A 70,373-nucleotide genomic window follows, 5' to 3' on the forward strand; every position below is an offset into this window, starting at 1 on the left:
TTCTCATCAACTTCAAGAAAAAATTCAGAAAACTAGATTGACTCAATGAATTTGTACTCAAAAGTTATCCCTAATAATTCGAAATGTAATTACTATATAGTTTCGTATGATTTTTTGGTATTATGTTTCTCTTTTTTTTGGATTTCTTTATTTACAAAAGCTATGTACTCTTAAAAATTGAAGTGTACATGTAATTAATGGCAAACAGTTTAACTACATATTTAAATAATACTATTATAAAACTTTATATACATACAATTTGTCATAAATAATTTGCTCCTTGGATATTTATATATTTTTAAAAATCATATTTTGGTGGCAAAATAGTCTTCTTTATCTATAAAAAATAAATTATATTACTAAAGCTTTAGCTGTCACAAATAATTTTATTTAGTGATATAATAATTTATCCCAGCCTTCATATTTTTTATTTTTTGGGGATAATAATTAATTAGGGAAACTTTCACATATAGCCACTTAAAAATAATTAATTACTTTCCATAACTATAATTTGATAATTGCAATTTGTAGATATATGTTATATGGAGGAGAGAGGCGAGCGAGACTGGGAGAGAGAGGAGAGAGGCAAGAGAGAGGAGGGAGGAGTGGGAGAAAGGTGAATTGTATATGTAGATTGGTTAGATAATTGTATATTACACATATGTATTTGTATATATGGCAAGAGAGCTTGGGAGAGGGAGGAGAGAAACGAGCGAGACTGGGAGAAAGAAGAGTGAGGCGAGCGAGATCGAGAGAGGAAGGAGAGAGGCGAGCGAGAGAGGGCATAGAGTGGGAGAGAGGTAAATTATATATGTATATAATTGTATATAACCGTATATTATACGTATACATTTGTATAAATGGCTAGCGAAACTGGGAGAGGGAGGAGAGGAGCGAGCGAGATTGAGAAAGGGAGGAGAGAGGTGAATTATATATGTATATAGGTTAAAAAATTGTATATTATACATATGTATTTGTGTATTATGGCGAATTTTACATATACAAAAATGACTATTTATACAAACTTGAAGTCAGCCCACGTAATTAATGTATAATGTTAGTCGCGAGTGGTTATTGTAGCAAACTATAGCTATAATTAGTAATTAAATAGTATAAGTTTGCTTAGCCGCGTAATTTTCCCTATCAATATATATATATATATATATATATATTGATAGGTCTTCCTTTTTTTCATTAATTTAGAGAAAATGAACCTAAATCACAAAAAAAAATTGCTAATTGAGAAAATTAATGAAACTTAACAAAGATGTTTAGTGTCGTTTTTATTGATTTAGAGAAAAGAAAGCTAAATTACGATTTAATGAAATCAACTAAGACATCTAGTGTTGCAAAGACAATAATATTGTGAGGATCTCCGTAGAAATGAATACAAGAACCCTAACCAGATGGATGGAGAAGAATCCATTTTGTACCATCGATCTTACATATTTTCAAATTGTCAAAAAATGTGAAAATCCATTCCGGTGCATTTGCAGAAGGCAATAAACATAATTGATCAACTATCAACCCAACTCCTTACGTTAAATATAAATAAATAAGGAGTGGCTTAAAATACATTTAAAAAAAATACACAGGAAAATTCAAAATCTTCTCTTTATTGCTAATTAATGTACAAAATTTTTGTCTTCCTTTTTTCTTTTTCTAGTAAAATAATTTCCCTTATTGGACATGTTTTTATAATCAAATGATCATTCAGCTGATAAAGTTCCTGTTATTTACCGTTCATTAAGTAAAATTCAAGCCATAGCAACCATAATTTGTTTTAATTGTTGATGATGATAAACAAGGTCATTGTTTTTTCAAAATATACAGTTCAACTATAACATCCTACTGAACCACATAAGAACATGAATAATTAAAAAGAAATTTACATCGTCAGTGCAATTCATTACAATTTACACCGTCATCGGGTATAAGTTAAATGAATAATTACAATTCATTATGTGATTATGTAACAGAAACGTAAATTTGAAGCAGTGGCATAAAAAAACAGAGAAGGTAAGTAGGGCAGTTGGTAAGGAAACAGGTGATCTCTATATACACTCAACTTCTCTACATTGATGAAGTTAGCTATGAAGAAGACAGTTACAAATATTTGAGGTAATGACAACAAATGGTTGAATTCTTGTATATTGAAGATACAAGGCGTAGGTTTTTTTTTTAAGGAATAATCGTATAGAATGACAGATTAATAATGTAAAATAAATACAGTAGCTATCGTTTGATTTATTTGTGTTCCATAGCAAACTGTTGTCAGTCGCCTCTCTCCCTCATATTTTCGCTCGTCGCTCTCCCTCTCTCGCTCGCTTCCTGTCGCTCGCGTCTCTCGCTTTATAAAATAGAAATGTATAAATTGTGTTTTTATTTGTATAAAGTGAGAGAAAATTGTATATACACATGCAAATACATATATCTCCATCCTATACACTTATAATTATACAATACAAATATTTCCCTACCCAAGTCTCTTTTGCCTTTCCCTCTTTCTCGTTTTATACAAATTCAAATTGTATATAATTTCTCTCTTTCTCGTTTTATACAATTGGATTCAATTGTATATTCCCTGCACAAGTTTCTTTTGCCTTTCTCTCTTTCTCGTTTTATACAAATTCAAATTGTACATAATTTCTCTCTTTCTCATTTTATACCATTCGATCCAATTATATACAAATTCAAATTTTATACAATTGAATTTGAGAGGCTAACAATGATTTATACAAATGAGAGGCTAACAACAATTTATATAGATGGTCTACCTGCCAGCGAAATTATACAAATCTAAAGAGGATTCAACAAATTATACAATTGCTTCTTTTGTATATTGCATAGTGAAATAGGCATAGCTTTCAGTTGTATATGTATAGCGAATTAAACATATATATTTGCTATGGAGCGCAATTATATAAACTTTCCTATAGCATACAAATTTAAATTTTTGATTTGCTATATGTGAAAATTGCTTTTTTTTAAATATCGTCTGATTTACCCAGATTTATTCCACTTCATTTATTGATGCTTACCCCAGATTGCAGCATTAGACCAAAAAACACTCAAGATGCATTTCGAACCACCTTAATTCTTTGTAGATACCTCAGGCTAATTAACTTCCATTAGGATAGTTTATAGAAAAAAAATAATTCTACGCAATAAATATTTTTATATAATTTTAACAACCAGAGAAGACATAACCTCCTTTTGCATCTTCAACAAGAAAGATCCTATCCTATTAAGATTATAATGATCCAACGATCTTTACAAAATGGAACTAACTATATATACTAATGCATTTAACTACAATTGTTTATGCATATAATCAAAAGTATTCAAGGTGGATCAGATTTGGTGGCATATTTTGTTAGAGCATCCACACTTCATTGTCTCTCTTTGTTTAACTATAAGTGATGATGATCCTAACTTGATTGAAAATGTAGTGTAGTTATCATTGTTATTGTAACTTTCTCGCATTGATAAAGAACTCACTCTTAGTTATTATATCAAGTTAAATATGATATTTAAATTTAAACTATGTAAGAAAAATAAGACACCATACATTTCCCATTCTGATTTAATTATTAAATGTGAATATTGTACTAGACCAAGGATCTAAATTGCCCACATCAATTTGTGATTATAACAGACAGAAATAAAAATAGACATACAAATAGGTGAATTTTGTTTAATCATAGATTATAAAAGAGAAAGTCTTCATCAAAAGTAGTGTAAAGTTCCCATATCCACTCCATCCCCTCGAAGTCAAAATCAGCTCCAGTGGTGAATGATTCCTCTCCTCCGAATATAAACTCTTCTGGTGGAGGAATTTCAATCCATTTTTCTAATTCCATTAATGATGAAAAAGTTGGAGACAAAGACTCTACAGGTTCAACAGAAGGAGTGATTTCCATTGACTTCGCTTCGTCTTCTGGAAAAAAGTCAGGAAACATAGAATCAAAATCTAAATCAGCATTTTCGTAACTAGAATCCCCTAGTTCCCCCAAATCAATTATTAGCCCGAGTTCCTCGTAATCCTTGATATCCAATGGCGAAATTTCATCTGAAGTACTTTTCTCCAACTTTCTCTTTAATTCTTCCTCAACATTATCTATCTCTAGTTTTACCTCCGAAACAATCTTAGCCCCTAGTCTAACCTCCTCAACACCGCCCTCGTCAATAACAGGCCCCGTAACAATAGAGAGAAGAAGAAAAAGAAACGGAGGAAACATAGCAAAGGAAGAAAAAAAGAAGATTGTTTTGTGATTCAAATGAATGGTGAAGTGAGTGTATATATAGTGATGGAAGCATCTTAATATTTTTGAATTATATAAATGGATGATCACACTATTAGCAAGGTGGATTATCTGTTTAGCAGTTAGTTACAAGAATCCATTTTTAGTACTTCTACTAAATAGTAAGATGAGAATGCAAACAAAAATACTAACCAATTTTTTTGGCATTTGAATGAACTTCCCAGTGTAAAAATACTTTTTTTTTTTTTTGCATTTTGCTAATTTAAAGTTAATAGATTTTGCGCGCACTATACATGTAACCTCAATGAAGGATCTAGAGTACTAAAAGTGTATGTCACTTTTGTATTATACTTAATGTTGAGTTTTAAAGGTGTAAATAGAAAATGTGAAATCGAATAGTTTCTTTTCATCATCTACAATGGTGACGGTTTCAACATTAATTAGAAGAGTTTTTTCACAATGAAACAAGAAAGTAAATTCGCGAAAAGATTATGAAAGCAATTTATTTAAGAAATGTTTATCAACTCTTTTAGAAATTAGGTAATCTGGATTCTGGGAAGAAGCATTAAAAACGTTATTTTCTTTTTCTGGGGTCCTTTTTTTTGTCACGAACATCCTGATATAACACTTTTCTTTTGATTCTTCGATAGAATTAAGTTACGTCTCCCTTATTTCAGTAATTTAGGTTCCAACAAAGAGAAACCTACCGTCCAATAAGATGGTAATTTTGTTATGGCCTTCTCTAAGGCAGTACAGTGCACCAGCAATAACCAAACGGAAGCTACTGCTGCTAGATTCTGTGCTAATTGGTGTGTAAAGAAAGGAATTAACTGTTTCACAGTCGAAATGGATTCTTTGGTAATCACTAACATGTTGAAAAACATGAAAACTACTAATCTAAAGCTGAAAAAGATCATATATGATACTCACAAAAGTGTTTAGCAATATCAATGTCAACTTCATTCATTGTTATCAAAAAGCTAATATGGTTGCTGATTACTTTGCAAATATGACATCTACTACAATGAAAATTAAACATATTTCTCCTCTTGGCAATCTCTTACTCAAGAGGTCAACGACTTAATTCGTCTCGATAAATGGCAAGTACCTTTCGTAAGGAAAAAAATATGAAAATTGTAATTTTTTTTTAAACCAATAACAATTTTGTTTTTACATAGAAAAGGAGATTGTATAGGCTACTCCTTTCCCTCTCTTTTTTGTGAAGTTTTTTATGTTGTAATCTGTTGGTTAGGAGTATGGTCCATGTCCCCCTCTAACATGTATATCCTTTTGAATTAATCGACTTGGTAGCGGTCAAGCCTAACCCCCCACACCAAAGGAATCACAACCCATGTGATGGTTTTAAATTTAAAAAAATTAATAAAACTTAACAAAGATATTTAGTGTCGTCTTTGTTGCTTTAGAAAAAAAGAACTTGAATTGCTAAAGCGCTCAATTCATAAGTGATGAATTTGTAGGTCCAATTCCTACTGAATGCACGCCAAATTCAGAAGAGAAACATATATAATAATTTGAAAAGTCAATGAAATCAACCAAGACATATGGTACCGCAAAGGCTATAATATCAAAATCTCCGCAGAGATAAAAACGAAAACCTTAAGCATCTGGATGGAGTAGAATCCATTCTACACAATATTGCACATATTCAAATTGCAAAAAATTATGAAAACACATTCCAGTGCATTTACAGAAGGCAAAAAAACAAAATTGATCAATTATCAACCTTGCCCTTACATAAAAATTCCATTTTCTTTTTACACTATTAATTCATCGTCACAAATTAAGCTATTTAATTTGAATTGTACATCATAATACATAGGGACAAAAATGATAGATGGTAATAAAAAGAAATAAATGTTGAACCTAATTCAAATTGTCCAAGGTCAAGGACCTTAATTGACACGTTGATATGGGACTCTAAGAGACAGAAATAAAAATAGACATACACAAATCAACAAGCTGAGGAATTTTATCTTGATGATAGAAAAAGAGGTACTCATCATAAGTGTAAGGTTCTAAGATCCACTCCATCAGCTCAAAGTCCTAGCTAGCTCTACTAGTGAATGATGATCCCTCTCCGCCAAATCTGATCTCTTCTGTGAGAGAAATTTCCATCTATTTTTCTAATTTTATTAATAACGGAACAATCAACATAAGGAGTAATTTCATTAACTTCTCTTCACCTAGCTCCTTATTTTTTGAAAAGGATAAAAAGATCATTTAGTTTATCGAATCAGAATATAGCACATAGTATTTAAACATGTAACCATTAGGAGTAGAAAAGGATAAAAAGTGCCTAGAGTACTAAAACCTGGAGTTCGGAGCCTAAAAGATATAAAATATTAACAAAAATTTCAAAACGATAGATAATTATATCAACCAAAACGATAAAATCGCTGGAACAACAGCGATTTACTCCACCGGAAAAAGCAAAATCGCTGCTGTAATGTAAATTTTTTTTAAAAAAATTCAAATTGCTACCTAGGCAGCGATTTAATTTTTTTTTTCAACTTTTTTTATTAATTTTTTTTTAAAATATGGAGATCGCTGATTAGGCCGCGATTTTCAAAAAAAAAATTAAATCGCTGCCTAGGCAGAGATTTTTAAAAAAAAAAAATTTAAATGGAAATCGCTGCCTAGGCAGCGATTTTATATAAAAATAATAATTTTAAAAAAAAATTTAAATCGCTGCCTAGGCAGCGATTTTCTTTAAAAAAAATTTTGTAAATGGAAATCGCTGCCTAGGCAACGATTTTCTAAAAAAAAAAATTAAAAAAATAATTGGAAATCGCTGCCTAGGTAGCAATTTGAATTTTTTTTAAAAGAAAAATCAGATAGCAGCGATTTTTCTTTTTCCAATGGAGTAAATCGCTGCTGTTCCAACGATTTTGCCGTTTTGGTTAATATAAAATTTAATATACTATTTTGATATTTTTATTAATATTTTATACCCTTTAGACTCCGGACGTGAATTTTTAAAGAGATGATTTTCTTTTGTTTGTACTTGAGGATTAAGTTGAAAGAAGTTCGATTTGGTGGTTCTCTATTGACATGACATCAGTCTTTTTTATTTTACTTCTCTGAAACATTACAAGGAGATAAACTCATAGTGTGGCAATGAAGATGAATGAAGATGCTAATGTAGAATTATTTGTGTATTTTTTTGTAATATAACTGTGACTATTTGAACATTAATTAATTATCTTTCCTATTCATGCTTTACTTTTTTTGTTGTTTCTCTATCTTCATAATCCATATAGAGTTACAATCTACTCGACGAGGTTTGGGACAAAACACTTGAGACGTAGGATTAATGCACAATTTTCACTGTCACAAATTAAGCTGCTAATTTATTTTAATTTAAGTTGTACATTACAACGGATACGGAAAAAAAGTTTGATAGACAGTGATAAAAAGAAATCTACTTTGGACCTAACTCATGACATGAGGATTGTCCAAGACCAAAGACCTTAATTACCCACATCGATATTGGACTCTAACAGAAAAAAAAAAAACAGACATACATAAATCTACAAGCTGAAAGATTTAATTTTATCCTTGATGATAGAAACGGAAGTACTCCTCATAAGAGTAAGGTTCCCATATCCACTCCATCAGCTCGAAGTCCCAGCTAGCTTGAGCAGTGAATGATGATCCCTCCCCTCCAAATTTGAACTCTTCTGGAGGAGGAATTTCCATCCATTTTTCTAATTCCATTAATGATGGAACAGTTGAAGGCAGAACCCCTACAGGATCAACGTAAGGAGTAGTTTCCATTAACTTCGCTTCATCTTCTGGAAAAAAGTCAGAAAACATAGAATTAAAATCTATACCAGCATTTTCGTAACTAGTACCCCCTACTTCACCCAAATCGACTATCAATCCAAGCTCCTCGTAGTCCTTGATATCCAATGGTGGAATTTCCTCTTTCGAGTTTCCATCGGAAGTACTTTTTTCCAATTTTGCCTTCATTTTCTCCCCAACATTTTCTCTGTGTACTCGTACCTCCTTAACACCACCCTCGTTAATAACAGACCCCATAAAAATAGAGAGAAGAAGAAGAAGAAGAAAGCAAAGCAAATGAAGAAAAAAAGGAGATTGTTTTGTTGCTTGAATTGAGGGAAGTAAGTAAGTTTATATATAGTGAGGGAAGCAAAGTGGGTGTTTTGGATTATATGCACACACTATTTAGCAAGGTGGTTTTCTCTACCACTGTATTAAAAATGTGATAACATGGAACCGTTACAATAATCAAGTATTATGCATTAAATTTAATGTAGTGCTGTCTATAGTATAAAACTGCTACTACTATTAAACAGTAAGCTAGTTTAGATGATTAAGATTGGAATAAGGCATAGTTCAATAGTGTTAAAAAAGAAAATCTGAGAAATTTATGAGACTGATCATGTACATGTTGCGTTACTTTATATTTATAAATATCAGTGTATATAAGTTAAATCCTAAAAATATTGGATAGTTTAATTATTAGACGAAGAAAAAGAGTTCAATTTTTTTCCAAACAGCTCATTAAAATTTGTCTGAAGGGAAACCAGTAGATGGTAATTGGTATAGAAACTTGTAACGTAAATGCAAACAAAAGAAAAGCAACCACTTTTTTTGGCACCTGATGAACTTTAGATGTGAAAGCTTGTTTTTTGTTTTTTTGTTTTTTTTTTCTAATTTAGAGATTAAAACTTTTGCATTCACTAGACATGTGTCTTTGAAGGAAGGTTCTGGAGGACTTAAAGTGTGTGTTAGTTTTTTTTAATAGATAACTTAAAAGTTAAGAGATAATTATAGTTTGTATTTGAGAATGAAGTTGCAAGTACTTTGATTTTTTTCATTTTGAAATGAAACATGGCAACGAGATTATGAACTGCTAGCTTTTATAATATAATTGTGACTGTTTGAACATTAATTAGAAGAGTTGTTTTCACAATGAAACTAAATTTAACGGAAGTTTATGAAAGCAATTTTATTTAAGGAATGTTGATCAACTCTTTTAGAAATAGTTGAATCTGGGAATAAGCACTAAGAACCCTATTTTCTTTTTTATGGGGTCATTTCTTTTTTGGTCACGGACATCCCTGGCAAAGCACTTAGCTTCCGATTTTTTGACAGAGAAAAGGAACCTAAATCACGAAGAAGAAGAAGAAGAAAGTATGCTAATTGGGAAAATTAATGAAACTTAGCTAAGATTTATAGTGCTGTCTTTATCGATTTAGAGAAAAGAAAAACTTAAATCACGAAGAGAAACCTATCGGGTGATTGGGCAAATTAATGAAATTAACTAAGATATCTAGTGCTGCAAAGGCCTTACTATGTGAAGATCTCCGCGGAGATAGAATACGAAAACCCTAAGCAGATGGATGGAGAAGAATCCATTTTGTACCATCTTACATATTTTCAAATTGTCAAAAATTATGAAAACCCATTCAGGTGCATTTACAGAAGGCAATAAACAAATTGATCAACTATCAACCTAGCCCCTTGCATAAAAAAAAATTGCCGCATAAAAAATACACAGGAAAATTCAAAATCTTCTTTTTATTGCTAATTAATGTCCAAAATTTTTGTCTTCTTATTTTCTTTTTCTAGTAAATATTTTCCCTTATTGGACATGTTCTTATAGTCAAATGATCATTCAGCTGGTAAAGTTCCTGTTATTTACAGTTCATTCAGAAAAATTCAAGCCATAACAACCACAATTTGCTTTAAAATTGTTGATGATGATAAACAGGTTAATTAATGTTTTTCAAAATATACAATTCAGCCATAACATCCTGTTAATTAAACCACATACGAACATGAATAATGAAAAAGAAATTTACACCATTAGTGGAATTCATTACAATTTACAGTCATTGGATATAAGTTAAATCTCTTTAAATTTTCATTATGTCACAGAAGCGTACATTTGAAGCAGTGGTAGGAAATAAAAACACTGGCAGGATCGGTGTAGAAAGGACAGAAAAGGTAAGTACGACAGTTGGTGAGTAATATATTCACTCAAGTTTTCTGGTAGTCCTACATTGATGAAGTTTGATATGAAGAAGACAGTTATAAACATTTAAGGTAATGACAACAAATGGCTGAATTCCAATATACTGAAGGCACAAGGAGTAGGGTCTTTTATATATCGTGTGATTTACACATCAATAACTACTATATTTCGATTTTTCTATGTTACTCCAGTACTTGATGTTTACCCTAATCTAGTACAATAGATTAACTACATTGATTGTTTAAAAAATCTTTATATTGTCAGTATTTACGACTTCTATCCATTAACTTAAGCATCAAAGCTATTTGCAGAAACCACAGTAGGCGGCAATTTGCAAACATTTCACTGAACAACTACCTTGAGGATGCTAACTTTCTTAGACTAGATTCATGACCTTATTAGCTCGTAAATCCACACATATGCCTCTCAAATTTAAATGATCTTTAGCAGTAGTGTTGTTCTCGCTAAATCCATACACATCATTGAGATCTCTGATATATATATATATACACTATTTTTGAGCATGTAAGATTGCATCTACTTGAAATTAACAACCTTTAGCAGATGAAAATGTTGATTTCCATAGGTTTATCGAAAATAACATAACCTCTGTATCTCTATGAAATAGGGATAAACTCTGATACGCACTCTATTCTCCCTAGATCCATTACGTACACCAGGTAAATGTTGTTGTAATTCTCATCTAACCTAGCAGAGGTTCCAAACCCTACAAAAACCCTCAATTCCTATTGAGGTAAAGAGACGAAAGCAACAAACATAGATTTTTGAACTCAGTCCAGAAATATTAAGTAGTAATAGTAGTACCTGTTTGGAAATGAGATCCAAAAATTATGCTCGGACTTTTTCAATTCAGGATCTCAGCTTGATTACTATTCCTCCATTAAAATCCCAAATTAAATACAGAAGGTTAATTCACTGTTTAATAAAAATTGATGGAGAGAAAGAGAAATCACCTGAAAACTGAAGCTGTAAAACTCATTTAGAGCTGCAATTTACTCGACGAGATTTGGGACTCAGCAACTTGAATCACATGATTAGTGCCACAATTGATCGTCAGAATCAGAAATTAATCGGCTCTGAGAAACATAAACAAATCTCCATAAACAAAATTTTGGATAATGATGCTTAGGAAAAAAAATTATATTCATCGATTTCTCCGTCCCTTTTACTTGTCAGACTTTTTACTTTTACTTATCATTTTTTCTCAAATTAAGAAAAGACGTCTATTACTATGTCTCAATATTTTATTGACAGAGTTAATATATTTGAAAAAAATAAAACCTCTATAATAAATAAATTGATTTTGAAATTCAGTCAAATAATATTATAAATTCATGAATAAATTCATCATATATTAATTATTATTTTCTTAGTAGATGGATAACTAAATAAAGAGAGTAATAAATTAAGAGTTAATTAAATTGTAAGAGAACTTATTTATTTAAGATAAACATTTATATAAGTTATATTACTCAGTTTCTAAATATTGTCCATTTTGACAAACAAAAAAAAGAATAAAAGAAAATATATATTATACTTCCAATTAATTATTTTTTAAAAAAAAAAGATAAAATCTTGAAATTCTAAGAAAATTTAATTCTTCTATCATAATTAATATAAGTAAAATGATAAACTCACTATTATTTTTTTAGAGGAGTTAATTCATATCCCTTTTAGTTTACTACGATAACATTAATCCCTTTCTTCTACTTATAAGTGACGATGATTAATAAAGTCATCTTAAATTAATTGAAAAGTTAAGTGAATCTATTATTTAAAATACTGAATTGTTATTATATTATGGATTTCAGATTAATTTATGATATTTTAATATTTGCTATTTAAATTTTGACTATCTAAGAAGAAAAAAAAAACATTCTGAATTAAATATTAAATGTGAGTATTATTATTTTTTTGTACCATGGCCATCAAATTAATCAGGCCAAGTCATATCATATCCCTATTCCTCCGTCACTAATCCACATTTCAATTCTGTTTTCTATTAAATAATCCCAAATACTTTTCTTTTTCTTCTAGAAGTGTTACATCATACTACCTTGTGTTTCAATTGACTACTCATCATCAGATCCTATGTGCATTAAATTCCTAGCCCTTTTTTAGTTTCTTTCTGCCTACAACTTTTTTTATTTATTTTTATTTCTGGGGAAACAAAAGGTTCATTATTTCAGTGTGGAGTAACTAGAGGGTTCTGTCATGGGGAATCAGGTGAAATTTCCAGGTATTAGTGATGAATTACAGAAGTTGTTAGATGCAGATATGGACAACGTAGAAGCCAGGCGTTGTGCTAGAGAGGCATTTAAACATATTCAGCTTTCAATTGATCATATCTTATTCAAGGTAGATTGTCTTAATTCCTCATTCTCAATATAAAAAATGAACTTTTTGCTTCAAAGTTTGGATTTTTATTGGTATTGGTCTATGGTGCAAACTGCAAAGGAACTCAAGTATTTGTGTGTGATAATACTTTATAATAAAATGGTTCTTGCTCAATAGTAGGAAACAACTTATCTATACCTCTGGAAATAATAACATGCTCTTTTATATGCTGGTGTCATAGCTAGCAACTTATATATTGGACTTGAATATGTCGAGCCTTTAGAAATTCTTCAAGCTCTAGCAGATCGACGGTACAAAACTACTTTTGAAAGAGAACCCTATTCCATCTATAGGAGATACTCGTTTATTCAGTATAGGACCATCCATAACAGTAATTTCTAAGTTATTGTAAAGTAAGAATTTATTTGGTTAAAATTATTTTATGTATTATGCACAATAAGATTGTTATAACTTTTGAAGTTGAGACTTGGTATGCATATTTTACCCTTGCCGTCTACTGTAATGGAGGACTGAGTGTTTTCAAATGGGTGTGATATCATACATGGAAGTAACGTGTTTCGTACTGATCTTTTATGTTTTCTTTAATGATTGCTTCTTCTATCTTTGCACCAGGTACCAGATGCTGGATTGAAGATGGAGGAGGTAAAGCTTATGCTCTTATTTCCTTTTTTCTAATGTTGTTGGAAACGTGTTGACGCCTTATTGCCTGATTTTCCTTACTAAACCGTCAATGTTGTTAGCTTGTTCTGTACTTTGTGGTCTAGTAAGTTATGGTTTCTTTCTACTTTTCCTTTTCAATGTGAGAGATGAGTTTAATAAAAATATAAACAAATAGAAACAACAACAGATATAGGGATCTAATGCAAGAATTTTGTATTGGCTCTGCAGTTTTAGTAAATGCTATTTGCGTCACTTCTTATTTGATGAACTGAGATTTAGCGTAGGAATGATAGGATTCCCTAAGAAGAATCAATTGTGATTTAGTTTCCGTGTTTAACTGTCAACCTTCTATTTTGATTATGAGAGGATTCGTGCTCATATTGGAAGGTCAAATGCTTGGTTCATAAGATTATAAGCTCCAAAATTTATAACATACCATCAGTAACCATAGACATTTTCATATATATTGTACTCATTTAACTTCTAAAGCAAGTGACGAAGGGGATAGTTTGGGAAAGATGACTCAAAGCGAGAAAAGTCTATTTTAGTGTACAAGTTATTGACATTTGGATGTTATAGCCATAATATTGATGTGATTTACATTGTACAATTTTACAACATTCTGTGACGCAGTCTTATGAGGTTAATTCTCGAGGGCTTGAAATCTTCTCCAAAAGTTGGCTTCCAGAGACACGTCCAAAAGCTATTGTCTATTTTTGTCATGGTTATGGAGATACATGCACTTTTTATGGTGAAGGTTTGTAGCTTGCAAAAGCATTTAAAGTCTCCGACAAGTTATAAAAGAATATGTAATGACTATCCTTATCTTTAGGCATTGCAAGGAAATTAGCATCTTTTGGTTATGGAGTAGTTGCCATGGATTACCCCGGATTTGGGCTTTCAGAAGGTCTTCATGGTTACATACCAAGTTTTGACCAGCTGGTTGATGACGTCGTTGAGCATTACTCAAAAGCTAAAGGTATGACTTAATTGGATAACCAATGAACCTACTTCATCATTAAATGGATTCTTCATAATAACTTCTCCGTGTAAATTTTGGTATTTCGATTAGCATCAAGCAAGATAGACCTAACATGACTTGGAATGTCATAGCATTTTCTTTTTCTTCTTGGCACTCTACTGTAGAAAAATCTGACAATTAATAGTTGGTTGCAGAAAAGCCAGAGTTCCGTAATCTACCAAGCTTCCTATTTGGGGAATCCATGGGTGGAGCCATAGCTTTGAAGGTGCACCAGAAGCAACCTAATTCTTGGAACGGTGCTGTTCTTGTTGCACCTATGTGCAAAGTATATCTCTGGAAAATGCTTATCTATTCTTACTGATGCCTCTGATTCATATAGAGTGATGACTGGTTTGTCATATAGATTGCAGATAACATGGTTCCATCATGGTTACTAACACAAATTTTAATTGGTGTCGCAAAGTTTCTTCCAACGCAGAAGCTAGTTCCGACACAGGATGTAAGAGAATTGGCAGTCAGAGATGCAAAGAAGAAAGAACATGTACGAAATCACTTTGTTTTCGCTTCCAGTAGTAGGACTATCTTGATTGGTTGAACATCGTATTTAATTGCGCTGATACACCCCGCCCATTTCTCATATAAGATGTAACCTGTTTCTTCTGTGTGCAGACTGCCTATAATGTCATCTCTTACAAACATAAACCCCGTTTACAGACCGCCCTGGAGTTAATGAATGTTACAAAAGAGATAGAGGGACTACTAGAAAAGGTGTGTCACGTGTTTCAACTTTTCCTTGAACTAGTGTAAAAAATTCATCACTGTGTTATATGTGAATATCTTCCATCTATACTACCAGGATAAGCATATGTCTGAGTTACAACTTCCGGTGCAATCTACATTTTTATATCAAGTTGTTAGATAAATAGTATTATTTTACAGGTATCTCTGCCATTGTTAATCTTGCACGGGAAGAGTGATCTAGTGACCGATCCATCGGTTAGCAAAGCACTGTATGAGAGGTCAAGTAGTTCAGACAAGAAACTGTTCCTTTATGAAGATGCTTGTCATGCCTTGCTTGAGGGTGAGTCGGATGAAATGATACTTCGAGTCTTTGGTGACATTATGTCATGGCTGGACGAGCATACCATCTCCTCCTAGCCATTTCTGCAATGTTTGTGTTTCCTAATTTATCTTGTTAGATTTACATGAGCCTAAAGGACCTTTGTTTGAGTTGTGACTTGTACATGAAATGCAATGCAATGTAGTCATTCTGAATTTAAAACTTTTCAGGACATAATCAACTGTCTTTAATTTCTCAGTGTGTTCGATACGATACCATATGTTATCGTGGAGGTAAGATTTTGACCAAGGGTTCATCTTAATTTTACTAGAAATGTATATTCATTCACCATTCTCGGGTTATCAATTTTGTTTTTCCTAATTTTGGAGAAAAGGATAAACCTGTCAGAAGTTGGACCAATAAAAAGAAAATCCAGAATGCTTCCTTATAGTTATAATGGTCCACATTCGTCTTATTTATTTGTCTGGTAAAAACACATGTCATATAAATGGAAATTAATGGAGGATTTGTAGAGCTCACAAAAAATATTAAAAATCAAATTATATAATTGTATTGAAATTTTTGATAATTTAGTAATTCATTCTTTGATATAATATTTGATAGTAAAATTTTGAAACTATGATATTTGGATTTGGTATGAGATATTAGTATAACATTTGATATTCGGTATTTTCTGAATATCAAATTATTTACTTAATGAAAGTCATATATATCAATATATTCATCACTCGTTAGTACAAGTCCAAAGAGAAAACTATATATACTACATAAGCATGTATAATTCAAGTAAATATATAGTCGATTTTCTATTATATCGTGCTTTCACATAAAAAATAAAAATGATGAGAGAAATAATATAACCAAATACCATATCAAATCAAAAATGCATTTACCGTTATTGAATTATCAAATCGAAATTTAAAATTTTGATATTCAATTTTAAAATTTAAAATTATCAAACTTAAAATTTAAAACCCCCAAATCAAATATCGAATGCCGAACACTGGATCTAAAAAATTGGAATAGAGAAGTAAATGGAAGAAAAATTCACACATTAGTTGAAAAGAATCATCTTTCCATATATTCGATTTGGATAAAAGAATGAACAAAAAGGAACAATAAAATTAATTTGAATAAACTCGAAAGTCACATTGCGTAAATGACAATAATGGCCCCTTATGTTTGAGGCTAGAACTATGGAAAACAAAGAAGAGGAAATCAGTGAAAACTCGCATTCATAGATACAACTTTTTCTTTTGAAGTTTTTGTTATATTTTTAAAATTTATTTATAGAGTCTAATATAACTATTTGAGGTTGCAATTTCTGCTAATTTATGAATATTTATTATGAAATTTTTTATGTTGTATATTTTAGAATTTAATAAAACTTTATTGATATTTATGATTATTTAAAAAAAAAACAATTATTCTTCATCAAATTTAACAAACATTAGCTGTTAAATATTTGACCGGATACTAAAAATTTAGTTTTTTTCTGATGATGCAAAATTGTTCAATGCATACTGAAGGGACTATTTTGAACCAACCTTAAACATAAGGGACCATTTTTGTCATTTAAATTTGGTAAAATTTTACACTCTTCGTATTAAAAAGGATGTTCTAGTTTAACTTGAAACAGAGTTTAAGAAAAGAAAGAAAAACTTTTTAATCTTGTGATTTTAAATTAAAGTTATATCAAATGTACTAAAATATCCTTTAATCAAAAAAGAAAAGGATTCATTCTTTCAAAATAGGGATATTCTTTTCGAAACGGCGGGAATATTTCTATGAAGTCGGTCTGTTTCACCCTTATATATTTCATCAAGAGGGCCAGGGGTCATGATCAATTTAGATGTGATTCTGTTGGTGAAACCTCTCCTTACTGTACTTGCTATGTTTAATTTTGTTTTTAAGATGGAATGAGGATGCCATTTTTGCTTTAATTCTTATTGTTGTTGCTCCCAATTCTCATACCCATCAACCATGGCCTTATCTTCTACTTGCTTTTCTCACTCTCAATTCTCACTCAAGGTATGCCCTTTCTCTGCTATTCTCCATTCATAGATTGTACTATAAGTTTTTCTTCATTAAATTGCTGTTTATTGTTCTCAGTTTTTTTAATTCATACCTGGTATGTATGTTAAACTGATACACACACATTGTTTGCTACTTGTACGGTGTGGTTAGATCTGAAGTTTCTCCATTGTTATATGATTACATTGAAATTGAAAATGAAAATTTGAGTGCAATTAAGACGCTAGTGAAGTCTTCATGTAGATAGTGCTGAGAAAATATCTATCATTTGAAGATATTTGGCAATAGGCAGTGTTTGGAAGAAAAAACTTTGAAGAATGAGGTGCTAGTGTTTGGAGGTTTAGTGAATTGAATGTCAATCAGGTACCGTTGAAGTCTCAATGTCATTTGAATTATGCTATAAGAAATTAGGCGTGGTGTATGTGTATTGCATGCCAAGCAAATCTTCAATAAAATTAATCTACAATTGGTAATGGAAAAAAGAAAATGAGGTTTTCCATCTCACTAAGCACTAACGAGTTTGAAGCTACAATGAAATTCCAACCCTGCTAAACGATTGTTCTATTAGAAGTAATCAATCTCTACTACTTACTGTAGATGGACTGCTGGACACCTGCTCTGTCGTCAAATATCCTATGTTATATCAGGAGGAACCAGCCTCCATCCTTTACACTTCAAACAATAAACTCAAACCTTTTAAGTCAACAAGTTCAGAAACGAAGAACCAAGCATGGCAATGGATGGAGTTTCCTCGGAGGATCAAGAGTAATGTCTCAGCCTAACCTCCAAAATCTTCCACAAAGAAGAAGCTACAGGGTGTCTGCTATGTGTAATCTTTTCTTCCACTGCTTATCTTTATTTCTCAACTCGTGTCATGCTACTTCCTTTTTGGTTCTTTTTGGATAATTCTTGGGAATCAGCTATGTTCGGTCAGGAATGTGGTTATTTACAGTCATCTCATAATGATGCGCTTTAGGCTATTATGACACCTACCTGCCAAAACATATGTTTAATCAACAAACTGAATTCAAAAAATTTGTTACAATGCTTATTAACTTTGTACAAATACTTTTATGTGCCCACTTGGCTTAATGTCCAAACCTGTTATCCTCCTATTTGATGAACCAGGAAAAACAAATTCAAAAAGAAAAGTACTTCTAGAAGTATAACAATTTGCTGTCTTCTTTCAATCTGGTTGATAATAGAAATATCTCCCACCTTGTGCCAATGTTCCGTTGAAATCTCGTTTCTCTCATTACGTTGCTGGATTTTCTATCTCATGTCAATCGAAGAATATTCTTACTTGCTAATGTAGATGTGTAAACTGCTAGTGTCTTACATTATACCAAGAGACAGTTTTGATGTATTGTATATGGAATATCAAATTGATCTATTTGATTATAAATATATATGTATATAAATATATATACATGTTTTTTAAGCTTCTTATTGTTTACTCTCTTTGCAAATGTTTCAGTGTCATCTATTTGAACTTTTGGTACAACTGATGTCTTATTTTTACAGGGTTGCCTAGTTCTCAAGTAGCTAGTAGTGTCTTTACACTAGGAACAGCAGGCGTTCTTCCATTTTACACCCTCATGGTTGCAGCACCTAAAGCAGAACTTGTAAGTAATCTCAGTTCTGTAAAGCAACACTATTTTTTTTATTTTCTAGAGAGTATGCCCTGTGGATATATTATCAACTTAGGAAGCTCTTGTTTATTTCTTTTCTTGGAAGAAATAAAAAGAAAAGTTACACATGCCAAGTTCTCTCTCCTTATGTCATCCACAAAAGTAGAAGTCATGGGGCATGATTTCAGTTGCATTGATTTGTGATCTAATTGCAAGATACTGATTTTGTGCCTTTCCAAGATATATTGTAATAGGGCATAATTAAATACTTAATGCAGACCAGAAAATTGATGGATAGTGCAATACCATATATTGTGCTCGGACTTCTGTACGCATATCTGTTGTACTTGTCTTGGACACCAGATACAATTCGGCTGATGTTTGCTAGTAAATACTGGCTTCCAGAGGTTTGTTCTTGTACTTAACAAATGATAGTTATCATCTTGTGCTGATACCGTGATTTAGGCTGTTGACATTTCATTCTGTTCAGCTGTCTGGTATAGCAAAGATGTTCTCCAGTGAGATGACATTAGCATCTGCTTGGATTCACCTATTGGCTGTAGATCTTTTTGCTGCAAGGTCTCTCTCTTTCTCTCTCAAAACCACACTTCATTATTGTATATGTGTTGGATTGTCCCATGTTAGTTGAGGAAATGGCCAATTGTCTCTTTATAAGGTGGACATGTTGGACAATCCTCATCTTATGAGCTAGTGTTTGGGGTTGTGTTGGAGCCAGCCGGTGATATTTGGTTGTCCAACACTAGTTGAGGAATGGACTTCTCTTGCCTCATATAATCTTGGCCATTTCTCAATTAATGAGCAAGCTTTTAAGATTGTGTTAGGTTCAAGGTCATTTCCTTAACAGTACGTTTGTGCAGCCAGTTGTTCTTTTCTGATCCTATTGGGTTGAGGGAAAAGGAGGAAGGTGCCCTTGTTAAAGTATTCTAATGCTGTTTTTTACTTGAAACAGGCAAGTTTATCATGATGGCTTGCAAAACGGTATAGAAACGCGTCATTCTGTGTCTCTCTGCTTGCTATTTTGCCCCATTGGGATTGTTATTCATCTCCTCACCAAAGCTGTACGAAGTAGTGCAGAAAAAACAGTGCTTAGAACTCACTGACAGAGATTCAACAATTGTTGCCTGTTAACGACTAATGTAACTGTGAACAAAGGGTGATCTTCATAAGTGTGCAAATTTGTATATCATTGATCCAACACTGCTTGAAGCATTCGAATTGATGAGCTCTCCTTATATTTTTCAGTAAATCTAAATTCTTTTAAGATGGCCGAATGTCAGGTTTCTTTCTTGGATCGTTACTCCTGCCAAATAAAAAAACGTTTCTTCTTCTCCAATCCAATTACTGATAGGACGCAAATAAGAATTTCTCATCTCATATTTGCTATAAACATTGCCTATAATTGACATAATGTTGAATTTGTTCTAATATCAGTGAAAAGTAACTCTTCCTAAAAAGTTGGGTACTCTTTCTGGTCTCTGAAGAATCGCTTGGGTTATCTCATGGGTTCATACACATGCTCACTATATTGTTTTCCTCATTATTTCATTCAAATTAATCAAGAACTGGTAGAGAAGAAAAGAAAAGGTCCATAAAATATGGGAAGGTATATATACTGTTTGTACAAATATTTCACTAACCATGTTGGTCATATAAATCAAAACATAACACAAGTTCAATGTAGATGCAACATGGCAACCAGCAACGGGAATGGCACAGAACTTCTCTTCTTGTTATGTATATTCTTTGATGTGCTCTCCATGATTCCAGGCACTTGATATTTGGGCATAACTGGGAAGTACTGATATTATAAATAGTTTCAGGCCAATTACCACGACACAATAAGGAGTATCCGGAAAACATGTTTCTCCTCATTTGCATCACTGTTAAGTGTCAAAAGTATGATAGCTATTGCACCTGGACAAACAAAAACAATGGAAGTTCAGAAGGAAGCACCAGTATTCTAGTGACAGGGTTTTGAATTTCGTTACTGCTTACTGTAAATGCTCAAAGAAGCAAAAGCTAAATGCCACCAGAACATCATACTAACTATGTAGCTGGTCAAGAAAATTGTCTTCATTGGCTAAGAATCCAGAGATTAATTTATTCAAAAGCTGATCATTGTAACCATCTTCCAGAAAGAGACATGGTAATAGCTGAACAAAGGTGAATATAAATTAAACAACCATATTATTTGAGAAATGGTTGCTCACATCAAGTAGGAAGTGGAGACATTTCAACTTGATCGTCCAAGATGCCATTGGAGCTTGAGCCTTGGAAAGAATCTCTCCTAGAACGATCCAAGGATGTAGCTTCATATATGCCTACAAGATTTAGAAGTGAGACCAACTCACTAACCAATAAATGACTCAGGCAAAGTAAATCTCAAACAATAACATGTGTGTGTTTGTTTTTTGAATTTTGGGTGACGATGCAATAACAGATGATGATTCAACGAAAGAATTTTATGACTGCAATAACATAGAAAAGTATTCCAAGTTTGACGGAACATCTCAACATAAAAAAATATGATCAACTTCAATTCTTCAGATTATTCTCTAATGACTCTACGTCATACTCATACCTGTGATGCAAAAAGTATCACCTAGAGAAGCATTTGAGTAAACACATTATGACAAAGAATTTCTTCTACTTTTTGATAAGGTAAAGTAATTCATTATGCGAAACAAAATAGAAGAGATTGAATAATGAACTTGTTATCATAGTCAGGTCGAACTTCTTTTTTTTAATAAGAAGGTCAAACTCAATTCCAATGCCAAGTGAATGCATTTTTTGAGAAGCAATATTGGGATGGATGAAATATCTCACATTTGAGTTGGAGAGCAACTCTTGGATAGACATGTTAAATGCATTTACCAACTCCATAGTCCATACTGAACTCTCGGGTGTTCACTTACAAGCCTCTTAAAGTCCATCCAACTTGTCAACTCTAATACAAAAGTCTACAAATGTCTTTATTTTGACTGAAGAACTAGTTATGAGATGTCTCTTAAGGAATTGAAATGAAAAAATGCTTCTTAATCCTTTAGGTGGTAATGTTCATCTTGAGCATCTCTTCTTTTTCTGCTGAAATGTTAGTAAGTCCACTACAATTTGAAACAACAACCTTTTTTTATTCAGCATGGTCTCAGAACTTATTCATGTTCAACAATCATTATTTGACAGATTCGATTAGCAAAGCAGTCCGATATGCAGAAATAGCTGTGCAGAAAGAAATTGGAAAAGATGAACCCCCACCCCTCTCACCATCAACAACAACCCCAGTATAATCCCACAAGTGGGATCGAAGTGGGTACGATATACGCAGACCTTACCCCTCCCCACCCCGAAAAAAAGAAAGATTGCATCATACCGATTCCCAAGATGGCAGCACAAACAAGAAAGCCGAGTAACGAGAAGTCCATTTTATATACTATCTCCATGACAATGATGCATCCTGCCGCAACCAATAAGTGCCTTGGAGAAGAGAAAACCATATGCAACCTACGAATGGACAATAATGTAGAATTTCCATATGAGACTGTTGACTTGCAGGTCTAGGGAAGAAATCAAATGAACTCAAAGAATATACAAAAGGAGTCAGAACAGAAAACGCTAACGCTTCTGGTGATATGAGCTAACATACCCAAAGCTGTAACAAAGACCAGAATATATGCTTCTCTTACTTGAGCTCCATCAAAGACGACAAAAGTAATAACTAAGCAGGAAGGTAAAGCATTTACTCAACAAAAGTTGTTCTTACCTTGCAATGGTCCACGACATAAAAAGTAAAGATGGAAAAATGAAATGCTAGCAGAAGAGAGGGAAAATGCATGCAAAATAAGAAGTCATGAGTCAATGCTGACAGGTAATTGCCAGTAATGGGCTGTACGCTACCAAGATAAAAGATATGAAGAAGACACAAATAAATTCATATTCCTTGAAGAAACAGAGATCTTTAGACAATCAGGTAAAATCGCTAAACATTAATTAATAAGGTGACGGTATTTGCTATAGCAATCAGTTAAGAGTTGGTAAACTAAATAATCTTACAAGGATCAGAAAGAGATGACAAAAGATTACCTCTCTTCTGCGATGCTATCAATGTAAAAAATCAATATCATCCCAAACAAAATGGTGCTTGAAAAAGCCCAGGCAGAAAAGGGCAGCTCTACATTGTTAGATCCCTGAATATCTCCACACAAAGAGGGAAAGCAATTTAAAAGAAGAAGAAGAGATCCTTAACAACATAGCTACTGAAGGTATCAAACTGTACTCACTATAATCATGTCCCACATGGCAACAGGAAACAAAAAGCATGTCGCAGAAGTAAGGGTTATGGCATGGAGTCGCCTCTTCAGTTGGTTCTGTGTAAATGAGATGAGAAATATTCAAGGATAGATTTACTCCCTCCTTGATGTACCAGATAATAGAAAGTTTAGTGGATCAAATAGCTTGATGGGACTACACAAACCTTAAGTGAGACCCTTCTTGCGATCACCCTCCGAAGTGCTGATAAGATTCCAGCAAGAATGGGAAATAACATTTCCTTCATACCTACTAGCTGTTCAGTATGTGCTTCATCATCAGAGGAGGCATTGCTAAATGGTATTTGTTTGTTAAGTTCGTTGCTACATAAGATTCAGCGAGCGAGAAACAGAGAAGGAAGTTGAAGAACAAAGTGCTAATGCAGAATGAATTCACTAGAGCGAAGAGCTCAATATAGAAAGGATATGAAATGGAGAATATGTAGCCATTGCCCATCCTTGTGATAAAAAGTAGAAGGATGCAAGCATCGCAAGGAGTCCACCAACCTGATGATGGAGAAAATAGCAACGAATTACCACCCAAGAAAATGCAGAGTGAAGTAGAAAATTTTCCAACTGCTTTCTTTCTAATAAGTAAAATAATTTCAATTGTTTAATCCCATTTTCTACCATAACATAAACTTATAGCAACTAGATCATAAAGAGAAGAAATTAAGTTTCCTAGTGTGAGTCCAGTACGAAAGATACACAATAAATTCAAAAGAGACAGATCCACAACAAGTTCATGCTTTCAATAATCAGAGAATTATATCGCATGAATGTATGAGGATTCTTTTATAATTTCAAAGCAAATAAATTAATACAGTAGTTAAAAAGAAGTATACCTTTTTCCAAACATGGCCCCCCCTGCCATACAGTACCCCGGATAATACTCCTAGAACAGCACCAGAATACTCACCCAATATGGCCCTGATTGAATAGAATATTTAATCGCAAGGAGGCACTAGATAATTAACATAAAAAGAAACAATTTCAGACAGATGACCCAAGCAGAACCATGATATGTTTTCATGTATAGACAGCCACAAGGGCAAGACATAATGATGATATGAAAGAATTTGCGCACAAAAATTACCTACCATGTGGTTAATAGTGCCAGAGTTACTAATAGGAAAAAATGAACCATGCATAAAACAAATTCAAGAAAGGAAAAAAGTGACAGTAAAATATCACTCAACCTTGAACTTACCGAACGGGACCACAAGATTTAAGGCCCTTTCCCCACAAGATGAAGTAAAGAGCTGTTATACCACCATTTACAACTGAAGGTACCACCTGCCGAAAGAAAGATTATCAGCAAAAACGCACAAGTGACAATGAAATGACCTTCTGTTAACTTTTTGACATTTACTAAAGGAAGAAAATGATAGCTCTACTAGACCTGTGTATTAGCAAGTGCCCTGCCCTTCCAAGGCTTTTGCGCTACTAGAAACCAGATGCATGATGGAAGAAGACAGCAGAACATAAATAGAACAACTGAAGCCCCTGTCTGAGACAAATAGCGGTACATGGAGTAAACTGACCATATTCTCATAAAGTTCCCAACAACATGGATTATTTGCAAGGGGGTTTGCCTACATTGATACAAGTCTGTCAGTAATAACTTCTAAGGTAATATGGAGCAAGACTCACAGGCAGGAGGCAAAACTTAACACATGACTCAAAACTACATTAATAAATCCATTTTCACCATTTCCACTTAAAGATCAACAATTGATAGCCTTATTTACATAAGAGTGTTGGAAACTTGCTTCACTAAAATTTAAGAACTCAAAACTAATAATATAACAGGATTATCCATCTGTGCTTCTAACTATTTATGAACTTAGCCAACTCCTTGAGAATCCACAATGAGGAAAAGCAGAGGTCTTAAATTCGAATCCCAATGAAGGCCAAAATACTAGGTGAATGCTTGTTGGTGGGAGGTAGAGGATACCCCGTAGAATAGTTGAAGTATGCCCAGCTGACCGGTCACCACCGTCACTTAAAAAAATCTTGAAAAGCCATGATTTGGATAAAATGACAGTATTGTTCATTATGAAAACAAAGGTTGCATATCTGAGAACATAATATTGTTGGAAGGATCCATTATTCCGCTTGGCCAATTTTCAACCAGCTTTTAGCAGGATGAACTCCAGCATTTTTAACTTATTCTCCACCATGTTTAGACTCAATCAGCTGATGAAGACAATGGCCCTATTTTGGTATGAGATAAAGAAGAGAAACATCTCTTGGTGAAAGCATTTTGCAGTGCTTGGTTGCCAAAATTAAATTTTGTATTCAAGGGAAAAAGTTTCACCAAATAGGCGGAAAATATACACCTGCCATAGGCTAAGCCATTCCCACTCCACTCTAGATTTCACTCACTACTATCAACATGTAACCATTATTTCTCCTCTTTCCTGCAAATTATTATTACCAAACCAGTATGCATCATCCCAACCCCAACTATCTACTACTACTAAAATGTACCATCTTTATCCCTTACCAAATGCTGGAAAATAACAAGGAGATAACTTTCTCTGATTAAAAAAAAAAGAAACACTAATCAGGGTCAAAATATGCATGCTTCCAAATCTTGTTTGCATCCGTAAAAAGAAACAAAAAAATGATATTAGAAAATCAATTGAACGGTTAACCAGTTAATACAATCGTAAATTGGACATCGAATCAGCACATTTCTATGGTAAACCCTCGAAACTCCAAAAATTGCCATGAGAGGGGGAGGTCAATCACCTCCGTCTTAGCAAATAGGAAAAATTCACACGAATCCTAAAGTTTAAATCTTTCAAATAGATTAATTACAAACCGAACAAAGCACCATTTAGAATTAGGAAATTCCAAATCAAAGTAAGCAGAAATGCACTGAATTTAAAAAAAAAACAATAATTTCAGAGAAAAATTATAAAATCAAAATATAATTAACATTCGTGTCTTTTACAAAAGGATATATGACATACCTCATGGTAGCAGAATGAGATGAAGCGCGATTTTCTGAAAGTGGCTTCGGAGACATCATTTTTTCAACAATTAATTGTTTTACGCTTCAATGAATCAATTGAGAATAAACTGAGTTTAGTGGTAAATGCAGAGTGAAGAAGAAAGAGAATGCGAATCTGTGAGTTGAACAATGGAGAAAATTCATCAGCTTGGTGAAGGAGTGCAAGTCCATGAAAGCCGATGTTGATCTCGACAGCGAGAACCTCCCTCGATCCGCTCACGTGGAGTTTGGGCTGAATGTTGTTGGACTTGCATAATTGGGTCTCATTAATTGGGCCAAAGCACATTAATGGCCCAACTGTCTTGGCCGGACAAGTTGCAGAGATAGCCTATTGAAGGACCACTATTTAGGGCACAGACCAATGTTGCAAAATATTTACCTCTCGAGAATTTTGAATTAGCACGAAATTTAAGAAAGTAAAAAATATATTAACTGTACTAAAAATATTATTTAATTTTGTTATTTTAAATATAAAAATTAAAATTAAAAAATATTTAAAAATCATTTATTAAATGATTAAGAAAAATTAGATCAAACAAATTGGATATTTAAACCGTTTTAGAATCAATTCAAAACTTGTATAGAAAATTATCAAAGTCAAACTTGAATATGAAATTATTTATTTAGATTCGAAATTAGACTTAAATCTTAATCATCCTCAATTTCATACCTATATATTTTGAATTCGAACTACCAAATTTGATTTCAAAATTGTATGTGTGATTTTAATGTTCAAATTTGAAGTTAGCAAGTACATTAAGCTAAAGTCACACACTCAAAAAAAATAATCGATACAAGTAAAAAAGAAACAAAAAATTCCCAAGTGATAAAGTGAGACGGAAGAGAAAAAGGTAACAGAAAGCAGTTGGAAATTGTAGTGAGAAACAATGGCTACGCTCTGTACGTTGATTCTTCCCAAATTTCCTCAATCGAGAGGAGTATCAACAACTCGTTCTGTGTTAAAGAGGGATCCCAAAATGAAGGTTCCTTATGAACTGAAGCATGGACAATCTCGTCTTTTTCACAAGCTTCCCTCTGGTCTAAACATGGAGGTTCTCTACCAGAGAGGCAGTGACCAGATAAGATCTACTAAAAACTCACCTTTAGTTTTTGTTCATGGAAGCTTTCATGCTGCTTGGTGCTGGGCTGAACACTGGCTCCCCTTCTTCTCCCAAAATGGATATGATTCTTATGCTCTCAGCTTGTTGGGACAGGTAACTCTTGTGTTTCTACAACTGCAATTACATGAATAAAAATATGTAAAATAGGATAAAATTCTTAGATCTCATGGTAAACTGCTTAATTTCTTTTCGGTACTGATGATCGATTAGCCGACTGAACTAATTTGCAGTTTGATTTATGTTCAACTAAATGTTTACCTTAGAAAAGACCTGATAATGTTGGAAGAATTGTAATCTCAGATAAATATTCAGCTTTTGTTTACTTGATCAAATAGATACCACTAGTTACTTCGCCAAGATATTTCATTATCATTTAAATGGTGAAATAGCAATGCAACCCTATCGAAGTAGCAAAGGTACGTTATTAATGTATATGTACCCTTTTGACATTGCCAGGGAGAAAGTGATTCACCTGCTGCTGCAGTTGCAGGTACCCTCGAGGTATTTTACATTTCTTTCTGTTAGATTCTTGTTGGTTGTCAATCAGGAAGTTGCTTGAGTAATAACATTTACGCTGAGCTGACATTTCTCATTCAGGTTTCTCTTAGTGCATTGCTGAAACGGTTTTCAGTTCCTTCTAATTCTGTACTTTGCTGCATTCAGTAGACACATGCTGGTGATATTGCTGACTTCATCCACAAAGAGATCAAGTTGCCACCAGTGTTGCTTGGACATTCATTTGGGGGACTAATTGTTCAGTATTACATTGCAAATATTAGAAGAGAAGCAGTAAAAGGTCATCGTGTTTTTGTTATTGTTTGCAAACTAAGGCATACTGCATTTTCTACTCCAAATCCAAAAGTTCCTCAAAGTGGTTACTTCTACTCAATCCATACAGTTTGCTCTTTTGGTGCTACAGGTTCTGATTCAGAAAAGAAAAGCTTATTCCCCAATCTTTCTGGAGTGGTGCTCGTTTGCTCAGTACCCCCTTCCGGTAATAGGTGACTTCCTCTACTGAAAAAGCATGTCTTCCATACGAACTTTGTTTTCACTCAATAACTTGTTTCCCTTTTATTTTATTCAGTGGTTTAGTATGGCGATATCTCTTCTCCAAGCCTCTTGCTGCTTTCAAGGTTTGTCTATTTAGTTTAAAGAAACCATATACACACTTATCTCAGATACAGACTAGCATTTACTAGGGCATACATATGTACATAGTGAAGCCACTTGGACCCATTCTTCCTGTTTCGATTTTTCTGTGAATACTATCGATGATTAAAAAAGTGGGTGAAACGTCATCTGTTTTCTTTTTGCCCCGTTTGCACATCCTCGTTTTTTTTTTCTTTTCAAAATGGTGAATTTGATATTTCGAGCAGGTAACTCGGAGCCTGGCAGCCAAAGCTTTTCAAACATCTTTACCGCTTTGTAAAGATACATTTTTCTCAGCAGGAATGGAGGATCAGCTGGTTGCACGGTCAGTCAATTTAGAACTTAGATGGGATTTTTTTTTAGAACTTAGATGGTTATTGTTTTAGATATCAGATGAAAAAGTAAATGACTTGATAGACAAAGACCTTCGTAGAACTCATTTCTATGTTCTCCTATAACTGGTATTAGGAGGATTTTGAAGATGCCTGTGTACTACTAGATAATCTAAGTGAAGGAATATTGATTGTATTGAAGTGTTAATCTAATAAGGGAATACATGGGAGATATATATAGGAGATATAGGAAGGAGTACTAATCCTAATAGGACTAGGATTAAGGAGTACTAATCCTAATAGGAGTAGGATTAGTACACAGTAAATACTAATATTATTTAATACTATTTATTTAATACTATCTGTTATTATCCCCCCTCAAGCTGAGCTGAGCGGAAGCGAACGGAAGCTTGGAACTGAGGTAATCGTGCTGTCGGCTCGGGAGAGGCTTGGTGAGAATATCAGCCGGTTGTTCTTCAGTGGGTACATACTGCACAGTCATGGTGCCGGCCTGAACTTCATCGCGAACAAAGAGACAATCGGTATCAACATGCTTCATTCTGGTGTGTAGGACGGAATTCTTGGCCACACAGATGGTTGATTTGTTGTCACAATAGAGAGCAGGAACAGTGTGAGTGGCGCGGAGTTCGCGAAGAATATATGTGACCCACATGGTCTCAGCAGCAAGAAGAGCAAGGGCGCGGTATTCAGCTTCAGTCGAGGACCGAGAGACCTTGGGTTGTTTTTTTGTACACCAGGAGATCAGGTTCGGCCCCAAAAAAACGAGAAACCCCGATGTAGATTTTCTGTCATTTTTATCATTCGCCCAATCTGAATCTGAGAAACCCCGAAGCTCCAAGTCCCCGGGTCGAATGAGTAAACCACGACCAAGAGTGCCAAAAATGTACCTGAGAATGCGTTTTAGACAATGGTAATCATGTTCACTTGGTTGATGCATGCGCTGAGCAACTCGGTTGACAGCAAACTGGATGTCAGGACGGGTAATGGCCAGATACTGTAGAGCCCCAATGAGGCTGCGGAAGTGGGTGATATCGGCAAAGGGGGTGTCGGCTCCATTCGTAGACGAAGAGACTGCCATCGGTGTTGGTTGACTGGTGCATTTTTCCAGTCCAGCTTTCTGCAACAGATCTCGAGCATATTTTGACTGATGAAGAAACAAGCCGCTGCCTGTCCGAGAAACCTCCATTCCCAGAAAATAATGTAACGGGCCAAGGTCCTTCATTTTGAAGGTAGTATGCATAGCTCGAGTGACATCCTGAATGAGAGCTGCAGTAGAGCCTGTAATAATGATATCATCTACATAGACAAGAAGAATGACTGTACCGTGTGCTGAATGTCGAGTAAACAGACTCGTGTCGTGTACGCAACACGTGAAGCCGAGTCCCTGGAGGAACGTTTTCAGACGTGTGTACCAAGCACGGGGGGCTTGCTTGAGCCCATACAGAGACTTCTGGAGTTTGCAAACATGTTGAGGGAAGCGGGGATCAACATAGCCCGGTGGTTGCGTCATGTAGATAGTTTCATCAAGCATGCCATGAAGAAAAGCATTGGAAACATCCAACTGATTGATGAGCCAATTGTTGCGCACGGCGAGTGACAGTACCAGGCGAATGGTTTCCTGCCGAATAACAGGACTGAATGTCTCGGAGTAATCAAGCCCATACTCCTGATTGTAGCCTTTAGCAACCAAACGAGCCTTGTACCTGGAAATACTGCCATCCGCATTGTGTTTAATTTTGTACACCCATTTACAGCCCACTGGGTGCCGCCCATGGGGCTTAGGTACAAGAACCCAAGTTTTCTGATCAGTCAAAGCCTTAAACTCGTCATCCATAGCATGACGCCAATAAGCATTTTTTGAGGCAACAGAGTAGGTTGTTGGTTCACTATCGGGAAGGGGTGTATTTGGTAGTATGGTAGCCTGAAAGGTTTTGGGTTTAAAGATACCGGCTTTGCCACGGGTTAACATGGGATGAGTATTGGGGGGTGGCACGGGCGGTGGTGATTCGGGGGTGGCCGGGAAGGACCCAAAACGGATCGGGCTGGAGATGTTGTGGGTATGGGGTGGTTCGGGTTGGTTGTGAGTGTGGGTGGTGGTTGCGGGTGTATTGTGGGTGACGGTCGAAGGGGTGATGAGGGGTGGTTGGGTAGTGGGTGGAGGTGTGGGGGAAGGTGGTGAGGGACCCTGTGAGTATGTTGGAAAAAGGGGAAGGACGCCAATGAATGATGTATTTGTGGAGGAGGAAATAGACTCGTAGGGAAACTCATTTTCGACAAATTTGACATGACGAGATATGTAGACTTTATGAGTTTGTGGGTCAAGACAGCGATAACCCTTGGAGGTAGGATGATAGCCCAAAAAAATACAAGGACGGGATCGGGGTTGTAATTTGTGAGTAATATGAGGGCGTAGCCAAGGGTAGGCAAGACACCCAAAGACGCGGAGGTTGGTATAATTGGGAAGTTCTTGGTAAAGGAGTTGATAGGGTGATTTGTTGGAGAGAGTGTGACTGGGCATTCTGTTAATGAGGTAGTTTGCGGTGGCTAGAGCTTCTACCCAAAAGGAGACAGGGAGATGAGATTGATGTAGAAGAGTAACCACCGTTTCAATGAGATGGCGATGCTTACGCTCAGCCACCCCATTCTGTTCGGGAGTGTATGGACAGGAGGTTTGATGTATAATTCCCAGGGATTGCAGAAACTGGCCAAAGATGTTATTGACATATTCCTTTCCATTGTCACTTCGAAAAAGTTTAACATGAGAATTGAATTGTGTTTTGACCATTTTTTCAAAAGTGACAAAGGTGGTGTATGCCTGTGATTTGTGTTTTAGTGGGTACAACCAAGTGTATTTTGTAAAATCATCCACAAAACAAATATAATAGCGAAAACCAGCAAATGAAGGAACAGCAGTAGGACCCCATAGGTCAGAATGAATAAGTTGAAAAGGTGCAGTTGTACGCTTCTCAGATAAAGTAAAAGGTAATTTATGAGATTTAGCAATTGAACAGGAGTCACAATTGTTTACATGAATGGAAGAAAAACCTAATTGAGACATTAAAGAATTTATTATTTGAGTAGACGGGTGACCCAGACGACTGTGCCACAACAGACTGTGGCCATCAGCCGAAAGAGCCACCGGAGCCACAGGAACGCTTTCTGAAACTGGGTGGGCAGACGAACTTGTGCCAGGAAGAACGTACAGACCATGCTCACAGGGGCCCTGAAAAATCACCCTCTTGGTAGTATTGTCTAGGATCTGAAAATCATTAGAGGTGAACAAGAGTGAGCAATTATTGTCTTTTGTGAATTGGTGAACTGAAAGGAGATTGGATTTAATAGAAGGGACGTGGGTAAGGTTACCTAGGTGAAAGATAGCGGTGGGGGTTTTAATGGTACCCGTGCCAGTGTGAGAAATATTAAGGGACTCACCGTTGCCAACAGTAATACCATTGGAGCCATGATATGGATTTGGAGCGTTAAGCTTGGATAGATCAGAAGTAACGTGCATGTTGGCCCCAGTATCCAACAGCCATTCAGAGGAAGGGCCGGCTTGAGATGCATAATTGGCACGGTTATCACTATTTCGGCTCTCCTCATACCGAAACCAGCAACGAGCAGCGGTGTGTCCTGTTTTCTGACAGATTTGACAAGTTGGACGATCCCGCTCGTAAGTGCCCTGCCCGCCGCTGGAAGATGACTGCCCGCCGCTGCCGAAGGAGTGCAGGCTGTTGTTGCTGCCGTGCTGCTGACCGTCGTACGGCGGACGACTGCCCTGCCGACCGCCGCGCCCGCGGCCTCCGCTGTTTCTGCCGTAGCCGCCGCGGCTCCCCTGCCGGCCGCCACCACGCCCCCCGCGATAGTTCTGGCTTGCGGTGAGGGCAGTGGCCGGCTCCATAACAGCGGCTTCTCGGAGAAGAAGTTTGCTCTCCAGATCCACGTTGATTTCTTCACTTTTTAGCCACGAGGAGAGAGTAGCCAGGTCAACGGGCGTTGGACTGATGCGAACCGCCTGTTTAATGGAGGAGTAAGCTGATGGGAGCCCCCGAACGACGCACATGACGAGATCTTTTTCGGGAATGATTTCGTTCACGGTGTCGAGGGCTGTGATGATGGTGGAGACCTCGTCTAAATACTCCGCCATAGTTTTCGTGCCTTTGGTAATTGTGTGGAGACGATCACGCAATTGAAAAATATGAGAGTGGGAAATTGATGCATAGCGTGTTGCGAGGGCCGTCCACAGGGCTGAAGCAGTTGTGTAGGATCGGACGTGTTTCTGAACCGTGGGAGAGATGACCGCAATCAAACATGATCGGATCTGGCCATCCACGGCTTTCCAGGCGGCATGGGCCGGATTGGTTTTTTCTGATTTGTCCGTGGCGGTGATGACTGCCGGCGGCGGTTCTGTGCTTCCATCGACGTATTTGAGAAGGTAATTGGCCTCAAGGGCTGTAAGAACGGTGATTTTCCATGTAGGGTAATTTATGTCTGATAATTTTTCGGGAATCAGGGCATGAAGATGCCTGAGAAGGAGTTTAACTCCAGAAGGAAGTGAATCGAGAGGATCCACCTCGGTTGTCATGGCTGCCGCCGCCCAAGAGAAGAGAGGGAACGATCGGTGCCCTAAAGAGAGAGAAAAAAAAAACCTAGAGAAAAGAAGATCTAGGTTTTCTGGCTCTTGATACCATGAAGGAATATTGATTGTATTGAAGTGTTAATCTAATAAGGAAATACATGGGAGATATATATAGGAGATATAGGAAGGAGTACTAATCCTAATAGGACTAGGATTAAGGAGTACTAATCCTAATAGGAGTAGAATTAGTACACAGTAAATACTAATATTATTTAATACTATTTATTTAATACTATCTGTTATTACTAAGAGTGGCAAAAGTTGACTTTAAACATGTAACCCACTTGAGTTATTCCTACCACTTCCCAAGTATTAGTAACTTGAACTGAAAGTTTCCTGGTCGAATTGTAAAGATCTGGTAACTGATGCATATACTATTCTAATGTCAGCTTGAGGATTGCTCTTTTCAAAAATCCACTAATGTGAATTTTCCGAGTTACTCAATCTCCAGTTCGGATAGTGGTCATCGAGTTTACGTTAACATTTTGTTCTGTGTAGTTCCTAGATTATGTTTGTAATTTTGTTTGAATATCAAGCTCGAGAGTTATGTTTTATATTAAACAGAATAGATGATCTCGCTATGCATCTTGTTCTAAGCATTACATGCTGGAATTATACCTTGACTAAATCATCTATGTATACACAATGTTGTCTTACGGCAACATTTGCCTTTTCTTTTCTCCTTTTTAGTTACCAACAGCTAATGACTGAAAGCTCAAGGATGCCTTTGTTTGATCTAAGAAAGCTCAACGCATCTCTTCCTGTCCCTCGACTTGAGGATCCTGCATTTAAAGTACTCGTAGTGGGTGCAAAGGATGATTTCATTGTGGTAAGTTCTTGGATAATCTTGGAAAGTATTTGCTAAAAGATGTTTCAAATTTTGCAGCGTTTTGTAAAATCTGGAGCTAAATAGTCCTAGTATTCTGAAAGTAACATATGAATGTGATTCTCTCAGGACATGGAAGGACTCAATGAAACAGGAAGATTTTATGGCATCCCAACAGTCTGTATTGAAGGGGTTGCTCATGATATAATGATAGATTGCTCATGGAGAAAGGGTGCACAACCGATCTTATCATGGTTAAACAGCTTAAATAAAGCTGGGACACAAATATGAAGCCCGTGTTAATGTCCGGTTTTTGTTGGCTAGTTGAAACAACTGCTTTGGCCTTAGATTCAATCAAAGATTGAGAGGTTAAGATAGGATTGAGTTTGTGCTCTTTTTTTATTGGCTGTGGAGATCTCTTGGATATAGATTGATGTCGAGAAACCAACAAAACGGAAAAAGTAGGTTCAGTAACATGAAATTTTTTGTTAGAAGTTCATAAACAACTTCTTGATTTGGCTTTGATATCCATCTGCTGTTGAATCTTGTAAATTCTGAATGAAATGTGAGGTTTGGTTCCATCAGACACACTTACATGGCTTGAGAATAATATTTTAGGGATTTCTTTTGAACTTCCACTTCCTAGAGAATATATATTGGCATTCATTAACGAGTGTGCTTCAACTATGGTGCAGCTATTGTTGTGTATCCCAGCGAGATGAATGACAATGCTAAAGGTTAAAGAGGGGACTAAATCCATCAGATAAATCGCAATTTACAGCAATATTATAAAAAATACATCTGCAAGGATTAACCAAAAATTAAGGTTAAAATGAATACAGTGGAATTTGGATACGAACAAGTCACAGTACACCACCTAGTCCTAATTTACTCAACAACATATCAGTATGATCCGGTATAGTGGGATCTGGAGAGCAAATCTTGCCCACCCTAGTCCCAGTTTACACACTTGAGTACAATTCTTTTTCCTGCATTTGTACTTTTCTAATCCTTAACATCTCTGTTTTCTTAAGGCACCTTTTCTTAATGTTGATATTAGACAATAGATGAAATAGTACAGCAAAATTTCCACCTTCCCAGTGATGTTTTTAACTTCCAAACTATACTAACTTGAGCGGTTATATACCTGCACATGCTATTCATACAAGGTGGAACAGCCATTGTAACAGAAAATTCACTGTTTTATTAGCAAGCATAAGGGGCTACAAGCCTACAACTATCATTCCTCAAAAAATCTGCTGTTTACACCTGCTCTATACAAGTGCAAACCAGAGGATGTTGCAATGGTAATATTGGTGTTTGCAGGTGCAAATAGGACATCACCTTCAGCCACGATCGCTTCTGCTGATGTGGTCATTGTTCCCTCTCCTCCCATGACCAAATACATGGATGGACCAGGAGCAGAAGGGAAGGTAACAGTTGAATATGGGGGAAGAATGCAACGATCCACCTCAAATTCATCAAAAGGAGGGAGGTATCTCACTGTGTATGGATTTATTGCCGTACCGTGCAGAATTTCAGGGTTACCCTGTAACAGAAAAACACTGATTCAGATCATAGATCAAAGATAGGGAATGCCATGTAACCTGCATGTTAGGTAGTCCTGCCAGACATCTGACCTGCCTTCCGTAACCAATAAAATTACCTCCTAAGGTGTACTGGGAGGTATCCTAGCTGTTGCTAACCAATTTCCATAAGTGTTGTTAGTTTAGGAACTTCTTTGCCTCAACCGACTAGACAAGTGATTTGAACATGAATTTAGGCCACCATGGTAAATATTGGACTTTTATAGTGTGCTCAATCTGACGGCTATTCACCTTCAAATGAACTCAGTCTCCACTATACCACAACGGTTGATAAACATGGAGAACAAAAGAACGCCTTTAATAGCAACTCTAATAGTACCTGTCTATACGTGAGCATTGAACAGAGAGTTCTAACATCCCGGTGCTTGGGAGTTAGGCCAGCGCGTACCACATTATCTGAGGTTGCCATACATTCGACACATTCTCCATATACATATGCATGGGGTTCATTTGCCCCTAAATATAAAGCTTCACCAGGATTGAGCTTCACGTAATTAAACAAGAATGCTGCTAAAACACCAACATCAGATGGATACTGCTTCTCAAGTCCTAGGACCAGTTGTTCCTTGTCGGTCAGCACCCTTACCTAAAACATCAAAGCATAAGCAACACAATATGCGGTTAAGCTCCAACAAGTCATTTGTAAAAGAAAATCATATGTCTCCCATGTTAAAGAGAAATACTGGAAAATATAGTTTACATGTAGCTTCCTGAATGTGACAAAAGTTATTGTATTTTTGTTTATGAAATCAGAGGTTTAAGTAAAGCAGGAAATACAACAAAATTAAACCACCGCCAACCAATGGTATAATTAAACCAGTGGTAGCTCCATGGAGGAATTTGAATAACAAATGCAACTAATTGTAGGTTATGCCAAAATTGGTATGTAGCACACCCAGCTAAACCCTGATAAAATAGATCAAAATTAGAAGTTCAGTCTTCATATTTTTTTATAACGAAAATAAACGTTCAATCTTCATATTGCCACACTCATCACCGGAAAAATCGATAGTGCCACAACTCATCACCGGAAAAATCCATAGTGCCACCCCAAGCTTAAGTATCACTTTCAACCATTAAAAATCAACATAAAGGATAATTAACCGAGAATTAACCAACATTGAAAATTTAAAGAAACTGCCCAGATCAGTTCAATATCATCATCCTTAGTTTTCTGAAGAGTGAAGATGTACATTTCTGTTTACCTTGTTTTATGTTGTTCTTATTCACTCTCTTTAATAGGTTAAGATGGATTTTTAAACAAAATGGGTGCGAGGGAGAGGAGAGAAGGCCAAGACAGTCGGGGAAGACGGCCTGGTTTTATATAGGTGGGTCCAGCCAAAGTGTATTCACATCCATATCCCTTGTTCTTTCCTTCTTTAGATACTAAATGATTTCTTTCCGTCTATACAACTCGGCGGCCAAAGTTACCCAATGGGTGGCAGCAAGTACCCATTGGAATAGAGAGGTGCTCAAAAGTTGGCCCAAACACCACTGTTATAATCCCAAACAAATATATTCAGGGGGCACATTGAAATAGTGTCTTTAAATTGGAAAATGGGTAAAGAGGTGTGTAATAAGACACAAACAATTAACTAAGACAATGAAAAGGATAAGAATTCACATTCATTGAGAGATACTGCCACGTAAATGAGTAACTTTCATACAGAAGCACAGAGAGATTATATTTCCAAGGGAAGTCCTGAGCTTTTATATAATCATGGCAAAAAAAAAAAAAACTTTCATCTAATCATGGAAGGATTATGCTTTACCTTGTTTTTAATGTTCAGACGGCTAATCAGCTTAGCAAGTACTTCCGTGATCACATCCTTGCTAGCTGACATAATCTCCGTAAATAATTTTCTGAGCACTAATTTACCTTTCTCCTTTTCATCATCCTCGCTCAAGTCCAATACTAGCTCTGCAAGCGCATTACCAACCACTTCAACAATCTCGGGCACAGTCTGAACAATCACTTTAAGCTCCTGGAGAAAAAAGAAAATCATCACCACATCCAGTGTCTTTCTATTTTTTATTTTTAGGTCCAACAGACGTGGAACTGTAAGTTCACTCCATCATCTCAAGCCAAGATGACAGTTTTTTTGTTTGACGAGAACCAACTACATGATGAAGTATTAAGTTCCATTGTGTCCAGACCCAATTTCTGGATCTTTATAGACTTTATCCCACCAAAATTTGCAATACAGATAATATGATAGATAGAGAATAATAAAACACATACATGTTAGTTATTATACACATATTCTAACTAGAGCAACCACTAACTAGTCTTTTATTTATGGAGGATAATGAAGCTAATTAGGACCTTTATCCATTACTTTATTCCAATAGTTGAAAACAAAAGGTCCAGTTAATTATTAATCAAACAATGAAAGCAAACAAAACAAACTTTCAATATTTAATAAAAATTCCCATCATTGTTTTTAATTAAGTGAGACAGCTCTACAGTCAGCTTAGAGTCCCCACCATGAATCTTAGAATGAATATTTTCCGAATATGCTGGAGCCTGATAAATCATCAGATTCAAACATGAGAAGCTAGTCCCAGAGAAGTGATCTGGCACAAGAGCCTCTGTATTGCACCGCCAATTACTACATAGATCCAGTAAAACAAGTAGCTTAACTTTATTGGAACTTCTTGAAATCTAGCACAACTTATGAAGTACCTCAAGACTTATGAAGCCACATAAGGCCTCGAACTTGGTCAATGCCAAAGCCATCTCAGGTTTATGGTTATCATCCTTGTAAACGAGTGGCTGCTCCTTATGCAAAAGAATTGCCAGATCCTTGTCTGGATGAGCTTGTATAGACAAAGCTTTCTCAATTGAGAGTACCTATAACAGAAAGCCTGTAATTGATCAGGGAACCTGGTTGCTTATACAGTCTAAATATGAGAAATCACAATCTGGCGACAACCCAGTGTGAGCAAATAAAAAGCAATGAAGAGAGGAAACCACCTTGAAGAGAAAAGGAAGCTGGGTACCCCATTTGGCAAGAACAGTTTCTCCAAGTACACTAGGGTTCTTCTGAATCCAATCTTTCAAAGTAGACTTGTCTCTAATTCCTCCGCCATTAGCATATCCATTCTGAATTCTTCCTCCTCCTTCCACCAGAATGTAGGATGGTCCAGAGTCATGAGTTCCCATCCAAAACTCGGCATATGGTTGTTTTTCATCAATTTTCCTCCGAGAATTGAGCCTATACAGACGTCCAACACAAGACTCGTTAGCCGTACGGCCCCAATCGTAATTCTTAACAGAACCAATTAACCTGAGTAACCCCTTAAAACCTTCCTCCATCTCCGTTGTTGTTGAGAGACCCTAAAGAAAAAGAAAAAGAAAGAAGCAGAAATAAATAAAGAAGTTGAAGTTGAAGTTGAAGTTGAAGAGAATTGAATGTTGCTTATAGTTTCCATTGGGGGTTAGTTTTTGAAGGGGCAAAGTGTTGTGAGGAGGAGGGGAAGTTGGGGATTTGGACAAAGCAAGTGACGATGGGAGAGAGAGAGAAAACTGATGAGGCGGTTATCGTAGAATTGAGTCTCTTCCGTAAAGACTAGAATTCAGTAAAAGCGGAAATTTCCATTGCTGTAGAGTCACGCAACGCCTCTATGATCTCACCACAATACGGTCGGTGCGGATCGGCCTTTACTTCTTTTTTAACATTTGAGATAATGCATAAGTGTTCGTTTAATCTACGTCAAAAATTTCATAAATTCACTTATACTATATTAATGTTTTATTATTCTTCTGAATTTATTTTATTAATAATTTTCTGTACCTTTTCAGCTTACACAACTCTATCGTGTTGACCTAATGTTAGTTGATTTTTTTTAAGCTAATGTCACGTAAGTCGAAAAGGATAGAACATTATTTATAAAATAAGTTCAGAGGTAATAAGATCTTAGTATAATATATGTGTCTCTGAAATTTCGAATATAGATTAAGGAAGTACTTGTGCATTTTTCTTTTAACATTTTGATAGAGTCTTGTTCAAAATGATTGAATTTATTCAAGTTTAACAAAAGATGTTTTCTTACTTGTTAAAATTTTATTTTTTATTATAAAGTTATATATATGTTCTTGCGAGAATAATAGTAAAATCATGATTTATATTTTTTTCCATTTTTCTTAATATGTGTTCGGAATAAATTTTAATGGTGATAAAAAAAAATTGCCCTCACTAATATTATATTTAATATTTGATGAATTTGTGCAATATTTGAGATATTCTTCCTTTATACAGGAATAAATTAAGGTTTAGGATAAAATTATCAGAATTTTAATTGATATCGAATATATATTTTATAAAGTCTCTAATATAATTAAGCACATCTGCTATAATTTTTCAATGATTATATATGTAAAGGCACGTGAAAGGACACCTTTCATCGAAAAATATCGTGAATATAAATAAAATAATATATAAAATAATTAAATAATATATTTTAAACATTCTTGACACAATATATTATTATAGCCTAATATTTTTAAACCTTTGAATAAATTTTAAACATCGTAAATGAACTAATAATCGTGTGATCAAATTAATTTTCGGATACACTTCGTAAATTTTTTTGCTCCAGCAAGGGAATAGTAAGGTCCAAAAACTCTGGAAAGCTGCGGGATCCCTTATTTGGTTTTGATTTGTGGGGACATAAATAAAATTAATATATACTTATTATTCATGGAACATGTCATTTTATAGTACTTATTTCTGGTTTTAATTTGTGGGGAATTAAATAAAATTAATATATACTTATTATTCATGAAACATGTCATTTTATAGTACTAATTTCTGGTTTTAATTTGTGAGGAATTTAAAAATTAATATATTTATTATTCATACAACATGTCATTTTATAGTACTAATTTCTGGTTTTGATATGTCGGGACTTAAATAAAATTAATATACTTATTGTTTCATGCAACATGTCATTTTATAGTAGTAATTTCAATTAGAATCTATGTATTGAATATTCGAGATATAAGGTGAAATCAAAATATATGTGGTACGTACTTTATAAATATATAAAAGAATTAATTTTAAAATAGACAGCTCATGTATACCAATTCATACATTATTATTTGAAGAATAATTTTTATATGGGAAACTTGTATAAATATATTAAAATAAAAAAATATTTATTATTTATAATAATATTATATTTTTTTATTTGATCATTTTTAATTTATTTATAATTTAAATTTAGTACATATTATAAAAATAATTTATTATTCATATAAAATACAAGTTTTAATGATAGATAATATATTTATCACACATTTTAATACACTTATAATATAATGTGCCAAATTTTTATCAAACAAACATAATATATTTCAAAAAACAATTATAATTTATATATAGTGCATATATAATTCACTTTTAATTCATATTATAGATTTAACATAATATTATTATAAATGATAATAAATAAAAAATAATGCTAAAATTAGTAATTATTTATCAAAATGTAATAAGTTATGTAATTTTTCCTTCTTATATTCTTATTAGTTGTAGTACAATTTTGGTGCAATTAGAACGTGAACCAAATGACTCCTACAGTCTCCGTTAATTATAGTTTGTACAAAATACAAACAGCGAAAATTAAATTGTGTTTATCACCAGGGGTGTGCATCGGTCGGTTCGGTTCGGTTTTACATATAATTGGTTCGGTTTATCAGTTTTCGGTTTTAAAATATGCTAACCCAATAACAAACCAATAAGAAATTTTTTATCGGTTTATCGATTTTTGATGTTATCGGTTCGATTTCGGTTAACCCAATAAGAAAATGTCGATCAAATAATATATAATAGTACGTATGTTATAATTACATGTTACCAACTTACCGCCAAAACATAATAGAAAACTTTGAATGTTGATCAAATTACTAACATTCACAAACTTGCAAAAGCTATCGCCTACAATTACGAACTAGAATTAAAACTAAAATAAAATATTTCAATGACACAATCTTGAACAGTTGCTTGATCCACCAGATAATCAACAAAGTTCTCACCAATTTCCTAACCAAAAAATCACATAGCCTGAAAAGCTAATATTGAATCTATTTATGTATTAGATTATGTATATTTAATATTGAGGAAGGGTAAAGTAGTAAATAACTATAGTCTTATTGGTTATCGGTTTACCCAATAACCCAACAGGAAAAACCGAAACCGACCCAATAACCCAATAATTATTTTTTCTAAACCCATTAAAAACCCAATAACCCAATAACCCAATAACCCAATAACAATAACCCAATAACATTTTATCGGTTCGGTTTATTGGTCGGTTCGGTTTTTGCACACCCCTATTTATCACCATGTTTTTTATAGAAGTAATCTTGAAGGATATATTATATTTACTCATATATTAAAGTAACTATCATGTGCAAATAAATTAGTATATATTTTTTCTAGATTTGAGTGAGATTGGTGGTCTGTTCGTCTCATATTAGTTGATTATTATATTAAAAATAATTTTTATATTAGTTGATCATATTATTAGATCAAGAAAGTATTAATTAAAATTTTCTTATATTATTTTTATAATTAATTATTTTTTAAAGTGTTCACATTTATTTGTAAAATTAAATTTTTTAATCAATATTGATGATTTTTTGTGCAAACGAAAAATAAAATTACTACCTTTGTTCATTTTTAATTATCATAAACTTTTTTTCAAAATCAAATTATAATAATTTTGATTAATATTTTATGATGTATTTTTTTAATTATATTAATATGAAAAAAATGTAATTTAGTACTATTTGTATGCATTTTGAATATTTAAATTTTTTTGTTTAAAATATTAAATTAATATAATTTATTTTATTTAAAAAATTAATTTAAAAATATAATATGACAATTAAAAGTGAACGGAAAAAATAGTATAAAACGAAATGGTCAAATGATGCCAAATGTTACATGAAATAATGTGCCCTCTTGAGATGTGAGAAGGTAAATTTGCTAAAATTAAGAAAAGGATATGAAAACTGTAGTTGGCAAATTATTGGCATTTTGAGGCATGGACGAATGACATATAGAAATTAGAAAACGTCAGTTAGATACGGATGAACCTAGTATACTGCCACTGCACACTTATCCTTGCCTAAATTTTGAGAACTACGATTTTATTAATCCACCAATTTATGACGTGGATTAATTTCGACTACCACTTTTATACATGTATGTATATCTCAAATTGGATAATTAATTGGAATATATTGGCATCAGGCTTTAGACTTTTATGCTGGAGATAGGGCTCTTTATCGGTCGATTTGATTTGGTTTTAAAGTTTGTTGAGTTAATTTATTGGTTATTAGTTTGTAAAGATGTTAAATTATTATAAAATTATTAAGATATTAACTTATCAATTTTTTATTGTTATCGGTTTAATAGTTAAGATTTGACCAAAAAAAGAAAATCATTGAACATCACTTAGAAACAAGGTGACAAACCAAATAAACCATGTACTTAAGTTAACAAGTTATATCCTGCTCAAAAGCAAACACTTTTACATTGTAGAATAACCAAGTGTTTGAGACAACAAAAAATAAAAGTAGAAAATCAAATTTTAAGTCGAGGACTTTATATACAAAAATTGTATAAATATAATTATTTAATTTACTATCAGGCTATCGGTTAACCGTTAAGAAAAAACTTCAAACCGTTAAGAATCGATAATCCGATAACAAAAAAAATCAAATCCATTATCAAACCCACTAAATCAATAACCCAATACTATAAACCAATAACTTTTTATCGATTCGACTTATCAATTTCGATTCGATTATGAACAGTCCTAATTGAAGGTGTTTAAGTTCGAAAATCTTTTATTAACTAAAATAAGGAATTTATCACTAGATTGAATTCGTTGCATCGGACTTACCTAATGTAAATTTTTTATTTTTTTTTTGTAATTGAAGCTATTTGCATAAAAATTAAGGTTTTACACATTCAGATTTGATAGCGATTTTACCTTCCCTAATTTAAAATAGAAAGGAAAAATTTACTGATTTGCTTTGTTAGTACCTTATAAGTTTATTTCTATATTTGAACTTTAGAAAATTTCTTCCCTTTTTTATCGACGTAAAAAGCATCATAATTTTTTATATTTGATTTTTCTCTTCTTTTTCTTCTTTTTTTTTATGTTAGATTTTTTTTGATACTCTATAATTCTGACAATCTAACTAACGTAGATTACAAATTTTTTTATTATTATTATAGCAGCATTTTCTTCTTTCAATCTTAAGTAATCATTCTAAACGAGCATAATTAACTTGAATCTTAAGAATTCCATCAAGTGTTAAATTAATATTACAAGTACGATGATCGAACCAATTTAGTGCAATGTGTTTTTCCTGTAACGACTTTTTAGTGTAAAAGTACACTATCAAATACTATACAAGGCATGTCATATTAACGCATATACTAGTGCTAATTGTGGTACAAAAATAATTAATTAGGTAACAACATCTTAATATTCTCTACTATTTTCATTCTTTTACACTTCCACTCCATCATAAATTCATAATCATGTCATAATTTGATGGACTATATTAACCAATGCATTAAATTAAAGCAACCACATTATTTATGAAGAAAACATGGCATATGTTCCTAATATTAGGCTAAACTTTTTAAGGGCTTGTTTGGTGGATAGCTAGTCTTATCAAGATTATAATACGAAATTTAAATAATGATAAATTATGTAGTGAATGTATTTTTATGGATAGATATTTGATTTAAAATAAAATAAATGGAGTCGATTGTTTTACATTAATAAATGAGATAAATTACTCTTTTAAATACTTGTATTATACTATTATTAAAAATCATGATCCATCTTAGAGAAAATGGTCAAAATTTTCCTGACCTATAGCTGAATTCTCAACTACACACTTATGCTTCACGATTGTCCTATTACCCTCTTAAATTTTTTTAAAATGAAGTTATTTGCTTCCTATGTGGCGAGGTGGCAAAGAATGTGCAGTTCCCTCTTTTTGAGAGAGAGGGAGCAAAAAGAAATAATAAAACTTTTACTTTATAAGTGTTTTTTTATTTCATTATTAATTTTCTATTTTTAATGTTTCCTTTTATTTTATTTTTATACTTTTGAGGTTCCTTTTCTTCTTTCTTTTTAATGAATAAGAAATACCAGCAACAAATGGCAGCAGCAAAGACAGTACCTATGATCCACCATGTAAACTTCACTCATCCATCACTAAATCTTATAAAATCTTCATTCCATAGATTTTTATCTAACTAAACTAAACTAATTGCATCTAAAAATTTAATTTCCAAAATTCACCGACTTTTTGAAGCAATGAATTGATAATTAGTTTGAGTGGAATTTCATTAATATTGAGAGAAAAACAAGAAAGTGGTGTAGAAATGGAGATTTTAAAGGGTCATTTGGTGATTATTGAAAAAAATAAGGATTTCCGAAAGTTTTTTTTTAAAAAAAAATCAAATCAATCTCCCATTGTAAATTGGGGATTTATTTCCTATATTTCTCAACCTTGTTGTCTAGGAAGTACATCAATAATGAATTGTTTCCTGGAGAAGCCTGTTGGTCATGAATTTGCATGTACGAATAGTGGCTGCCTTGTCCTCCATGACTAGCTTTCTCTTAGAGTAAAGTGTGAGGTCGAAAAAAGCACACACAAGCAGTAGCGAAATATGCAGCGATAGAGAGGATTTTCGAAGGTTGAATTGAGAGAAATTTAGATGAACATTGATGAAAATTTTGGTGGATGGAAGAAAATCATAGCTACATTAAATGAGTTAATGAAAAAAAAACAATTTCAATAGAGAAGACTCTGGCAAATGATTGATGCCATTTATGGAGATAAAGAAAACAAAATAATTATTTTTTATAGGTCGAACTCATAAACAGATCCCTAAAGTTGTTGGGTTTTTCCCCTCAGGTACTTCAACTTTGTCATTTTCCTATTATATCATTGAACTACCCATAATTTGTTCCTTTTAAATATTGTTGTTGATTTTGATAAACTTTTCTATTGTAAGTACCTTCAATTGTGTTCGTATTGTAATGATTTTGATTAAAGGAATGAAGACAAACTATGTATTAGTCTCATTTGTTTTCTAATTGGTTCAAATGACTTTAAGTAAAACATAATTATTCTTGAATATTTTCATTATCATTTGAACTAATGAGTTCTGGAACAACATATGTATTCTCTCTATCAACACCCTCACGAATTTGGTTCCACATCAACTAGCGGTGTTTAAAAAAAACAAATTATGGATGGTTCAATGATCCAATTGAAAAAATAGCATAGTTGTGGTACCTGAGGGAAAAAGACCAACAAATTTAGAGATCTGTTTATGTATATGACCTTTTTTATACATTAAAAAATCTATATGACGTGGCAGGCACATGTCCTTCACCACTTAATATGAATCTTGGGTTGAGTTTTTAAGGGATTATATATTCTACTTTTAAAATATTATGAAGGTAAGAGGACTCCCGTAAAGTATAAGTGTGTAGTTGAAAATCTGGCTATATGTTGAGGGGATTTTTGATCATTTTCTCTGCCTCTTATAAATTATTATAATGTATTAGAGAGGAAGTGATGTTATGAAAGATTAGAGAGATAAACATATTATTATTTATTTTGGGACATTTGAAGTAATTAAAGTCTCATAAAGTAGTTCATAAATCAACTAAAACCTAACATCCCTGTAATCATTCTGCTAAACACATTATTTTTCCTTAAACAATCCATCTCACCGTCAAGAAAAAAGAAGAACATTAAGACAGTCATCATGCCAACTTAATTGTTAGAAAAGTTTATTCATAGAATTACTCATAACTAATTTAAATTATTACAGTAATAATTAAGGAAGATAAAAGGTGACTGGTACTTCAATTCAATTTTGAGGCATGTTATATGGCTATCTAGTCTTAATATTATTCTAACCGGCCATAACAATAATAAGATCTGAATAATTAGTGAGATATTATTATGAACAACTTTCACATATATTAAATATAAAATTTATATTTATATGCTATAACAAAGTTTATATAATTGTGCTCCATAGCAAATATAAATATGTATAATTCGCTACACATATATAAAGAAATTAATTGTATAATTCGCTATACATGTACAAAGAAAACAGTTGTATACAAATCAAGTGTATAATTTGTGTATATATAAAAGGAGAAAGAGAGAAAGACGAAAGAAAATTAGGTATGAGAATATTTATATTCTATAATTATAAGTGTATAGGACGAAAATATATGTATTTGCATGTGTATATACAAATTTTTCTTGCTTTATACAAATAAGAACACAACTTATACATTTTGTTTATGTTTGTATGAGCGATAGAAACGAGGGTGGCGAGTGAGATCTGGGAGAAAGGAGAGTGGAATGAAAATAATAATAATAATAATATATANAAATTATAACTCACATAAATTATACTTTCTTGCCACATTTAATTTTTAAATTTTATTAATATATGCTAAATGTATTTCGGTTATTTTATTTGAACAACTTTCACATATAACAAACACAAAATTCATATTTGTATGTTATAGCAAAGTTTGCATAATTGCGCTCCATAACAAAAATAAATATATATAATGTGCTATACATATACAAAGAAACCAATTATATAATTTCCTATACATATACCAAAGAAAACAGTTGTATACAAATCAATTGTATAATTTGTGTAGGTATAAAACGAGAAAGAGAGAAAGACAAAAGAAAATTGGACAGGAAAATATTTGTATTGTATAATTATTAGTGTATAGGACGAAGATATATGTGTTTGCAGGTGTATATACAATTTTCTCTCTCTTTAGACAAACAAAAACACAATTTATACATTTCGTTTCTGTTTGTATAAGCGATAGAGGCGATGGTGGCGAGCGAGATCTGGGAGAGGGGAACAAAAATATATGTATATATACAATTTTTTCTCGCTTTATACAAACACAAATGCATTTTATACATTTGTGTTTGTATAAAAGTGAGAGGGAGCGAGTGAGAGATGGAGCAAGAGAGGGAGAGTGGCGAGCGAGAGTTTGAGGGAGAGAAGTGACAGACAAATAGTTTGCTACACTGCACAATTAAAAATCAAAGTATGATTATAACATTTCGTGTTTAATTTATTAATTTGTCATTTTATACAATTTTTTCTATTATTTATTCTCTAAATTATATTTAATTTTATGAGCATTACGATAACAATATATTTTGATACAATAAATCATTATTATAAGTCGAATTCTCTACTATCATCATAACTTATAAGACCAAAGAAGAAATTTGAAAACTTATGAAATCTCTTTTTATTTAACGGTTAAAAAGATAAGGTAACTTTAATTAGCAGGGCTGTGTTAATAATTAACTCGTGTTTTGGAGGAATAAGAGAAAAAGGATTGGGTGTCAAGTGAATCGTATCGAAACCCAAGGGGCCAAAATAAACATTACAAGTTTCTTCAAACCGAGGGTTTTTCTCCGCCATTTTTTCCCTCTCCGGAATTCGCATTTCTCTGTGTTCAACAATGGCCGAAACAATTTGTAGAGCTCTACGTGATGGAGCATTCGAAGGAGAACACGCTCCTGCTCTAACTATAAAGGATACTATCGACACGCCTCTCGGTTCCTTCGTCTTCAACCATATTCTTACGCAACTTACTTCCAACATTCTCGCCGGTAAATCACAAGCTCGGTCAGTTCGCTTCTTTATGAAATTCACTAATAGTTATCAAACTTTTTTTATGTGATAATTTGATAAATTCGTTGATTTATACAGAGGTGTTGTGCTGGTCGCTTTATCACGGCCTCCATCGTTCTATGTTGAACTGTTGAAGAATAAAGGTTTCGACGTTTCTTCATCGAGTAAATGGTTAGAATCTTCCTTCTTTTAATGAGTAAATGTTAATTATGAGGATAAAATATGTGATTCTTTTTATGTACTGATTTTTGCTCACAAATCAGGCTAAGAGTTTTAGATTGCTATTCTGATCCTCTTGGATGGAAAAACAAGTTATTGGAGAGGGGAACTGTAAGAAATCCCTATGAAGAGACCTTACTGAAAACTACCTTATGTAAGAACTTGAAAGAATTGGACAAGGTTTTGTCTTCTATTATTGAACTTGGAAAAGGTAAGGCTTTGAGAATTTTTGTTAATTTGGGCACTCCCAAAGTTTAGGATAAACTTTTGTTGTGCTTTGGTAAATTCAAATGGATCTTGTTTGTTGCAATTATTGCAGAAATTGTTGAAGAGGGAAAAGGGAGATTTGCAGTTGCAATAGACTCGGTAATGCTAGTTAATTTTAGTTTTGGTTCAGTAAGCAGAGAATGGATGTTGCTTATGTGTCAAGTGATTTTTTCATTGATTCAGATTGTTTGGTTTGAATTTCACTTCTAGATACCGTAGTTTGTTGCGAAGATGTGTAGTTATCCCAGATAGCGAGCAACCAAAAAGTAGTTTGTCCTAGTTAGTTTTTGTTGAAGGAAACTTCTCAGAAGGCCTGTTGGAATTTTTGTCTAGCATTCACATAAAAGGTTCTCTTCTCTTATTACCGCTAAATAGGAAGCCGGATCTAGGTAAAAACTTGCACCTTTTGGTCATCAACTTCTTCAAAGGACGAAAAATTACTCTATCCATTTCTCTAGCGATTGAAACATCAATCACATAAAAAACAATCAAACATGACAATCAGCAGCCTTAAAGTTCTGTTGCACCTTCTATTTTGTCAGTATGCTACAGAAATGTGCGCACATTTATTGAGGAAATTTCCTAGATCTTTCTTACATTAGTTCTTCTACCTTGCTTTCCAGTTACAAGCCATGAAAGTTCTCCTGTCCCTTTGTGAATGCACACAATATTGGGCACTTATACGCGAGGAAACTTCTCTAGTTTCTTACTTTACCTACAGTATTGAACCAGAGCTATTGTTTTATTACTAGAACCCACAATTCCTAGGTTTGCATAGTGGCTATACCATCTTGACAGTTTATCATCTCCATCAACTGATCCCCATGTTTCGTTTTATTGAGACTGATGCTCAAATCTCAATGTAGCCACTGAATTTTTCAGGTTTAATAATTCCGAGTTCCCGATACACAATGTGTCAAATTATGGAAAAGATAAATAATTGCCTCGTCTAGTTGACTGGGAAAATCTTCAGCCTATGCAGTTGAAAGCAGTTGCTTAGTCAAATTCTCTAGTAATATAGAATTCTAGTTGTATCATTCTTGATTTCACTGTCAACTTATGGGAAGCAAATAAGATATGGTTCCTAAATAGTTGCATAACCTTTTAAACAAACTCTGAACACTTCTCTTACTCATAAGAACTGTTTTACCCGACTAGATCAAGATATTAGATGAGTTTGTGCAGAAAAGGATGCTTTAGAAATAGAAAGTGTGTTGATTAAGGCATTTATATCTCACTGTAGCATGGCTTTCAGTTAGATGTCTCACTTCTTTTAAGTTATTTACTTGTCTTCACCGAATAGGAGGTGAAGCATAATTTGTCTGTAGGACTTCTCATTTCTGGTTTATGCTGTATTTCATTCAAAATAATGTCGCTAGCTCTGTGGCATTGAATCAGTTTATAAGTTCCAAAATGATAAGAGTTTTTTCTTGAGAAAGGTTGAGCGGAGGTTGTATATCTTAGTTGATAATTTTAAAGTACCAGTACATTTTTGAGATGCTAGTTGACAATGTATTTATTGCGTAAATCTTTCTTATTCCTTATCTAGAAATATCCTCCTTTTTGAGGTAAAATGATGTTCCGAGTTCTGATGTATCATTCCAAATTCTAATGCAAAGTTTTCCTGTCACCAAAAGGTAAAATTTTAATTAAAAAAAGAAAAGAAAGCAAAACGACCACCTAAAGTAGTACTTAAGTATTAACTCTTAGGATTAATCTCTTTAAGAAGCTACTGATTTGCAGTGAATCAACTATTTAAATGTTTTATCATTACAAGTAGATACTAAGGCACGAAAAATTTGAAGGCTATGATGATAAACTAAAGAAGCGAATTACTTTTTGCTTCAGTTGTTGAAAGAGAAATAACTGAATTTCCAGTAAGATCTAGAGACATGCATAATTTTTTAATACTAAGAAATCCATTGATTTCAGTTTGAACATTTGCATGTTACTGCATTTCTAAACAGCAAATGTCTCCCTATTTGTGATTTCTCCATTTCTCTGAATACCATCATCTTAACTTTCTAATTCTTTTTCCAGGTTAGTGAGATCTTGAGACATTCATCTCTACCTTCTGTTGCAAGAATCTTAAGTCATCTTCGCAGTCATGGTAGGCACAGTTATTTTTGGCCATGTAGCTTAGTAATGAAAATTTTGTGGTGCAAATGTTATGCCAGCTAACTGTGAAATCAAGATTTGCTGTTGGCTTCCATCTGTTATAAACACTTCGCCACAAATATATGTTAACCTAAACAACTGGATATTCCTGCTGGAGAAATCATGATATCTGCATTTCCCAGATTTGGGCATCAAAATTTTCCTTTTGCTAGATGTGTGAAGTTTCCTTCTTGTGGTTAGTTTTAGGAGATTTCATGCTGCCTTTACAACTTTGTTCTGATTTCTACCTCGTACCCCTGCTATCTGTAGTAAATTGTAATTTGTTCTTGTCGCTGCCTACTTTGCCTGGATGTATATTTTTCTGGATATTACTCCATTATTTCTGTCTGCCTGGCATAAACACGATGGTATAATCCATTGAGAACGTTGACAAAAATAAGTCCACAAGCTTGGTTTATGCTGTCAAACAGAACCAAAATACTCTTGGCATGTTCTTGTATTGACTGCAAGGAGTTGCCTAAACAAATTTATCTTGCTCGCAGACCAGGTCTCATGCATATTTTGCTTGGTGCATGTGGACCTTCATGAGGCCAAGGTGGCTGCCACTCTTGAATATTTGTCCACTATGCATGCGGATGTGGAACCAATAGTTCAAAGAACAAATGGACAGAGAAACATCTCAGAGGACCTCCCAATGGTGGAACAGTCCTTTAAGAGAGGAAAATTTCATGTACGCTTTAAACGCAGAAATGGACGTGTCAGAGTGATGGTAACCTCCTTATCTGTTCCCCTCATAAGATAGCATGAACACTTCATCTTACACTGTTAAAAATCTATTTTTTAGAGGGAAGAGCTTTATGTTGAGGGATCAGGCATCAAAATTACTGAAGTTTCATCTGAAGATGGAATCACTGCACAAAGTCTTGTTCCCAAGGTGAGTTATTTTGCAGTTCAAACCTAATATAGTAAGTACTGTACTAGTTTCTCCCCTTTTTTTTCAATGGTGCAAGTGTACCTACGGTGGGCTCCAATTATGATATATGCACAGATTTTTTGGGAGAAATTGGAAGTTAGATACGTTAATGCCAAAATATTTTTTGTGACAGGTGCAATTCAATTTAGATTTGTCAGAGAAGGAAAGATTAGACCGAGCAAAAGTTGTACTCCCATTTGAACATCAAGGTATGCATGGACCTTGAGTTTAGTTTGTTATGACAGATTTGTTCCTCTGCTGTGCAGATAAAGTGAAAACTCAGTTCAGAAGTAAAAGTTGTTGTTTTGCCTCTCTCAGGAACTGGTAAACCCATTCAAATCTATGATGGTCGTAAATCACTTAACGAGAGCGAAAATGAGGAGAAACAAGCTTCAGTTGAGAAACCGCAAACAACAGAGGATTCTGGGAGGGGTGAGATAATATATTTTCGCGATTCAGATGATGAGATGCCAGATTCAGATGAGGACCCTGATGATGATTTGGACATATGATTGTGTGTATAATCACTTTCAAGCATCATGATACCAGATTTTTAGATGAAGGCTTTTTGTGACCACCTTACAATCTAAATTATGTCAAAAGTCAGGCTGCCATAACCAAATCCATGTCCGAAATGTTTTGCTGGCAGTCTACTTATACAAATCGGTGAAATGGAATATTCTTGACCTCTCTTAAGTTTATAGGGTGACTGGCATTGCCAGCCACATAGTAGGTTTGATTGATCCCTGCGAGTATTTAAGTGCAACTTATCTTTAAGTTGTAGTGTGCACTGTGTCATGGCTGTAGCCTTTGACTACGCTTATTAAGGGTACAAGGGGGTTGTAGTAGAGAATCAAACCAGTTGTAAGGTGGTAAGTTTATTTGGTGTCTTTCTGGTGGGATTACTACGGGATAATTTTGTTCATATATAAGATTGTCTAACACCTTTGTAACTTGTATGACTTGACCATACATTAATTTGTTACATATGTTATCTGAAGCTTGGATCTGTCCCAGTTGCCAGTCTCTTTGTATCTAATGTCCAGTGCTGGAGCTAGATATGTTAGAATAATAGTGCATAGTTTCATTCCTTTGATTAGCCAACCTGTTATATAAACCCTCAAATTATGGTTAATTAGAACGCTAAAACGAGAAATTATCAGAACTTGGGGAGGATTTGCAGGTCGTATTTCAAAGGATTATCCGGGCGATATTTCAATAACTCCCTGTTTTCCAAAAGCCAGACACTTTTGAAAGTTGGAAAACCAAATACAAGGGGTAACACATCATGTTGAGGCATCAAACAACTCACTGAATCTAGAACAATTTACAAACTAATGGATGTAAACAAAGAGCGTCCCTTCAACTAAAAGGGGCTGGTATGCATGCATGCCTAATCTATGCAGAGTGAGCGATCTATTCAGCAATAGAGGATATCTCTGCATAACTTGTTGAAGAATGTATCACACAAAAGCTCTTTTTCTTGAATTTACTACTCTTAACAACTCCAATCATCGGAGCAACATGTTGTCTAATTGAACCACGACTTACAAATGTCTGGAAAGGTTCTGGCACAGGAATCAGCTGAACAGGAAACCATGGTACAGTATTTGATTTTGCTATACAAATACAAGTCACAACTGTACTAACCCCATCTAATAGGGGATAAAAAGAATGTGCTCACTGGGTGGAGGACAGGAGTGCATCCCGGGACAAAAATGAATGTAGCATCTAATATGTTTGATGACATACTATACAACAGAGGATAGGAACTCTGCTCTGCCATATTGTAAGGACGTTAAACCAACTGAAAAGACCTAAACAGGTGAAAAGAATCAGATTCAGAGGAAACCTCAAAGCTAAAAGCTTCATAATGCATGTAAGTCTAGCCCCTTTGCTCCACAAGAAGAATATAAAACAATTATAAGTCACTGAGAACCTAAGAACAAATCAAGCTTTCTCATAATATTTTCCATTTTTCTGTATTAACAGTTGGCTGGCATAACTTCATTTTCCCTTCTTTAAGAAAAATAAAATTGATCACTAAAACATTACAAGTTAACAAAACTAGAAGTAATAGCGAAGAAAATACCTCAAGATAAAAGGGCAAGTCCAAGATACATAGCTCCAAAAAGAAATGCAAAAGATATCATTCCCCTATAAAATTGTTCACAGTAGGTGAATAACATATAACCACAAGATAATGAGAAGAATCAGCTCTTCTTAAAAACTATGACTAACCAGAGGACTCCCCAAAAAGGACCAGCACAACAGCACGGACAAAGTTCAGCAAATTTCTCAGCATCACTTGTGTTCACTCTTCGAGATATCAAGTCATCATAGATATCTGCATTGTCATGTTTGTTAGGCCATGTCACATCTTCGACGGAGGATTCTTATTTCACAAATAGATAGGATACTTCATACCATATACAGAAAACAAGCTGTTCATAACACCTGCAGTAAATGAGAATCCCCTTATAAGCAACACAGCAAAATAGAAAGGAGAAAGGACGAAGAAAAGTTCATACCTATGAAGAGAATTACATAACGGAGCATACGAACTTCTGTTTGTATTTGCAGAGCCCAAATTCCACCAATGAAAATGATGAATCCTGGAAAATGCAGTCTGTTGCAATCAATGACTGAAGACAAAATAACAGTTGTATATCAAGTACTAAAACTTATCAGGATCCTGAATGTACAAACCAATGCAAAGTCCGCGAAGTGTCCACTGTTCAAGAGAGAAAAGCAAGGTTAGACTCCACAAGTAAAAAGTAAAACTTAAGATACAATAATTTAAAAACCTGTTTATCTACAGTCATTGTTCAACATATAAATGCAAGTCGTTCATACATTTTTTGCAAGGCAGAGCACGATAAGCAAAGCGGCAATAAAACAACCAGCTGCTATCATTGCACTGAGAACATTTGTCGATGCGAGTATGAGAACCATTCCCCAAAAAGACGAACCCAGATCTTCAGGCCAAAAAAAAAAAAGAAAACAAAAAACGACAACAATAGTCAGATAGAGAAAAGGTTAAGTAGTTAAAGCAAACTATAGAGGATGAGCTAACTTTGAAATGCATATCAATTTGGAATTTAAGAAGATACTTCATTTTGTCTTTTAGGAAATGAAGCCAAGTGCTTAAGTATATTCAAAATTGTTTCAAGGAAGGGTAGTTACATCCAGCAGGCAAGATCACCCACGAAAGACCACCACGAGTTTGTGTCACTCCCCCCTCATTGGCATGAACTTTTATGCCCACCACCTGTACTAGTAAACCAGAACAAGAATTGTTCAGATAAAAACTAATGTGTAAATTAATTATGACATTATCAACTTCTATTGATCTGGGAAACCAATTCTGCACACGATAATCTAGCATGAAGCAGCACCCAAACCATGTCTTATCATTCACCATAAGCCACATAATACCAGGGTTTAAGACAATTCACTTTTTTACATCACACTTTGGTTTATATAGTAATGGAATTGGATTGGTATAAAAGTACAGATGATTTTGATGAAATTCCTAAATCATTTACATCTTATAGAATTGAAGAGGAGAGATTACCTCTCCACATGTGAGCTTACAAGCAATTGCATGGCTTACTTCATGAAGAAACACAGTAATGAGCTTGAAAGGTGTTATAATAAATGTTCTCCATAACTGTTTCAATTGTAAAAGAAAAAAGCAAACTGAATGTGAAAAACCGTCAAGGAAGAAACAACAAGAAATATTGCAGACAAAAACTAAAACAAGAATTGGTTAATTTCTACTCGTAGAACTTTTGATAAGTTGCTATATGCAAAGAAATCTGGCTAGATTATTTGCAAATTACATGGTATTGCATTTGTGAATATATGCAAATACGGCATTCTATTTACTCTTAAGAAGACCATCAATGAGTCGAAAAGACAAGCTGATACGTATAAACATATAGACACATCAAGTTTTTTTCTCTACTGAAAATTATCAACTCAAAATATTCTTATCATATCAGATGTCATATATACACAGATGAAATGGAGCATGTGTCAACCAAATTTTGTGTATTACTTAAAAGCTTAACCACATGGAGGTAAAGCAGCACGTTATGAATCAGCTTTTTAATCAATTCCCATAGGAACTATCTAAATCATCCAATTTCACACTGACTTTGAATCAAAAGCAGGTGGATCTAATATTTAGAAGTACTCACTTTCGATTGCAACATTTGGAGCTGCCTAATGAACAACATTTCCTCTTGAACCTTAATTATGTCAGCCCTTTGAGATTCTTGCTAAAGAAATCCATGAAAACCAAGCTATAGGCGTCATTAATAATACTATGACCTAATTTATGATAATAGATGAGCTACTTTATGCTTTGTCAATTATTGGATCGTCAAGCACCCAGGTATGTGACCTAGTTGTTATTGAAGTTGTAAAAAAAAAAAAGCCATAGAACAACAGAGTTACCGCGCACCAATTTGAACAATTGAGAGGGAAAAAATTATTGGATCTTCTAATGGAGGTGACATTTTCCAGGATAGTAAAGCATTAGATAAAGACATGAAGAGAATTAGAGAGAGAAAGTTACGATAAAAATGAAGACGGTGTAGACAGCAATGGTAACAAGGAAGATGACTTGGTCGTGGTTACAACAATCCTTCACCTCCCAATTCGCCTTCATTTTTTCTTTAAATTATATCCAACACAATCAAATTGAATTTCCAATCTCCCGATTCGCAGGCGTGATTCTACGAAAAGGTTTTTGTTGAAATTGGTCAGCTTTTGTGCATTGGACGCAACGCTTTAACAATTAGAGAGATAGTGGAAGCCAGAAGGAGGCGGCTAGAGTTTGTTGATGGAGCTCCTCCAACTGGCCGGCCGGTGACTCTTCGTCGTTGATTCTACCGGCGGAATTTTGTTGCTATTTTTCGGATTACATTGTTGAGGCAGTAACAAGAGGAACTTGAATCAACATTCCGTTTTTCCCGCCTTTATTTCTTTATCCACTTGGCCCACTTTAGTCCAACAGTTTCCTCCAGCTGACAATCCTCTCTCTTTTTTTTCCTTTCAGTTCAATTGAAAATTTTATAAATTCTTAAAATATTCAATAAAGAAAAAAACTTATCCACAGCATATTTACATTAAAATCTATTATTATATAATTTAATAAAATAAACATATGTTAATTAGTATGTTAATTAATTAAGATTGAGCAAATTATAAATTTAAAGATTTGACGTGCACATGTATTGAATTGATATAAACACTCGCTGCGGATAAATTTTATCCAATAATAAATAATCTTTAGTACCATTAGATAATTTCAGCTTCGTTTTTAAAAAGTTCCGCAGAAAATATATTTCTTTTTCTTTATTTGGTGGCAAAACTTAAATGATTCATCTTAATTTCAAATTAATGGTCAAAACATGCTTCATGAATCATATCAGATCATCATAATTTGGTCACGAATTCTAACTAGTTTCAAATTGATGAGCAACTTTGGCTTGTCATAAATTTGGAAGAATAGCTGATCATAAAATTATTGCGGATTGTAATAACTTACAGAGTAAAAATTTAATGCGATATTTCAAAATTGATCCAAATAAATTGGCTTTAGATATACAAAATTCAAATACTAGTTGCAACAAATTCTATTGGCTCAAAAAAAATCTAAAATAAGTCAATTCAAACAGATTTATAGAATCCTCTAGACTTAGGCGAAGCTAATTTTAGGCCTAGTGGCTATTCATTGATATGCTAATAAGTACTCGTGTGGTTGTATGTTGAGATAGCGTGAATCAATTTTTTGGAGAATCGTGTCATGTCTGATCTCATAGCTTTGGATAATAATACTTCATGTGTCATGTTTCATATATAGTTTCTCCAAATTAAAAGAGCATATCAGGATGCTAATTGAAAGAAAAATGACATTACATGAGCAAATGTAGAAACTTTTGGTTGGGAGGATTCATGAAAATAAATACATCCAATCCTACGTAAAGGGGCGGAAGCATACCCTTAGTTGAAAAACTATATGCAAAAACTTACGAGTCCGAAAAAATTTACAAGTGTTTAATTGAACCTTTTTGAGCCCTTTTGGTTTGAAGAAGTTGTCCTGTGTTGAATAGAAGGAAGTGAGAGACCAAAAATTATTTCGATAAACTCATGCATGAGCTGATGTAATTCTCATGTCCTGTCGACATATGAAAAAGTAAGAACTTATAGGAAGTAAAAAATAAACAAAGTAAATTTGCGTAATGTTCACGAGAAAATGGCTGGAGACTTTAACATTAATAAAGCAGCTAATGACAATAAGAATTGGACCTTTGATGGTAGTTTGAAAATGTATCAAACATAAAATTATAGAAGTAAAAGTCATATTCAAGGCTATAAATTGATGGCTAATGAATAATAGACAATAAAAAGTAGTAAATGTCAATGAATAATAAAGAATAGTTAATGGTTCATGAATATAAATGATTATGACTCATTAATAGTCTATTTACCAGTGCCAGAATTGATAATAAAATTAAAATATGACCAACCCACTTAATTGATTTGAATAAAATTAGACAAGAATTTAAATATTGATATTTTTTTATATTATCACGTGATTTTTTCCGCCAAAAATAAGCAGAGAGAAAAAAAAAACAAGTAAAATGATCCTCCTTTTATGAATAAATAAATTTTAGTGATGACATAATTCAAATTGATTTCACTATGAAGTCTCCAAGAATCCATCTTCGCTTGCCTTTCGGTGCCTCCTCATTTCTTCACCTTTTTTTCTCAACACAATTCCCTAAACGCAGCGATAGAACCACGATATTCATTAAGATTATTCTAAATTTGAATAATTAAAAGCACGAATTAATTAAAGATAATAATTTTTTTGTCGTAAAGCATTCGAATAAATCAATTCCTTTCTTGATGAGAGATCTTGATTGTAAATTTCATGCATATAAAAATCTCTGTTAGAGAAGCTTAACCCCAAATAGGCCCTATGCACGGAGGCAGACCCACCTTTGAGATAGTGGGCGAACATGCACCCATTAACTTTTAAAAAAGAAAACTATATGTACATACATTTATATTCCTAAATAAGGTTCATATAATTAAACGTGCACATTATAACAAATAACTGAGTTGGTGTAGTGGTTCATCACTGTTTGTTGTGCTTCTTTGCAATTTGTGTGTCTCGAGAATAATTCTAGATGTTGCATTTTCTAGTATACACGAAAGGTCAAGACCATTCTATCATAGATTGAACTATGTTACATTTTGTTTAATTAATATTTTATATATACAAGTTTCTGATGAAGTATCAATATTTTGACTAATTATATATGTGTTTATGTAATATAAATCTGGATAAAATCGAACTCTCGTAGAAAAAAATATGAATGTGAAATAAAAAACAAATTATTATAAATTAATTGAATGAGTGGATAGTCCATAAAGTTGGTACATGAACAACCATTCATATTCGCTAGGTTTCATGAACCTTTTTGGATAAGAATGTATCTATTTATTATGATATTTAATATGCTGATTTTTGGAGTGATTTCTCATTTTATAAATAGGGTCGTTCATTCATTATTGTATGATATACAGATGAGACTTACATACAACTGAATAAGAATGAAATTCCTTTTCTTCTTTTTATTATTATATTTTTATGAGCTTAATTTTATAACACAAATATGAAAGTGAAATAAAAGAACAATAAGCTTTTTGTGTAGCAAAATTGAATGCTCCACTCCACTTTTCCCTAGTAAATACAGTAGATTAAATTAATCAAACTTGTTTTTTTCAATGCATGGGGTCAGTTTGACGGTTGCAATTTTCATTAGTGTAGTAGTTAGATTTGGACTTTTCAAACTTTGCTAACCCTAGGCCCCTCCTTTACCACCCCATTTGTTTAAATTCATCTTTTCCATAACCCCTATGCTTTCAAATTCATACATATTTTTCTTACAATGGCGATTGAACTATGTTCAGATGATTCTAGTCCTCGTTTTTCTTTCTCTCACGACATTTCACAAACAGATTCTGTTCGAATTCCATCAACTAATTCATCCTCCTCTAGTATTGATTTTGATTTTTGTGTATTTCATCAAACCTTTGATCTTCAATCTACTTCAGCTGATGAGCTTTTCTGTGATGGAAAAATTCTCCCTATTGAAATAAAAAGAAAAAATATCCCTCCATCTCTTCCACCAAACAAAAATTCAGATCAAAACACGCCGATAAAAAGTCATAAATTGGTCATACCCAGTCATAACGCTTACAACGCAAGCGTCAAAAACCAAAGGTTATCAACAGATGAAAAACAGAGCTCAAAGTCATTTTGGAGATTTAAGCGTAGTAATAGTACTAGTAGTTACGTAAGAACTTTATGTCCTTTACCAATTCTATCGCGAAGTAATTCAACTGGTTCAACTCAGAACATGAAACACAAACATCATTTTCATAAATCGTCATCCTCTGTTTCTTCCTCAGACGGTCATTATCAAAAACCTCCATTGAGAAAAGCTCCAGGTTACATCAATGGGATTAAAATCAGCCCAGTATTAAATGTTCCTCCAGCAAATTTGTTCGGTTTGAGCTCTATCTTTTCAAGTAGCAAGGAAAAGAACAAGAAGAGGTGATTGATTAGTGTAAAAGATATTTTTCTAGTATAATTGTATTATGTTATTTAAATGAGTTGATTTTCTCAATTACATTAACATTGTTTGGGGCCACTGAATGGACAGAAGTTCATTTTCATTTTTTTTTTTGTTTTGTTTGTTTGGAAGAACAGGTAAAAATTGCTATCAGTGTGTGTCCCATTCTCTGCTTTGATATTTTGTTTTTGTGCTTTTGGTTGCTTGCACATGCTGGGATTCTAATTTTATCTAATTGGAATTTGATTCTTATATCAAAAGAGACTATGGAAAAAATGTAGTAGTTGTTAGTTGGTTGTTTATGACTTAATTTATGAATATTTTTATTGTTTTCTTCTAAGATAAAAGGTGAATTACATAAGTTTGCTTTAATTTTTCTTGCCTTTTGACAATAATGGGTTTTTACTTTTTAGATGTTTATTGCTTGGGATGGCAGGACTAATAGCAACTACTATATGGTAGTTGGTATGCTAAGAAAAGAGTTTTTTGGCCAAAAATATATTTTAACTATATTGCAAACTTAAATTATATTTTTAAAGTATCAATTTTAACGGAAAACATCTTTTAACTATACGACAAATTTAAATTACATTCTTAAAATACCATTCTTACCATAAAACATCATTCAAGTATTTTAAAGTGAGCAATTTTCATCCTTCTGCTTGAATATCTCGTAAAACTATCCGATATATCTCACAAAAATTAAGTCGTCTCTTCCTGATTATTATTCTTAGATATGCCAAGAATATTATCGTGAACTTTTTCGTAATTGAGTTAAGAATTATGCAAAACTTTTAATTTGATTGTTTTTTTAATTCATTTTTCATGTAATTTTAATTAAAAATATTATTAGTTTAAATATGTTTCTTCTCAATTGAATATGCTAGAAGCGACATTTGTTGGAGACTTTCGCTTTTAATAATGTAGAATGAAACTCAAATACGAGACATAATCAATATTTTGGTCACTTCAATATTAAATTGACCTAGAAATCTATTGATTTATTTGGTTAAGAAAAAGATAAAAATAAATTAATCTTCAACTCTTTCTGTTACAAAAAAGGCAAATTATGTACGTGCACATCTTCCAATCATTTTTAGTTTTCATAAGCAACAATGTCTAAGATTTCTTATATTTTCCAAGAACTTCTTGTAGCAAGTAATGAAATTATGTAGAATAACTTTTGTTGATAGTCACGTTAACTATTCATGTTTTCGTAAGATCCATTAGTTTTTTTGACAATATCTAACAGAAGGATGAAAGTTGTTCATTTATAAATACTTGAAGAATGTTTTCTGCTAAAAATGATACTTTAATGATGTAGTTATAATTTAGGATATAAATAAAGAATGTTTTCTGCTAGAATTGATACTTTAAGGATGTAGAGTTTTGGGTATAGTTAAAAGATGTTTTTGGCCAAAAACTCCTAAGAAACCAACGAATAGTTTTGGCATAAAATTTTTGGAGAATGATCAAATATATTTTTGTACTATTAGAAATAGTTATATCTTTTGTTATATTTTAGGGTCATATATATCCTCCAGTCATATTTTGGTACATATACCTTTAATTTTAATAAAATGACATATGTCAGCGTAAAAATCAAATAATACATCCCAATTTTGAAGTAATTGGGTAATTAAAATTGGGGATGGATTATTTGATTTTTAAACTGACATATGTCATTTTGTTAAAATTAAAGGTATATATATACCAAAATATGACGAGAGGGGTATATATGATCCTGAAATATAACAAAAGGTATATATAAATTATTTCAAATTATACAGAAATATATTTGATACTTTTTTGTAAAATTTTTGTATTGTCTTATTTCTTATTTAGTTATTAGTCTTAAAATAAGTTATAATTAGAACTAGTACTTAATACTCCCTCTGTCCCTATTTACTTGTTCATATTTCTTTTTATATCTGTCCCTATTTATTTGTCCATTTTAACAAATCAAGAAAGGACAACATTTTTTTCCTAATATTTCCTTATTTAATTCTAGAAAATTTCTAGTACTACTATGTGACAACCCCCTCGGGATCCACATACTCAGGTATTGTCTCTGCCATGGGCGGCCATTCGCTCTTTTAATCCCCTCTTATTGGCTCGCAGCCTCAAGGGAGAATCGAACCCGTGACCTATGGCTCCTTTACATCCCTCCCAAGGAGATCGCCTCTTACCAATTGAGCTGCAGATCAATTATGATAGATATACTTCACCATTCTGATAAGTTAATTATTTGTTAAAGCTTCATTATGTATTTCTTCGATTTGCAGTGATCAATGACAATAAAATGTCTTTACTCTTTAGTATCACCAAAAATTTGTTTCAAGTTGTATCATTGAAGAACATATATGAAACGATAAAAACGAAATAATTAGAATGACTACTCCTACCATAATAGACTCTGGACCAAATGAGCTGTGTAGTTTGCAATCAAAGGAAAATGTCCCACTCGCCCTAGTTTGCCTTATTTTTGTAAAATAAAAAGAAATCGTCTAGATTGTATTCAACTAAGTTTGAATTTACGCACGATAAATTTCTTTATTTTTTATTCTCAATAGTTTGAAGTCGAGCCTTCTAGTTTAGGATAGATAAATCTCAAATCATTTCAGTGCCGCCAATATTAATTGACCCAATTTACCAATTCCTTTCCTCTCCCTTGTGTTTTTTCCCCCCCATTATTTTCGTTTGTCTTACAATTGTGAACTAACTGAAACGTCCAGCTAAAGGCAAAGAAAAATGTTGGCAATGAGCTGGACTTCATAGCTTGAAATATTGTCGTGTTTAATATATTTAATGTTTATTCTGGCTAATGTCTCCATCGGTGAAATTTTATTATATTGTATTATTTATGTTTGTAAAACTTTTTGAAGTTTATATTTAATAATCAAGGTAAAATTTACTTTTAATTTAAAAAGAGTATCCTCATTTCCAAAATAATTTTTTTAAAAAAAATACTAGTCTCAACTGTTATGATAAATGAAATGGATAATATTTAATGTACTAGATTATAGAAATAATTTCACGTACGATGTTATTGAGTGCAACTTGACTAGTTACGATGAATACTTTTTCAATTTTTCACTTTTTTTTGTCCTTTTTCTTCTTCTTAGTCGGCGATCTTTTTTGAGTCGTTATTCAAACTATGATCATGAAGAAAATGAGAAATTTTATTACACTCTATTTCATTTTGTTTGGTGTTGTAGTACTTTTTATTGATCTATTTAAAAAAAATCTTATATTTTTTATCACATAAATATTGAGAATATTTACTAAAGTTTTTATACTAACATAAAACAGTATAATATGTTTAAAATTATTTTTTTTATGTTCCTCAACTTTGTGAGTTGTTTGTATAATAATAACGGTATATACAAATTATTTTTATAAAAGAAAAAGACATATTAGCTACAAATGACAAAGTTATGAGATATATTAATCTTTTTCTCTTGAATTAAATTATACTCTTTCATTTTTATTTGTTTATCTTGCTTTTCTTTTATGACAATTATATAATTCTAATTTTTTACTTTTCACGTGATAAGTGACAAAGTCACGTATTCTTAAGTGATGTCAATTGACAATTCTTCATAAAAAAATTATAATATGTATGATTAATTTACATGTATATTGATACCCCTTGGCTGCTTGGAATTACTTCTTTCATATTCTGATTTTCTTAGTGAAAATTTTATCTCTATTAAAAATTAAAATAAGGGAGTATGATGCCTTATCACCATATATAAATGGTTACCAAACATACTAATTTATGTCGATAATAATGGAAACAAAACCTATTTTCAAAGAAGTAGTGGGGATCTAATAATGAATTTAGGGACCCAAAATGTGATATATAAGTACTCCATTAGTCCGATATTATTTGTTATTATTTTTATTTTGAAATTAAATTAAAAAATTTTAATTAATATTTTAAGATGTATTTTTATTATTTAATATGCAAAAATTGCAATTTATAATACTTTTTATATAGTTTTAAAATATCTATTTTTTTGATTTAAAATATTAAATTAATATAATTTAATTTAAATTTAAAAATTATTCAAATTAACTTTTGAAAAGCGTAACATAACAATTAACACCGAACGAAAAGAGTATTGTACTAACACTTTAATTAATTAATTTTGTCATAATATTGGAGATCGGACAAGACCACATTGTTGAACGAGAAGCAATATCCTTGGTCCGGTAAATCATTGCCGGCACTTTAACATTCACGTGTCGGTAACTTACCCGAGGTTACTTTTATTTACTCAACTCTCTCGAGTACCAGATACAATTATACTCGCTGTGCTGAACTAACATGTGGAGTATGATCCATAACAAGAGAGCGTGTGATACACAGTTTGTTTAGCGCGTAGGAACTTGGTGTAAGATAAATTCAAATTCTACGCTCCAACCTCCATATCACGACAGCTTAGTATAGCAGACAGACGTAGACTCGACGGTACTGTGAAATTACAGCTCAGCTTTTACCCAATATTTACCAACGGAACAAATATACTCTGCTTGCATAAATTGTTTTCGTAATTTATAGATTATAATTTAATAGTCATCATGGAAAATTTTACGATTTAAACTTTACCATAATTTATAGATCATAGAATTTATTCTGATATTAATGACTGTTGGAACGGTACTTTACTTAACTTTGCTAATAGTAATTTTTTTGTCTCTAATTATTCGTCTATTTTTTTTCTTTTTAGTTATATTTAATTACTTTTTATTTTAACAAATTATGGAAAATCAAATTTTTTTACCTATAATATTCTCATTTAGTATTTTGAATTCAAAGTAGAATTTTTTAAAAATCTATATTTTTTTTATTCAATCTACTTTATAATTAATAATATATAAAATAATAAACTTACTATGTTAATAATTATTTTTTTAATAAGTGTGTTAATTTAAAAGCGGAAAAATAATTAGGGATAAAGGAAATATAGAATACTTAGGATCGCTTTGTGCGAGAGATAAAAATAAATAATCTGAATAAAATCTTGATGTCTTATTTGGTTGTCAAGTTTGAAATAATTTATTCTATCATTAATAATATAATGATGAAATAAGTTATGTGAACATAGCTAATTTCAAAATGATTAATCTTGAATAATTTATTCCCAATCAAATTACTTTTTTCTATTTTGAATCGCCTGTGCTAGACTAATTTCTTTTTTAGTTATCGCGACGAATTTTAAAAAATATAATTCTCTGATAATAACTTACTTTCATGTATCTAAAAGGAAAATATTTTCGTAATTAATTGACTTTCGAAACCATCATAACAGATACGAGTATAGTGTACAAATAAGTTTCTCATAATCATGATCCAAATTAACAAGTGAAGTCATTGTGTATCCTATCCACCCCCTATGTTTATGCTTGGAGAAGGAATAAAAGAAATAAAAATTGTGTAATTTTCAGAATTAAAATTGAGATAAAAAACATAATCGTAGAAAGTATTTCTAAGCAATATTACAGATAATTATTCAACTAGTTCATGACCACTAATTTGAATTTGTGTAACCTGTAATCTCCTTTAAAGGAACTTTTTTATATTTAGAGTTAAAATTTAAAGTTTAAGAAGAAATAACCTCATTCATCGGATCAAATATCAATCACTATAACTGAATTTGCTCCCTTCTAAATAAACCTTGATATCGAATATCAAATAATAATAAAAAAATCGTATATATATATATATAAAATGATTTTTGTTATTCAAAATATTAAACGAAGATGTTGGCATGTTGACCATTCTACAAGAAGGTGTGGGGTTTGCTCAATTTGTCCATTCTTCCTTATCCTACGCATCTAACTTGTCTCATTTCCCCCTTACACTCTGTCTCTGCTCTCTTCACTGTGCCAAAGAAAAAAAAGAGAAAGAAGAAAGGAGGAGCCGTTTTCACCACAACAGCTTTATTTTCTGCTAATCTTCTTCTGAAACAGAAGGTTTCACTTTCTGGGGTTCCTCAATAGCCTAAAGAAAAGATTTTTATTCTAAGCATGTGCTTCTCTCTAGTGTACAAATGATACTACTTTTTTCACTGTCCCAAAAAAAAAAAAGGATCTTGAAAATTCAAGATTCAGTCAATCCCCTTTTCTTTCTTTCCTTTTACATCTTCCTATAGTCAGTTCTAGCTGTTTTCTTGAACAGTAGCACATTGCGTGAGAGTTAAAGGTATTGCTGTTTCTATTTTCTTTGTTTGAGAGTGATATTTCTTGTGAAAAGGTTGTCATAATTGAACAGAGCTCAGGGTATTACTGTTCATTGCTATTTTCTTGTTTCTGATATTTTTGCATGAAAATGTGAGGGTTTTTTTTCCCTTTCTTTTTGGGGCCAAGGAGGTGTGAGTGATGTGGTGGATAAAGGGGTCAGTGGTTTTCTTTTTCCAATTAATGTGTAGATAATGTTTGATAGAAGCCAAAGTATGTGAATCACGTTCAGCAGAGTGTGAGAAAAAGGTGAAGAAATTCAAGAAATAATTTATTTTTTTTGAAAGAGGATTGTTAGCTCAAGTAGAGAAATGAATGATAGTTTAGCCATAACAGCATCATCATTGGCCATTACTGAGAAAAAGCCTCAAAGGCCTGGGGGTTGTGTGGGTATTTTCTTTCAACTCTTTGATTGGAACCGTAGATTTGCCAAGAAGAAGTTGTTCCCAAAGAAACTGCTTTCACCAGGTTAGCTACTATATTCTACTCAAATTTTTTAAGCAAGAATGGTTACTTTTTGCTAGAGGGGTAAGTTATTTCATTGTTTGTGTTTTATTCTTGTAGCTCGCCTGAAACAAGCTTCAAAAAAGTTTGGAGGGGAAGAGAAGCAGCCAAAGCATCGTTTGGTACTCATTTCTTGAACAATACTGCTTGTTTTCTTCTAGTGTCTCAGCTGTGAACCTGATAAAGTTTCTGTTTTTATTGTTTCTTGTTCTTGTATGAACAATGTAGATTGCTAATGAGAATAGTGGGGGTTTTCCAAATGCAAAGAGCAACGGAATGAGCAATACTCGTTGTGAAAGCAAGCGCGAAATGAAAGCACCAAGTTTGGTTGCTAGGCTCATGGGTTTGGAATCAATGCCAGCAGGACCAGGCAGTAAGGCCAAAAAGGCTTCAGCTTCTGAAACTGGGAGCTATGTGGCGGAGAAAATTGATGCACGGCCTGGCGGATCTGATAAAGAAGATATGGATTGTGAGAAGGCTGAAATAAAGCGTGAATTGAGGCCTCAAAAGCTTCAGAAGATAGGGGTGAGTGAGAGACGTCCAGTCAGCAGATTTAGTGCTGAAGCATTGCAGTTGAGGACTGTATTGTCAAGGCCAAGGAAACATCAGCCTAAATTGACTTCTCCAGTGAAAAGTCCTAGAAACGTCTCTGGTAGAAATGCATCTAGGTTGATTGGGGCTGCAACTAGGATTTTAGAACCGGGTTTGCAAAAGAGTAGGGCGAAATGTGCTCTTACTTATCCTAAATATTTTTCTCCTTTGGAAGATAAAGCAGATTTAGCACTGCATCATTTGGAAGTCCCTAATCCGTATGTGGATTCAAAGACTTCGGAAGTGAGAGCATCTGTGCCTTCATGTAAAAATTGTGGTTATATGCTTCATAGTAAGAATGGTACACCAAATGGGGAAGAACACCCATCGTCTGTCTCGTCACCTGTCTCTAGTTACTCTCAACCTTCTTGTCAAGGTCCAGGAAGCAATATGCCAAGGTTGCCCATTATCAACAGCAGAGATCAATTAGAGAGAGTTTTTGAGGGTTCGTCTTCAGACGCCAATGCTGAAATAGATGATGTATCATACTGTGCAGAGCTCATATTGGGCAAGCGACCTATTAGCAGAAGTCGAATAGAGATGCATGGTGCCCGCCAAGGGAGCAATGTGAAAAAGGATGCATCATCTGTCACTCATGTGCTTAACCAGAAGCAAAATCAAACATCTCAGAATAGAGAGAGGGGTTTTATGAAGTCTAAGCAAAGTAGTTTGCAGAGCAACAGAGTTTTAGCAGCTGCAGAATCTACGAATAATACCAAAAATGTTGTTGCACAGAACAGAAGGTTAGGTGCATCTACCCGATTGAGAATGCCAGCCACAGCCGATGGCTGCAAGTTTGAAACTGAAAGAAAACCTTATTCAAGGAGAAGTGATTCCCTCTCTCCGGTGCGGAAGAAGAGATTGATGAATGTCTCCAGACAAGATGAAAGTTCTATTTTTGTGAATGCGAATTTGGGAAGAGAATCAAGTCCTTATTCTGAAAAAACAAGTAGAAAAGATGTTGTTTTCCCAATTTCTTCCGTTAATAGTCACTCCACTAAACCCAAGTTGCCATGTTTGCGAGAGAGTGGTGCAACCAATAATAGTTCTGAGGGAAGTAATGTTGTTTCGTTTACTTTTAGATCTGCAATGAAGCAGAAAGCTGGCATTCATGCAGAAGTCACAAAAAGGAAGTCTCAAAATAGCTCAAGTTTTGATGCTACTCCAGGGAGATCCTTCTTTACTGGAAATGATGAAACAGCATGCTTGCAGAAATCCTTTCCTTTGAAAGGAGACATTTTAGGAGCACTTTTGGAGCAAAAGCTAAAGGAATTGACTAGTGAAGAAGAGTTCGCAGAAGGAGGTGCTGCACCTAGAAAAAGCACTGCAACGATCCTTCAGGAGCTAATAACTGCTTTGAATGATGAGAGACAATTTCCTCTGGATAGTTTGCCTGCTAGACCTAACAGAAAAGAAGATTTGTATGATGATGGTGAAGTGTCTTCAAGAAATACTTGCATGAATTTCCAGGTAACCATCGCTTAAATGTTGACTACTGAAATTGCAATGAATGAAATGTTTTCCTTTATAAAGCTGGAGCGACGTAAATAGATTTCTTAAGAGGGGTAAACAGCTTTGGACTTCTGGATAATTCATAACATACATTTGATGTAACTAGTTCTCTTCCTGTCTCTCTACGATTACTACACCAATATTTGGTGCTAGTGCAGTTAAGAACTCAAGATCACTTATACAACACACTATATTACGGAAGAACACTTCTGTTTGGTTTATGATATGTAGTCAGAGCACAGAGGAAAATCCAATAGTAGCTAACATTCAGAAAGACTAGATCAAGTTAAACCTAGTAATGCTGCAGATAAATGGAGTAGTCTTTCATACTGGGTGACATTATGCTAAATTTCATTATTGGTTAATAATCCGACTGGTTTGGCTTTAGCTGAGTGGGTTGAACTGTTCTTTGACTATGAGAGGACTTGGCAGCAT

General features: G+C 33.5%; 9 protein-coding genes across 14 annotated transcripts in view; 6 read left to right on the forward strand and 3 right to left on the reverse strand.

The window, feature by feature from the left end:
• Nucleotides 1-12,487: 12,487 nt before the first annotated feature.
• Nucleotides 12,488-15,612, forward strand: LOC107010769 (caffeoylshikimate esterase-like). Its single transcript, XM_015210051.2, has 8 exons — nt 12,488-12,669; nt 13,282-13,311; nt 13,963-14,086; nt 14,162-14,308; nt 14,506-14,636; nt 14,715-14,852; nt 14,981-15,079; nt 15,251-15,612. Exons 1-8 carry the CDS (start codon nt 12,526-12,528, stop codon nt 15,467-15,469), a joined length of 1,032 nt encoding a protein of 343 aa, XP_015065537.1. The 5' UTR covers nt 12,488-12,525; the 3' UTR covers nt 15,470-15,612.
• Nucleotides 15,613-17,222: 1,610 nt separating this feature from the next.
• On the forward strand, nt 17,223-20,349 carry LOC107011594 (protein ABA DEFICIENT 4, chloroplastic). Its single transcript, XM_015211160.2, has 6 exons — nt 17,223-17,423; nt 18,024-18,255; nt 18,951-19,051; nt 19,336-19,464; nt 19,548-19,636; nt 20,028-20,349. Exons 1-6 carry the CDS (start codon nt 17,376-17,378, stop codon nt 20,176-20,178), a joined length of 750 nt encoding a protein of 249 aa, XP_015066646.1. The 5' UTR covers nt 17,223-17,375; the 3' UTR covers nt 20,179-20,349.
• A 295-nt stretch (nt 20,350-20,644) lies between these two features.
• LOC107011593 lies at nt 20,645-26,707 on the reverse strand. The gene is made up of 11 exons (XM_015211159.2): nt 26,364-26,707; nt 24,785-24,977; nt 24,593-24,678; nt 24,228-24,312; nt 23,811-23,889; nt 23,550-23,683; nt 23,356-23,442; nt 23,159-23,262; nt 22,449-22,579; nt 21,289-21,399; nt 20,645-20,992 (listed from the first exon to the last, which is right to left on the reverse strand). The coding sequence occupies exons 1-10, from the start codon at nt 26,420-26,422 to the stop codon at nt 21,290-21,292; spliced, it is 1,068 nt and encodes a 355-aa protein (XP_015066645.1). The 5' UTR covers nt 26,423-26,707; the 3' UTR covers nt 20,645-20,992; nt 21,289.
• Nucleotides 26,708-27,129: 422 nt separating this feature from the next.
• On the forward strand, nt 27,130-35,121 carry LOC107011300. The gene is made up of 8 exons (XM_015210727.2): nt 27,130-27,618; nt 27,982-28,026; nt 28,192-28,321; nt 28,445-28,526; nt 28,610-28,658; nt 28,902-28,999; nt 34,354-34,492; nt 34,619-35,121. Exons 1-8 carry the CDS (start codon nt 27,292-27,294, stop codon nt 34,778-34,780), a joined length of 1,032 nt encoding a protein of 343 aa, XP_015066213.1. The 5' UTR covers nt 27,130-27,291; the 3' UTR covers nt 34,781-35,121.
• A 170-nt stretch (nt 35,122-35,291) lies between these two features.
• LOC107011299 (mannose-6-phosphate isomerase 1) lies at nt 35,292-39,721 on the reverse strand. Its single transcript, XM_015210726.2, has 5 exons — nt 39,074-39,721; nt 38,783-38,950; nt 37,869-38,081; nt 36,416-36,682; nt 35,292-36,038 (listed from the first exon to the last, which is right to left on the reverse strand). Exons 1-5 carry the CDS (start codon nt 39,413-39,415, stop codon nt 35,730-35,732), a joined length of 1,299 nt encoding a protein of 432 aa, XP_015066212.1. The 5' UTR covers nt 39,416-39,721; the 3' UTR covers nt 35,292-35,729.
• Nucleotides 39,722-48,566: 8,845 nt separating this feature from the next.
• On the forward strand, nt 48,567-53,434 carry LOC107008904 (elongator complex protein 5). Its single transcript, XM_015208116.2, has 9 exons — nt 48,567-48,842; nt 48,927-49,019; nt 49,112-49,278; nt 49,387-49,433; nt 51,375-51,444; nt 51,995-52,221; nt 52,297-52,386; nt 52,559-52,634; nt 52,744-53,434. Exons 1-9 carry the CDS (start codon nt 48,676-48,678, stop codon nt 52,935-52,937), a joined length of 1,131 nt encoding a protein of 376 aa, XP_015063602.1. The 5' UTR covers nt 48,567-48,675; the 3' UTR covers nt 52,938-53,434.
• Nucleotides 50,765-57,509, reverse strand: LOC107008906. Of its 6 annotated transcripts, none has more exons than XM_027914964.1 (10): nt 57,011-57,509; nt 56,003-56,098; nt 55,612-55,696; nt 55,282-55,403; nt 55,135-55,159; nt 54,957-55,040; nt 54,853-54,882; nt 54,667-54,772; nt 54,518-54,582; nt 50,765-50,958 (listed from the first exon to the last, which is right to left on the reverse strand). In XM_027914964.1, exons 1-9 carry the CDS (start codon nt 57,101-57,103, stop codon nt 54,519-54,521), a joined length of 705 nt encoding a protein of 234 aa, XP_027770765.1. In that variant the 5' UTR covers nt 57,104-57,509; the 3' UTR covers nt 50,765-50,958; nt 54,518. The 6 variants fall into 6 exon arrangements, with proteins under 6 accessions (XP_027770765.1, XP_015063604.1, XP_015063603.1 ...); XM_015208118.2 differs by lacking the exon at nt 50,765-50,958 and adding an exon at nt 53,303-53,530 and having other exon boundaries at nt 57,011-57,508; XM_015208117.2 differs by lacking the exon at nt 50,765-50,958 and adding an exon at nt 53,613-54,242 and having other exon boundaries at nt 57,011-57,507.
• Nucleotides 57,510-60,211: 2,702 nt separating this feature from the next.
• LOC107009521 lies at nt 60,212-61,414 on the forward strand. The gene is made up of 2 exons (XM_015208865.2): nt 60,212-61,066; nt 61,223-61,414. Exons 1-2 carry the CDS (start codon nt 60,399-60,401, stop codon nt 61,224-61,226), a joined length of 672 nt encoding a protein of 223 aa, XP_015064351.1. The 5' UTR covers nt 60,212-60,398; the 3' UTR covers nt 61,227-61,414.
• Nucleotides 61,415-66,885: 5,471 nt separating this feature from the next.
• Nucleotides 66,886-70,373, forward strand: part of LOC107011171 — a 5,346-nt gene continuing 1,858 nt past the window's right edge. Inside the window, exons 1-3 of the mRNA XM_015210558.2 lie at nt 66,886-67,799; nt 67,896-67,957; nt 68,064-69,896. Of these exons, the coding sequence (XP_015066044.1) occupies nt 67,643-67,799; nt 67,896-67,957; nt 68,064-69,896 (2,052 nt within the window). The 5' untranslated portion in view covers nt 66,886-67,642. The remainder of the gene's footprint in view (nt 67,800-67,895; nt 67,958-68,063; nt 69,897-70,373) is intronic.

Source organism: Solanum pennellii, chromosome 2, assembly GCF_001406875.1.
Source record: "Solanum pennellii chromosome 2, SPENNV200".
Lineage (NCBI taxonomy): Eukaryota > Viridiplantae > Streptophyta > Magnoliopsida > Solanales > Solanaceae > Solanum > Solanum pennellii.

Coding starts and splice junctions, on each gene's coding strand:
- LOC107010769 (XM_015210051.2), top strand. CDS start 12,526: ATGGGGAATCAGGTGAAATTTCCAGGTATTAGTGATGAATTACAGAAG. Junction 12,670..13,281: donor TTGATCATATCTTATTCAAG/GTAGATTGTCTT, acceptor TCTTTGCACCAG/GTACCAGATGCTGGATTGAA. Junction 14,309..14,505: donor GCATTACTCAAAAGCTAAAG/GTATGACTTAAT, acceptor AGTTGGTTGCAG/AAAAGCCAGAGTTCCGTAAT.
- LOC107011594 (XM_015211160.2), top strand. CDS start 17,376: ATGGCCTTATCTTCTACTTGCTTTTCTCACTCTCAATTCTCACTCAAG. Junction 19,052..19,335: donor CAGCACCTAAAGCAGAACTT/GTAAGTAATCTC, acceptor TACTTAATGCAG/ACCAGAAAATTGATGGATAG. Junction 19,637..20,027: donor GTAGATCTTTTTGCTGCAAG/GTCTCTCTCTTT, acceptor TACTTGAAACAG/GCAAGTTTATCATGATGGCT.
- LOC107011593 (XM_015211159.2), bottom strand. CDS start 26,422: ATGATGTCTCCGAAGCCACTTTCAGAAAATCGCGCTTCATCTCATTCT. Junction 23,684..23,810: donor GGCTACATATTCTCCATTTC/ATATCCTTTCTA, acceptor ACAAACAAATAC/CATTTAGCAATGCCTCCTCT. Junction 23,443..23,549: donor CAAGAAGGGTCTCACTTAAG/GTTTGTGTAGTC, acceptor TCATTTACACAG/AACCAACTGAAGAGGCGACT.
- LOC107011300 (XM_015210727.2), top strand. CDS start 27,292: ATGGCTACGCTCTGTACGTTGATTCTTCCCAAATTTCCTCAATCGAGA. Junction 28,322..28,444: donor TAGAAGAGAAGCAGTAAAAG/GTCATCGTGTTT, acceptor TTGGTGCTACAG/GTTCTGATTCAGAAAAGAAA. Junction 29,000..34,353: donor GAGGATCAGCTGGTTGCACG/GTCAGTCAATTT, acceptor TCTCCTTTTTAG/TTACCAACAGCTAATGACTG.
- LOC107011299 (XM_015210726.2), bottom strand. CDS start 39,415: ATGGAGGAAGGTTTTAAGGGGTTACTCAGGTTAATTGGTTCTGTTAAG. Junction 38,951..39,073: donor AGCTTCCTTTTCTCTTCAAG/GTGGTTTCCTCT, acceptor TTTCTGTTATAG/GTACTCTCAATTGAGAAAGC. Junction 36,039..36,415: donor CAATGCTCACGTATAGACAG/GTACTATTAGAG, acceptor TTTCTGTTACAG/GGTAACCCTGAAATTCTGCA.
- LOC107008904 (XM_015208116.2), top strand. CDS start 48,676: ATGGCCGAAACAATTTGTAGAGCTCTACGTGATGGAGCATTCGAAGGA. Junction 51,445..51,994: donor AAGTCATCTTCGCAGTCATG/GTAGGCACAGTT, acceptor TCTTGCTCGCAG/ACCAGGTCTCATGCATATTT. Junction 52,387..52,558: donor CACAAAGTCTTGTTCCCAAG/GTGAGTTATTTT, acceptor TTTTTGTGACAG/GTGCAATTCAATTTAGATTT.
- LOC107008906 (XM_027914964.1), bottom strand. CDS start 57,103: ATGAAGGCGAATTGGGAGGTGAAGGATTGTTGTAACCACGACCAAGTC. Junction 56,099..57,010: donor ACACCGTCTTCATTTTTATC/GTAACTTTCTCT, acceptor CAATTGAAACAG/TTATGGAGAACATTTATTAT. Junction 54,773..54,852: donor CAGCTTGTTTTCTGTATATG/GTATGAAGTATC, acceptor ATGACAATGCAG/ATATCTATGATGACTTGATA.
- LOC107009521 (XM_015208865.2), top strand. CDS start 60,399: ATGGCGATTGAACTATGTTCAGATGATTCTAGTCCTCGTTTTTCTTTC.